Consider the following 72,089-nt stretch of genomic DNA (forward strand, 5'->3'; position numbering starts at 1 on the left):
TCTCCAGAGGGAAAGACTGGAGTTCACTCATTTAGTATCAGTAGAACTTTTACTATGTCTCTAAATGGAGACCGTCACCGTCCCGGCCGATATTTGCCAGATTTGGAATGAGATTTATTCCTGTGTAAAGTCGACAGAAAGAATATCGTGTGTGCTAGCAGGAAACGACACGACTAAGAGCGATATTGCGACCTGGGAGCGAAGTTGACAGGGTGAAAAGCGTAAATTGCTGAGCCTGTTTTAATTATAAACTCGCAGCTTGACTGGAACACTGTATACATAGGAAGATAATTTGGTTCCCGCGTTCCATGAAGATAATTTCCAATTCTGGCGCTGGGAACACAACTTAATTCTAATGGTTCAAATGGCTCTGAGCACTATGGGACTCAACTGCTGAGGTCATTAGTCCCCTAGAACTTAGAACTAGTTAAACCTAACTAACCTAAGGACATCACACACATCCATGCCCGAGGCAGGATTCAACTTCATTCTACTTCAATCACCTCTCGTCGCGCCGGACGCATATTCCGTCGTGTGTGCCTGATATGTTATCGCGTTATAATTTGCTCGGGAAAATTTTTTCGAATAAAATAGATAGCGCTGAGTGAATTTTATAGTGTTATCAAATTCAGTTCAACTCTCTCGGCAATATGTGGTTCAATAACGTTTGAGAGAAAATCGCTTTTTTCTAATTGATACACACAATAAATCCAATGTTCAAACGTTAATGGACAACGATGAGTTCGGCTTCAGAAAACATTTAATACACCTTCATATTCAGTAGGAATACCGTCACGTATTCACAGTAACACTCGTTACAACAAGCAGTCGGCTAAGGTCGAGCGTCTTCAAAAATTTAAACAAATGTAGCACTTGCAGTGAATATATCATTTTCAACGCGTAATTTCTGAATCATGGCAATGAGACGTCTGTCATATTCCGAAAATCAATCATGCTAGTTTTTCGTATATTACAATTTTGTCAAAGAAATATTGGAATAAATTTACCACGGCATGTGATATTTCTCAAAAAAATGGTTCAAATGGCTCTGAGCACTATGGGACTTAACTTCTGAGGTCATCAGTCCCCTAGAACTTAGAACTACTTAAACCTAACTAACCTAAGGACGTCACACACATCCATGCCCGAGGCAGGATTCGAACCTGCGACCGTAGCGGTAGCGCGGTTCCAGACTGTAGCGCCTAGAACCGCTCGGCCACTCCGGCCGGCTGATATTTCTCATTACACTACATGTACTGTTGTTCTTTAAGGGAAAAATTAAGTAGGGGAGACTTTTTTATGGGTTGGGTAGTAGAGCATTGTTATTTCGTTGGTTGGTTTGGAAGAGGGAACCAACCAGCGAGGTCATCGGCCCATCGTATTAGAGAAGGATGGGAAAAGAAATCGGCTGTGCCCTTTCAAAGGAACCATACCGGCGTTTGCCTCAAGTGATTTAGGGAAATCATGGAAAACCCGGGTTTGAAATATCGTCCTCCCGAATGCGAGTCCATTGTGTTACCCGCTACGCCACATCATTCGGTATACAGGACTGTTATGGCAACTCAGCCGTTTGCCGCTACGAGAAGTGATACGTCTGCTAATTTTATTGTTGGCAAACGTGTTTGTGAAAGGATCCAGTTTGTGTGTAAGCTGTCGAAAACTGATTCTGTATCACTAATTATTAGAGATCGGTGGCACTAATATGAAATTCAGCTCTGTAGCTGATATGACAGTGTAAAGTGCTATTTGATCTGAGCGTCAGCCATTAACAGCCCAAGGGATCCTAATTTTTTCCGCGGACCGCTGCAGCACCAAGACGTTCACTCCGGCGCACAGTGAACCTAAGTGTAGTCATGTTGCCGGACAGACAATTTGTCACTTAAGACTTACGGGTGATCTGCACAAAAACAGCTGTAGTAAAAATTATCAACCTTAAGGGGAAGACACAAGTGAACAATATTTTCCTTTAAATATGTAAAAAGGCAGTAAACTGGAAAATTTGCGAAACAGTAGTTGTTCAGATCATTATTTACAAGGATGAATTTGGGATTCTGAATTTCAACAATGGCCAGACAGCAAGTGGACTTGGTGGTCGGATAATTTCCAGTGGACTGGGCACGCAAATCAGATTATGGTCATGTTTATTTGTTGCGAGTCATTAAAGATTCAGTTGTAATAGCTGATAATGTGTAGCACAGGATGTCGACAATATGCATCTGCCTTAAATTGTAACGTCTTGTAAATTATGTAACTTAACAAGGTCGCTCCTTCATTCCAACTGCTGGAAATGAGAAGGGTTACGTCGTGGACACCTCGACGCAACACCATAAAACAGGTGCTCTTGTATTTCCATGATTGTGGGATGTATTTATGAAAGTTTCAAGCTTATTTGAGATTATTTACAGTTCTTTCCAGTGCGGAAATTAATGAGTGTTATAGATAAAGAAACGTTTGAACGTATGATGGTTGTTGGGTGTACTTAACGTTACTGGAACTTTTACGTAGTGATCGCATCGTAGCATTCCCAGACGACAAGCAGCTTACCACCATCGTTTAGACGTTGAGGGAGGTTTAATAACTGATTTGGAGGCATCATACCAACAGATCACTCGTACAGATGGATACAGATGAGTCGGAGTAAACTGATCCTTGACAGTTGTATTGGGCTAGGCGTAGCAGCGTCACTGGTCTACCTCAACCAGTAACGCAATGCAATTTTGTAAACGTCTTTACAGTAACGATTCAGTGTTGCCACAGCTCTGTAGACGGTTACTGTTTTCTCCTCCTGCCCTTTGCACTTGGCAGTTGACAGATGACAACTGCACTGCTAGCTGTCAGGAACTTCTTATGCCGTCTCGACTATAGTGCAATAGTTGCGCCTCGAGGGGGACTCAAGAGAACAATGTGGCGGGAAAAGTAGATGATAGATGGACGACAAAAGCTGAAATTCTGGTGAAGACTGTAGGCAACGTGTCACCTCGAATCGCAGAGAACAGAGTACATGCTGCTGTGCTGAGTTCTCGAGTTTCCATACATCACTTACCACTGACATCACAACGCAGACAACCGAGACTGGCATGGTGTCTTACCACAATCGAATTGAACATTTAGTGAAATTCTGTGGGTTTCTGTGATGAGTCTAGCGTCTGCTGGTGGCAGTCAGGTTGAAACCAATGCGTCTGTAGAGGACACACCGAAGGGTCGCAGGAAGCAACGATTCTCGATGCTCGTACCTCCCCAGCTCCTGGACTCATGATTTGAAGGGTTATAGGGAAGGAAAGCTCCCCATTATACCACGAAAAATCAAGAGGAACAGTGTCGCACAACGGATAATGTCATATTGAATGATAATTAATAAGGGTGGCAGCCGGCCGCTGTGGCCGAGCGGTTCTAGGCGCTTCAGTTCAGAACCGCGCGACTGCTACGGTCGTAGGTTCGAATCCTGCCTCGGGCTTGGATGTGTGTGATGTCCTTAGGTTAGTTAGGTTTAAGTAGTTCTAAGTTCTAGGGGACTCATGACCTCAGATGTTAAGCCCCATAGCGCTCAGAGCCATTTCCTCTACCTCTGTGCCGCAAGTGTTCCAACTTGTACTCTCTGAGATCGGGCTGTTTCTCACTGGCCAAATGCAGCAGACTTTCCGAGTTATGACCATGGATAGTTTCATAAACAATTTTAACAAATTCCTACACTCAAGGAATTTCTCGTAGTTAACGAATGTTAACGAATAGCAGAGTGGTGCATGGAGAAAGACAGAGACCTTCTCCCACTACATAAAGGTATTCTACCCTGGCCAACCAGAAGGCCTACAAGTACACACATGTGGGAAAATGCGCCTTCTACTGAAATAATTATTGTGAATCAACGTCTCTTAATGAGATTCAAATGATAATTCCTGTGTGGCACACCTGCAGGTAACAGGCACTCTGAGGCTTTCAGATCTTATCCCGTCAAAAAGGAATTTTTATAGCATCTCGCAAAACACAGGTCTTATGGAATGCAAACTACCTTTTTACGTGCCAGCTGTGTGGTGGAGTGACACTGTAACGTCTCTGTCTTATAAGTGCACAGGAAGCTTTCAGCGCTGAACAGGTCTGTGACACTTCATTCCTTCTAAGTTAACTTTCCTTCCATGACCTAGCTAACGAAAGCCCCAAGGCTGCAGAAAATAACGTGTCTCCGTCGCCGTAATTCAAGGATAGGAGAAGAAAAAGTAATTAGCAGCAAAATCGTTGGAAGATGTGAATGTTGTCGTAAGTTTCGACTCAAAGTTAAGGAATTGACGATACTGACAATTGGGATGAGCATACTACTTTATGAGATAGTTTTTGTGACAGTTTTGGCCTAAAATGTTATGTAATAATGCTCTTCATGACCACAGGAGCAAACTGAATACTCCAGCAGCATAATGTCAGATCACATATTGCTGTAGAGCCTGAAGGCCTTGCATCTGTCGGAGGAGAAGTGGTTAACGGTGGGGGGCAGCAAGTCAACCGTCAGTCAGTGGTGTACATCAGACCAACTTTTCCGTTGAGGCGCAGTCGACCTTACTTGCCTCCAAGTAGGAACCAATCCTTTAACCCACAGTTTCAGACATTGACGTGTCTCCTTCTCTCTTTATTTTCTGAGGGATAGCAACCATCAGACATCTTGAGGATTATGCAGATCTTTGACTGGCACAAATGGTTCCTCGATGTCCATCCATAGTTCCTATATAGGCTATCGTATGTTTACTGTCATACCATTCTCCTCATAAATTGTCATGAATTTATAGCTGATATATTTAAAAATATTATGATATGAACCAACAAATATATTTCAAAAAATTTTTGATTTATTGTTGTTGTGGTCTTCAGTCTTGAGACAGGTTTGATGCAGCTCTCCATGCTACCGTATCCTGTGCAAGCTTCTTCATCTCCCAGTACCTACTGCAACCTACATCCTTCTGAATTTGCTTAGTGTATTCATCTCTTGGTCTCCCTCTACGATTTTTACCCTCCACGGTGCCCTCCAATGCTAAATTTGTGATCCCTTGATGCCTCAAAACATGTCCTACCAACCGATCCCTTCTTCTAGTCAAGTTGTGCCACAAACTTCTCTTCTCCCCAATCCTACTCAATACCTCCTCATTAGTTACGTGATTTACCCACCTTATCTTCAGCATTCTTCTGTAGCACCACATTTCGAAAGCTTCTATTCTCTTCTTGTCCAAACTAGTTATCGTCCATGTTTCACTTCCATACATGGCTACACTCCATACAAATACTTCCAGAAACGACTTCCTGGCATTTAAATCTATACTCGATGTTAACAAATTTCTCTTCTTGAGAAACGCTTTCCTTGCCATTGCCAGTCTACATTTTATATCCCCTCTACTTCGACCATCATCAGTTATTTTACTCCCTACATAGCAAAACTCCTATACTACTTTAAGTGTCTCATTTCCTAATCTAATTCCCTCAGCATCACCCGACTTAATTTGACTACATTCCATTATCCTCGTTTTGCTTTTGTTGATGTTCATCTTATATCCTCCTTTCAAGACACTGTCCATTCCGTTGAACTGCTCTTCCAAGTCCTTTGCTGTCTCTGACAGAATTATAATGTCATCGGCGAACCTCAAAGTTTTTACTTCTTCTCCATGAATTTTAGTACCTACTCCGAATTTTTCTTTTGTTTCCTTTACTGCTTGCTCAATATACAGATTGAATAACATCGGGGAGAGGCTACAACCCTGCCTCACTCCTTTCCCAACCACTGCTTCCCTTTCATGGCCCTCGACCCTTATAACTGCCATCTGGTTTCTGTACAAATTGTAAATAGCCTTTCGCTCACTGTATTTTACCCCTGCCACCTTCAGAATTTGAAAGAGAGTATTCCAGTTAACATTGTCAAAAGCTTTCTCTAAGTCTACAAATGCTAGAAACGTAGGTTTGCCTTTTCTTAATCTTTCTTCTAAGATAAGTCGTAAGGTTAGTATTGCCTCACGTGTTCCAACATTTCTACGGAATCCAAACTGATCTTCTCCGAGGTCTGCTTCTACCAGTTTTTCCATTCGTCTGTAAAGAATTCGCGTTAGTATTTCGCAGCTGTGACTTATTAAACTGATAGTTCGGTAATTTTCACATCTGTCAGCACCTGCTTTCTTTGAGATTGGAATTATTATATTCTTCTTGAAGTCTGAGGGTATTTCGCCTGTCTCATACATCGTGCTCACCAGATGGTAGAGTTTTGTCATGACTGGCTCTCCGAGGCCATTAGTAGTTCTAATGGAATGTTGTCTACTCCGGGGGCCTTGTTTCGACTCAGGTCTTTCAGTGCTTTGTCAAACTCTTCACGCAGTATCTTATCTCCCATTTCGTCTTCATCTACATCCTCTTCCATTTCCATAATATTGTCCTCAAGTACATCGCCCTTGTATAAACCCTCTATATACTCCTTCCACCTTTCTGCCTTCCCTTCTTTGCTTACAACTGGGTTGCCATCTGAGCTCTTGATATTCATACAAGTGGTTCTCTTCTCTCCAAAGGTTTCTTTAATTTTCCTGTAGGCAGTATCTATCTTACCCCTTGTGAGACAAGCCTCTACATCCTTACATTTGTCCACCAGCCATCCCTGCTTAGCCATTTTGCACTTCCTGTCGATATCATTTTTGAGACGTTTGTATTCCTTTTTGCCTGCTTCATTTACTGCATTTTTATATTTTCTCCTTTCATCAATTAAATTCAATATTTCTTCTGTTACCCAAGGATTTCTATTAGCCCTCGTCTTTTTACCTACTTGATCGTCTGCTGCCTTCTTTACTTCATCCCTCAGAGCTACCCGTTCTTCTTCTACTGTATTTCTTTCCCCCATTCCTGTCAATTGTTCCCTTATGCTCTCCCTGAAACTCTGTACAACCTCTGGTTTAGTCAGTTTATCCAGGTCCCATCTCCTTAAATTCCCACCTTTTTGCAGTTTCTTCAGCTTCAATCTGCAGTTCATAACCAATAGATTGTGGTCACAATCCACATCTGCCCCAGGAAATGTCTTACAATTTAAAACCTGGTTCCTAAATCTCTGTCTTACCATTATATAATCTATCTGATACCTTTTAGTATCTCCAGGATTCTTCCAGGTATACAACCTTCTTTTATGATTCTTGAACCAAGTGTTAGCTATGATTAAGTTATGCTCTGTGCAAAATTCTACAAGGCGGCTTCCTCTTTCATTCCTTCCCCCCAATCCATATTCACCTACTATGTTTCCTTCTCTCCCTTTTCCCACTGACGAATTCCAGTCACCCATGACTATTAAATTTTCGTCTCCCTTCACTACTTGAATAATTTCTTTTATCTCGTCATACATTTCATCAATTTCTTCATGATCTGCAGAGCTAGTTGGCATATAAACTTGTACTACTGTAGTAGGTGTGTGCTTCGTGTCTATCTTGGCCACAATAATGCGTTCACTATGCTGTTTGTAGTAGCTAACCCGCACTCATATTTTTTTATTCATTATTAAACCTACTCCTGCATTACCCCTATTTGATTTTGTATTTATAACCCTGTAATCACCTGACCAAAAGTCTTGTTCCTCCTGCCACCGAACTTCACTAATTCCCACTATATCTAACTTTAACCTATCCATTTCCCTTTTTAAATTTTCTAACCTACCTGCCCGATTAAGGGATCTGACATTCCACGCTCCGATCTGTAGATCACCAGTTTTCTTTCCCCTGATAATTAATTAATATGGAAAGCAATTTTTTCTAAATGTTCTATGTAACATTATAAACTTGCAATGATTTTAATTTTGTATGTACTCCAGTGTATATGTATCTACAAAATCTTAACGAATGTCAAAAGATAGTACTGTTCCACCTTAGTAGTACAATAACTTTGTACAGGTGACAAAACCCTGTTGCTGACATGGAACGCGCCAAAACTATAATGTGCACCATTGGGGTAGGATGAAAGATGTAGAGACTTGCTAATACGTTGTGGTTAAATTATCACATCTTGAGTGTGATATGTAGTAAAATTAGAACTGCGATAAAAAGCCAGTTTAGATGTGTTTTAAATATTGGAAGAGACGGTATACAGCTGGACAGTGTTAGCAGTGACAGTTCTGTTTGATAAAGCGAAAAGGCTGCGCATAGAGCATTTTGAAGTGTGATTATGTGGTAGCGTGGTTTTGTTTCAACGGAAGGCGATAAAATAAGAGGGTAAATCCTTTGTGGAGGCTGTTCCGCGCGAGTTAGTATTTACCAGCATCTATTGGAGGTTTATCAACATGTACCTGAAGAGGAAGTTATACGCTCATGTTGGTACATCAAGAGGAGTAAGAGCTAAAAGTTCGTGATCACCATCTTCTGGAGACACATAAAAAAATCGTTATAATACGAGCAGTACTGCACGTTTTTCGTCAAAAAAAGCCACTTCCACGAATGAGGTAAGATCAATAATTTGTTTACTTTACTGTAAAGGTGGATCTTCATTTTACCTGCTTTCTTGGAAAATATGAAACGTAAAGTAAAGTTTATGTAGCCACCTTTGTATGAATTCTGTTTATATTGAAAACTGTTTATAAACAGAATAAAAGTGCTAACCTATGGAATTTTAAGTAATGAGACAACAGGAGGAACTGTTACTTAGGCAAATGTTTTTGATGAGTTAATGCACTTGCAACTATTCATTACACAGATAATTTACATGAATGTACAGGTAGTGTAGCAGTAAATATCATGAACATAGATTTTATCTGCCCATGCTTAAAATAATTTAAATAGCAGCTTGCGACTATTACATGACGAAAACAATTTAAAACTTTCCAATACTGCATTCATGATAGTAAACAAATATTTTAAAGGTTATAAAAATTAACAGAAGCAGACATAGTTCCAAAACTTATGTAACATTCAGCTATTTACTGTCAATGCCTGTACTGGTATATCAAGACGTGATCTTAGAACCTTATTGAAAACAATATGTATTTATGCTGCTTCTTAATTAACTAACTAAAATATCTTAAAGTTGATACAGGCATTCAAGCAGAATACAGGTTGTTAAGTTACCCTTGCTGTGCATCAAACTATAGAATCAGTATAGCATAAAGAGAGATTTATTGTATTTTTAATTCATGGAAGTAGTATTAAAATTACAATGACAATAGCCAGTGTTGCTTATAATGAGACGAAGTACATAATGAATGCAATTCTGTATAGTATTTTCCTAACGTGTATCACATCCACGAGTATATTCTTAATGTGTTTACATGAAACGAAGTCTAATTTAATCTACCGTAATGTACCTCTCATCTGAGTCTACCTTCTCAAGGTAAGATATGGTCGGAAGTTGCAACAGATGCTGCGTACAGATAACACAACGTTTTCAGTATGGTCACACTCATGAATTTGAGTGCTGCATTTGCAATGAAAATACGGAAAGTAAATTACGCACCGTTGGAATTTAATGAAAAAAGAGGTGGACAGGAAATGTTGCACCGAATTACGGGTCGTAAATGCCCGCAGGTAATGCATGTGCTCCACCCGAATCGGCTATTAGGCGCCGTCTGTGCTTCGTTGCCTGTGTCCATCTGAGTGGAGTGATGTGTTCCACTGCAGCACGTTTTCCACTGTACGACATAGTGCAATGTGTTCTAGAATTTTTGTGGTTTCCGACACTTCTATACATATAGTGATCCAACCTCTCTGTGTCGAGGTAAGACATTGATACGTAATATCCAGTTTTGACAACTAAGTAAATCTGGATATTATCTTTGTAAATATCAACGACGGGAGATTACAGCATACAGACAAGAACAGATTGATACCTGTCGTGGACTTTAGTACCTTCTGAAATCGCTATATCTGAAAGGAATTTTACCAAAGTCTTGAACCACATTTTTTAAAATATTTTTTGAATGATTTGTTTATGCACTCAATTGTAGTTCTCTTTGTTTGTGGTACGATTTTCAGGTATCTAAAACGGAAGCATTCTACAAACTATGCATTAGTGTCACTTATCCACAGCTACATCTACATACATACTTCGAAAGCCACTATACAGTGTGTGGCGGAAGTTGTCTTATACCACTACCAGTGAAATCCGTTTCTGTTTCACTCGCAGATGGAGCGACTCTTTGTACGTATGCTTGCGGGCACTGATCTCTCTATTCTTATCTTCATGGTCCTTACACACATATACGTTGGTGGCAGTAGAATCTCTCTGCAGTCAGTCACAAATTCCGGTTCCCTAAATTTTCTCAATAGTGTTCCTCGAAAGCAACGTCGTCTTTCCTCCAGTTATTCCCAGTTGAATTCCAGAAGCATCTACGTAATACTTACGTGTTGTTCGAACCTACCGGCAAAGAATCTACCAGCTCGCCTCTGAATTGCTTCGATGTTCTCCTTTAATCTGACCTGATGTGGATCACAAACACTCGAACAGTACACAACAATGGCTCCCACTATTGTCTTACGCGCGGTTTTCTTTACAGATGAACCACACGTTCCTAATATTCTCCCAGTACACCCAAATCGACTATTCGCCTTCCCTGCTACAGTACTTACAGGCTTATTCCATTTCATATTGCTTTGCAAAGTTAAGCCCATCGACGTGGCTGTGTCAAACAGCACACTATTAATACTGTATTCGGACATTATGTGTTCGTTTTTCCTACTCATCTGCACTAACTTACAATATTCTAAATTTAGAGCTAGCTGCCACTCATCGCCCCAACTAGAAATTTTGTCCAAGTCATCATGTATCCTCCGATAGTCACTCAATAGCTACAACTTCACATACACCACAGCATCATAAGCAAACAGATCATATCGCAGGACATACTAGACGGCTTATAACTTACTTTATGGATAATTATTTAGTGATACATTTTGTTATGTGACTGCATATGATTGTCACAAAATAAATTAGAAACAGTTTTTCACTATTTTAGGAATATGTATCGTTTGAGCATTTTTAACCTAGTTACAGAAGGAAAATTATAATTACTTCGCAGAAATTTTTAATTAATCTATTTATGCCTTTGATCTCAATATATTTCATTATAGTTTATTACTGCTGCAATTTATTTAAAATAATTTGTAAAATTTTGTTTGTTATTTTTGGGACCACCGTCATTTTTGAATAGTTGCTACAATGGTCTGATATATGAAATCAATCATAGTGGTCTGATGAAAAAGTACTGAAAACAAAGGGAATAGAGTAAAACTTTTCATCAGTTGCTTAATGATTGTGCGACCTTTCGCATTACAATCATATTTATGAATCAGGATAGTGATAATTATACATTTAATAGTTCTATAATACTTCGACGTACATTTGTAAAAAATTCCCTAGGAACTCTTCATGTGGCAGGTATTGTTCTTCATTTAAAACTCTGTTCGGCTGGTCTTTTAGATGGAACTAAACTTCAATTTCTTCCATCACACACATGATCTTTCCTTTTTGTGACTTACTTAATGCTTGTAGTGATTCACTTATATTAGGTATTAGCTTATCGCCAACCGCTTCACTCGTGGACACTGTAAGGTCTACACAGACTTTTCTTTGTTGTTTTTCTTTAATCGAATTTTTATGTTATTTACAATCTGTAACACCTTCTAAGCTTTTCATGCTAAGTAAGACCATAGAAGCATGGTCTTCGGCGAATGTACTTCTGACCAAAACCGTATTCTGACCTGGAGTCCCCGGTTTTTGTTAATCATACCTTTTGGGTTCTTGTGGTATTTCCATATAAACTTCATCCCCAATCACACATTTCTTCATATCTAACCGAGAAGTCAAACGCCAGTTTTCATATGTCTGCATTTAAAAAATTTTATAATACAACGAAATATTTTCTTACAAATTTTCATTCCCTATTTTACCCTCTTAGTGGTTGAAATTCATAAACGCTGAAACACACATTTTTTATTTCTGACTGAAGAACCAAATTATCAATTTTCGAGGTTTTAGCTTTAAATTTGCCTTAGTAGCGGCATATTTTCAAAATTCCTTTCACATCCCATTTCACCGTCTTGGAAGTGCAATTTCGAAAAATTGATAATGCTGTGCAGAACGTACACCTAAGACTGTGTTATATGCAGTACACTTGGTAAGAGGCTTTTCTGTTCCCTTATGGATTATTGCTGAATGATGTGTGGTCCTTACAAGAGGACATGAAAAAGGTGAAGGAAGGAGACCTCGCTTTGTATTGTCGCGAAAGAGGGGAGACAGTGCTACAGCTCTGATAGGTAAGCTAGAACGGTAACCATTCAAAAAAAAAAAAAAAAAGCTTTTTTCGTTGTGGTGATGTGTTTTGTTTCCACGAAATTTCACCCAAAAGCCTTTTCCTCCGTATGCGAAAGTACTTTGCTAATTTTTGCCTGCAAACGGATAAATCACGATCGTAATGGAATAAGAAAACTCAGAGCTCGCACGAAAAGACTTACGAGTTCACTTTCCCGACGAGCTATTTGAGAGTGGAACGGTAGGGAAATAGTTTGAAGGCGATTCGATAAATCCTCCGTGAAGCACTTACGTGTGAATTGCAGTCATGTAGAGGCAGATGTATGAGAGTCACGGCACGTAGTCAGTAAATTCATCGTGACGTACAATGATTTCGATGAAAACTTCAGCCGATAAACGACATTTATTAGTCATTCATTGAGGCCATAACTCCTCTTTTAAATTTTAAACTAATTACGAGGTTGTAAGCTGCCTGAGATTTGGAGCAGGATTTAGTGGGCTTTGAAATCGTGCAGAAAATGATCCTGAAGAAGGTGACTTCTTTTATCTACGTTGATCCATAAAAAATGTGTTATTGTGCAATGCTTTGACAGGTACTCGAGAAAGAGACTGGCGAAGTTCATTAATGGAGCGGGGCATTATACGGAGCCGAGACAAAATGAAAAATGGGGAGGTATTGAGAAGAATGGGAGAACAGGGAGAAGTTTCAAAGGCAATCGAAAGAGGAATGAGTTGGCGTGGACGTTAGTTCAGAAGAGATTCGTTACTGACGGACGCAATGAAAGAAACCGTGAATGAAAAGGACGCAGAAGGTACGAGTTGGAGGATAGTATATGGATAGAAAACAATTATGAGGAAACGAAGCAGGTAGCAAGTGACAGGACTGTATGGAAAGCTACAAGTTCAATAGTGATTCATATGTCTCTGAGCACTATGGGACTTAACATCTGAGGTCATCAGTCCCCTAGAACTTAGAACTACTTAAACCTAACTAACCTAAGGACATCACACACATCCATGGTCAAGGCAGAATTCGAACCTGCGACCGTAGCGGTCGCGAGGTTCCAAACTGAAGCGCCTAGTACCGCTCGGCCACGACGGCCGGAGAAAGCTACATGTGACCTAGAGCACAACACCCGATAATGATTATGATTGTGATGATGAAATATGACTTCATTTCATGAATAACTTAGCACAGACAAATTTATTCGCTCAACGGTTAAATCGTGTCTCCAGAATGTTTTGTGTCAAAATAACTAACAATTCACCGTAAAAAAATTTCCTGTCTGTGAGCCTTACAGTGAAAATATGTACCTTGAGCATGCTAGACGTATTACTGAAATTCAGGACACTTTTCTATGATGAACCTAATATTTCGTGCTATCTTAATGGGCTACACCATTCTTTTAGTCGATTATCACTGAAGAGACATATACTTATATGGATATGGTGTCTGTTCCTTCGGACGTGTTCTGGCAAAACCGGCCGTGACCTTCTTCTTCTGTGCGGATGCACACGTATTACCCGAACTCTTACGGGTCTGGGTAAGAATATCTTCCACGAGGAATGACTGTGTTGGGTAGGGACATTACGAATGTAGTGTGTGGACATATAAGGTGAGAATGTGGGTCTCGCGGGAGGCGTGCGCGAGATAGTCTCTGCAGACGAACTGTCCTCTGTACACGCGGTAGCTAAGATGGATAGAGTGTCTGCCCTGTAAGCAGTAGATCCGGCGTTCGAGTCCCGGTCGGGGCACACATTTTCACCTGTCCCCATTGATAAATAACAACGCCCGTCAGCAGCTGAAGGTATTAATACATAATTCTAATGTCACAGGAAGAGACAGTCGTGCTGTAGGGAATTTGTGACAGAAACCTCGTTTCTCTCCAATTTAATGCAATTTTCCGATGAACCAATATATTATTCAACATTCTTCTCTAACAGCAACTTACAAACGCTTCTGTCCTCTTGTTGTGTACGCTGTTTATCATTCACGATAAACTTTCGTATACTAACTAAATTCCCTTACTGACTTTGAGGAGTAGCAGTGGGGACCAAGATAGTGAAGTTCAGCATAGCAACTTATGTCCGGAAACGTACTGTTTTCCCGCCACACGCAAAATACCACACTGCACCTTGCTAGACTGCTTCCTGTTGCTTGTCATTTGGGCCCACTTATATGTAGGACTCGATGTGACGACCACATCAACACAGATACAGGACCACAGAGCGATGTTCCAGTACACACGATCACCGATCTCTGGTCCTCCAGGAATCGCTGCAAGCATAACGCGCACTAGTAGGTCTTCTCTTATGCAACAATGGTCAGATCACAAAACCAACTGAATGGCATATAAAAAAAAACAAAAATTGTATGGGACATGAGGTGACCGGTGAATCACATACATAATACCACTGTCAATGGCACCGAAAATTCAAGAGATTAGAAGTTGTGTTATGGTATTTAGCATGTAGCGGGAAAAAGTACTTTCTCGCACATGAGCTACTACTCTAAGCTTAAACATTTTGGTCCCCAATACAAGAACTCAGAGCGTGTGAAGAGTATTTAGCTACACGCTGTATTTTCAGAAAAGGCTTCCTAAGATGAAAATCTATATTCGATGTTAAGATAGCTTTCTTCTTTACGGAAACGTATTACCATAATGCATTTTATATCGTACACTCCGACGCCATCAATTTTACTTCTTCGATGTTTATCTTAACTCTGAAGTATTCCCTTTGAGAGGCTCTGGACGTATTAAATAGAAGGTAAGGAAGGATAGGGGTCTTCTTGGAGTTAACTAAGGTGTCTGATTGTGTTGACCACAAAATATTAATGCGGAAGTTAGATCATTATGGAATGAGGGAAGTAGCTCACGACTAATTCACCTCTTATTCTAAGAACAGACAGCATAAGGTCATTCTCTGTGGTATTGAGAGTGGTTACACGTGCATTCCTGATGGGGCACAGTGAAGCAGAGGGCGGCCCAGTGTCAATGCTGAGGTCGCTACTGTTTTTTGTTTATGCCAGTGATTTTCCTTCTAGCAGTACAGGTGATTGTAAAATATTTCTGTTTGCTGATGACACCACCTTGGTAGTGAAGGATGTTGTGTGCAGCACCGACAAAGTATCAAATATTGAAGTTGAAGACATAACTTCATGGCTTGTAGAAAATAAATTAGTGCTGAATCACAGTAATAGTTTTTATGGTTTATAGCGCTCAATTCAACAAAGACTGTCATTATTATTACACAGAATAGGCATATAATTAGTGAGACTGTAGAGTTCAAACTCCTGGGCGTTCAGACAGATAGTAAGCGGCCGTGGAAACCTCATGTTTAGGATATTGTTCAAAAACGAAAGGTTTATTTATTTACCATTACCGCAGTATCTTAAATAGTTCAACAGGAAAAGCAGTCTACTTTGCTTATTTTCATTCACTTACGACGTACGGTATTATTTTTTGGCGTACCGCTTCTGATTCAAACAGGAATTTTTTGTTCAGAAACGGATAGTTCGAGCAGTATATCGTGTAAGCTCGAGAATTTCTTTTCGACCCCTGTTCTGGCAGTGACATCTCAATACATAATTTCTGTAATGTCATTTATCTCTAACAATATCAGTTTATTCACAAGAATTAGGAGCTTTGACTCAGTTAATGCTAAGCAGAAACTCGATATACATTTGGAACGCGCCTCCTTGACACTTGTGCAGAAGGACCTGGAGCTTTCGGCTGCATCCGTTTTCAGTATTCTGCCTAAGGAATTCAAAAATCTTAGCAGTAATCCATGCACTGTTAAGTCTAAACTGAAGTGTTTCTTCGTGGCCCACTTCTGTTTCGTCGAGAACTCCTGGAAAATTTAAAAATAAATTAAGCTTTTCCGGCGAGATCTTGGCATGTGGAATAGTCGGGCCTACTGCCGGATGTTTGTGTCGCCCTCCACAGACATCCTAAGAGCACTTCGTGCTACTAGCCAACCACAGGGTACAGAAGAGGAGCCGGAGGGGGTGAAGAAGGTGGAATACCTGCCATATGCTGGACCTATTTCTGCAAAGATCAGCAGAATTCTTTCAAAATATGATCTAAAGAGTATCTTCTGTCCCACCTCCGAAATTGGGACAATGCTAGGAAGTGTGAAGGACGACCTAGGGCTACGTAAAACAGGCGCTTACACCATACCGTGCCAGTGTGGAAAGTCATACATTGGCCAGACAACCAGGACGGTGGACGTCAGGTGCAAAGAATACCAGTGGCACACCAGACTCGGACAGGCAACCAAATCTGCCACAGGGGACCACTCTCTGGAGATCAGTCACTCAATGCACTACAACAACACCAAAATTGTGACACGGACTCCAAGATCTTGGGACAGTGTCATAAAGGAGGTCATAGAGATCAAGGTCACAGACAACCCAATAAACCGAGACAGCGGTTACCAGCTCAGCTCGGCGTGGAGTCCGGCTCTGGAGCTTATCAGGGCCCAACGAAAGGAACCAAGAAACTCCTCAAGAAGTTGTGACACCGCAGCAGGAGCAGCGCCAGGCGGGCGCGGACCGCGAACGCGTCTCCCAACGCAGGACGGGCCTCTGACAGCCGCCACGACCGCAAATGATGGACGAGCCGAGCGCGGACGACCGTCGGAGCACCAGGAAGGGGCCAAAACCTCAGGAGCAGCACCTGGCGGGCGCGGACCGCTAACGGAACGCCCGACACAGGACGGGCCTCAGACAGCTGCCACAGATGGCTACCAAGTCGGGCGTGTACGTCTGAGGGAGGACCGGGAAAGAGAGAACACATTACAAGCAGCGCCAGGTGGGCGCGGACGGCAGAGAGAGCACCCAGCCCCCTCTGGGCATAAATACTGGACAAGATCCTCCAATACGGCATTCTCAGGTAGCACCTGAAGAAGGCCACGAGTTACTTGGCCGAAATATTGTGCCAGAGCGACACAAACATCCGGCAGTAGACCCCATTATTCCACATGACGAGAAATTAAGCTAATGCCTGTGTTACGTTGAATCGTCCCCTTATAAAAATTATAAATTACTGTGCTGGCAAACTTCTACGTTATTTGATTTCCAAACAGCTGAGCAAAACTGAACGTAGTCAGACATTTCTCTCTTTACCTATTCTGATCAACGCTAAACTGACACACAATATTTTTAGCGCAACGCAATCCGACTTTAAAAAATCCCTACAAAAGAATGGCCCTGACTAACAATAACCTATACCTTTCATGAATCACTTACCTCACGAAATTCTCCATTACTCGAACTACTGCAATACAGCGAGCGCCAATACTGCCAGCTAAATAAAAGATTCTAACCACTGAAGGCACCAACTACTGATAGGCATAGTTGGCAAATGAAAGATTCAATGTATCTACCTTAATAGCGATTAAAAGTTATATATATATATATATATATATATATATATATATATATATATATATATATATATATATATATATATTGTAAGTAGGCTGTTCAGGTTTTTATATTGGTAGCGCCACGTAGCGCTCTGTATGAAAATCACTGGCTGCGCTGTGTGCAGTCTGTGGCTGGTTTGCATTGTTGTTGGCTATTGTAGTGTTGGGCAGCTGGATGTTAACAGCGCGTAGCGTTGCGCAGTTGGAGGTGAGCCGCCATTAGTGGTGGATGTGGGGAGAGAGATGGCGGAGTTTTGAAATTTGTAAGACTGGATGTCATGAACAGCTATATATATTATGACTATTAAGGTAAATACATTGTTTGTTCTGTATTAAAATCTTTAATTTGCTAACTATGCCTATCAGTAGTTAGTGCCTTCCGTAGTTTGAATCTTTTATTTAGCTGGCAGTAGTGGCGCTCACTGTATTGCAGTAGTTCGAGTAACGAAGATTTTTGTGAGGTAAGTGATTTGTGAGAGCTATAGGTTAATGTTAGGTAGGGCCATTCTTTTGTAGGGATTATTGAAAGTCAGATTGCGCTGCGCTAAAAATATGGTGTGTCAGTTTAAGGACAGTCATGTATAATTGTTCAAAGGGGACGTTCCAATGTATATATATATATATATATATATATATATATATATTTGTGACATCCAATTAAACAAATTTCCTTTTTCTGTCGGACAGACGTCCAGATCGTCCGCTCAAAACTCTGGCACCTCTCCCCACATCCGTCACTGCTGGCGGCTCATCTCCAACTGCCCAACGCTACGCGCTGTTCACGTCAAAGTTCCCAACACTACACAAGCGAATACTCGAACAATGAGTCGAATCAGCCACAGAATTCACACAGCGCAGTCAGCGATTTTCACACACTACGTGGCGTTACCAACATAAAAATCTAAACAGCCTACTTACAACGTTGTTGACTATGCGTGTCCGAAGGCAGATTGCGTCGCACTTCCGCATAACGCAGAAACTGCAGTATCTGGTTTTAAAACTCTTTTCAAGACGCCAGCCATTGTGTTCACCTATATTTCCTAGTCATTAGCAGCTCTATGATAGCTTCGGCGTCATTTCATTTTCTAATTTTACACATTTGTGACGGAGTCAGGTCGTCTTTAATGTTTATTGATGTAACAGCAGGTTGCAATAATGTTGCCAGATAGCTGCAGGGTAGCAGGTACGTAGAACCAATAGTGGCCTATCGTCATGGAGTATTAAAGGCAGTGAGAGAAAAACAGTTTTGTTTATCATAATAATCAATAATCAAAAAATAGTAAGATACGTAGCATCCCTTGTTAATGGAGGAGAATGGATCAAAAATGTAAAGAAAGATCTGGAATTAGCCAACAATACTACTGAAGACATGAACAAAAGAAACAATTTCAAACTTAAAGTTGACAAATGGGAGGTCAAACCAGAGACAAAAGCGCCGAGAACTGGAACAAAATGGAGCGAAGAAAGAAAAGCTGAATTCTCGCAAAGAATGAAGACCTGGTGGGCAAACAAGAAGAATAGGAAGCTCCAGAAGTGAACGATCTTTACTTAGCGTCTTCCATGTTGGGAGCTTTACGACTAATAATAATAATAATAATCAATATAGCAGTCAGAGGCGTCGAACTTCTGCGGACGGTGCCCCAATGATGTGTGTTGTCCCCAACGGCTCTACGTCAGGCTCTGAAGCAACACAACTGGTCCAGCGCTGGTCGCCAAGCTACAACGAGGAGATGCGCTGTACCCCGTAATCCAGGATCCTGACGTAGGATGCAGAGACAGAAGCACGCTTACTCTAGTCTGCAAAGGCAGAGTGTGTACTTGAAGGGCAGGCTGTGGTTCGGCAATTGTGTGGTGCGGTGGCACCTGAGCATGGAGTCTGGCAGCGAATGCCTTATCCCCCAACCTCCCGACACCCCCTCTTGCCAAAGATGGAAGATATCAGTATAGCTTCTGGCAGCATCAGGACTAGGCACAGCTCATAAAACCGCAGATAGCGGAGGCACTTGTCAGAGGAGTTAGACTGGATAATCATCATCAGGTCGATTTCTGGCATGGAGTACATCTCAGAGCTGGCGGCGGATTTTGACAGATACTTTGCTGGAGCGGGTGGTGTTTATGTTTGCTCGTTTCACTTTGTTGTGACAGGACATAAGTTTCGATCACGTAGGTCCTGGTAGCAGTACAGCTCCAGGCTGAGGCGCAGTGTATTCGAGGCTACCACTGCAGCGGTCTGGCACTGTACTGTGCTGTGCCAGCAGTGCTTCATGTCTCGGAAACAGCAGGCAGCGGACTAGTCGTACGGCAAACATACTCTCCGTAGTGCCCGGGTGGTGACTTCCGCCATGTCGGCTCGGCCTCTTTCAGCTTCTGGTCGAGGAATTCGGTGACAGATATCTGCGCACTTTCCCACAGAAACGGACTCCTACAGGAAAGGCAGTGGATCAATACACTGAATAACATGGGCGTAGGTTACCATACTTTCGAATACCAGCTTGAAGTTTACCACACACTTTTCCTAACACTCTAGTTACCGGACCACCCCACGATAACACTACGAGCGACCTCAACATATGCACGTCGTGGCGACTGCATCATTAGACACGCTACTGCACCAAGACACATAACTAGCGAAATGTTGCAACATAAAGGCTGCATACAACAAACGTTATATTGGCAAGAACTGAACCACACGTTTCGATATGCAAAATTATCAGCATTTCAACAAATCTGGATAAAGATGGTAGGAGTAGCGCCTTGTACGTCCTGTATATAAGAGGTAGTTTTGGAATGTTCTCTGTTTGAGAGGAGATCGTGTTATGCCACGTGTAAGAGGGAGAAATGACTGTCGTACGTTTCCGATATCGCCAGCTGCGGGATCGTAGCCTATGAAAAAAACGGTTTATTATTCTGCAATACTGCTTCTCCAGTTGGTCAGGATCCCACGAGTGTCGTGAAAATATTGAATGAAGTGGTTTAAAGGAGTGTTAGTCAAAACCTTTCAGGACCTCAACGGGCTGTTGCTGCTAACGTCCGAGACAAGTGCCCATATGGACATGCTGCATTTGTTGTTTTATTTTTTTTATGCGGCATTTGGACTGCTAGAGCCCACCAGATAGTACGCTTTATGCAGATTTTAGTGCTCCACCCAGTCCGTTTAGCTGTAACGAACGACCCCCACTGCGCAGCTCTTAAGTTGCGCAATTGAGGCCACTGGCTCCGTTACCCATACTGCACCACGTGGAGATGGGGCCTTGTGGAGATTATTTATTTTATTTATGTTAATAGCAGCTGTATTACACTTAACAACTGTTATATATCAGACTGGGTATAGGAAATTATAAAACAAAATGTTTAATTAAAGAAGAGCGATAAAAGAAGGTACGATTGAGTGAGTAGTAGATGTTCATTCACCTACCGTACCCAGGAAGGAGGCCCCAGTACACGACCTCAAGTCAGACATCCCTGTGCAGTGCCTACTAAGTTTACTTACTACAATTTGTTATATGCTAGATTACTTAATGCCACGTTAGTGTTTTATATATTTACTGTGGCATCTGGTGCAATAAGTAGGCATAAATCCTACATCGGGTTCCTATACAACGGAACTAACTATTGCCATTGATATGAGGTGTGTATGTTGTGTATTGTCTCTCTTCACGTATTTCATAATGTGTGTAACCTTAGTCTAACTTACACTATGTCCTAAAAAAATCTATGTTATTATAGTAACAGGCTAAACTTGGTGACAGGCATAATAACCGGTCGCGATTGTGTCTAATGTTAGAGCTACGTTTAATGTTCCTGTATTTGGAGTGTACATTTTCCTCTTCGTGTGTTATGTGTTCCGTGTCGGTGGTGGAGGAACTTCTTAATACTGGAATAATTAAATCAGTCACCTCTTTGACTTCAGCACATTTGTTTGGGGTTGGTGTGTTCTGTCTTGGAGATGTCATCCTTTAGTTCATTTTGTTGTCCTCATTTTTGTGAGGCCGTGACTGTGTGTTGTAGAGTTTCTGTTGTGATTCCGTCGGCCGGAGTGGCCGAGCGGTTCGAGGCGCTACAGTCTGGAACCGTGCGACTACTACGCTCGCAGGTTCGAATCCTGCCTAGGGCATGGATGTGTGTGATGTCCTTATGTTAGTTAGGTTTACGTAGTTCTAAGTTCTAGGGCACTGTTGACCTCAGATTATAAGTCCCATAGTGCTCAGAGCCATTTGAACATTTTTTTGTTGCTGTGATTTCTGTTATATTAAAAATAGAAACACTTATGTTTCGTCTAATGTGTGATCATCGGTCACAGTACAATACGATGTTTTCAGAGGATCGAAGTTCACGGCAATGACGGTTGAGGTCCATTACAGTGAGTAACGCGCCGGTCGGTGTGGCCGAGCGGTTCTAAGCGCTTCAGTCTGGAACCGCGCGACCGCTACGGTCGCAGCTTCGAATCCTGCCTCGGGCATGGATGTGTGTGATGTCCTTAGGTTAGTTAGGTTTAAGTAGTTCTAAGTTCTAGGGGACTGATGACCTCAGATGTTTAGTCCCATAGTGCTCAGAGGCATTTGAACCATTTTGAGAAACGAAGTAGGTGCGCTGGCTACGGATGACGCCCAGTCAGAAAATGAAACAGACCGCTGCCGCGATTGGCATGATTCATCCATAACCGTTCCCTGATATTCGGGAAAAAAATGTGTACATTACGATCTGTATCACTTTTGTCCCACTGTCGTTGCGAGACATCCAACCGCCTTGGGTTTAGCTGACACTTGTATTCGATGTCGTGACCTTGTATTTCTCTTAACATGTCTTCCCCTTTTCAGCAAGTAGCATACAATCCGATTTCTGATCGTTGAGTCGATCGCGAAGACACCCACACCAAATTCTGCGTCTCTGCACACAGCGCACCGTGCCTCCGTTGGGGTAGTGCGGAATACCTCAGACAGCCTCAGTACACACTTTTTTCTGTGCCTCACTTCTGTCTTGTTCTTCATTAGAGCGAGACTACGTGCCCGTACACTTGCTGTGAAGCTCACAACCGACACATAGAGATCGCAATGATATGCTCTGATGTGACTCTGTATTGTGCAGTGTTCTAAGCTTGCAATTTTGTATCTGCTCTGCTTTACTGGTAGTATGCATATGTGCTACGTGAAACTATGTTTTTCGTCAGTGTGTAGCCGGCCGTGTGGCCGAGCGGTTCTAGGCGCTTCAGTCTGGAACCGCGCGACCACTAACGTCGTAGGTTCGAATCCTGGGAATGAATGTGTGTGATGTCATTAGGATAGTTAAGTTTAAGTAGTTCTAAGTTCTAGGGGACTGTTGACCTCAGATGTTAAGACCCACAGTGCTGAGAGCCATGTTTGTCAGTGTGTACTCCGGCCGCCATGTGGCTGTTTCCTTCTTAATATTTATGTTCTGTATTTTAATTGATGTTTGTCGCTGTAATCTGCCTTTCAGTAATGTGTATGTTGTGTTGTTTGGTGAGATTGTTACTATGTTTGCGTAGGTCCTACATTGTATTGTGTTTAGGATACCAGTTGCTTTGCTCTCTAGTGACGAACGATTGTTGTGGAAACCCCTAGTAACCAATCGTCGGTGAATGCCACCAACCCGTCGGGGCGTGAGTCCTTGTCAATGAAATGAAAGAGGGGCTCCACTGCGATAATTCAAAATACGGATCCACAAATCGAGCCCTGGGGCATCATTTGTAATATTTTTGTTTACTTTCTGGTTACCCGTTGATACTCTACAGCTCTGATCGTGCAATAACCGTATAAATGGATCCGGGTACCTGAGGGTCACGGACTCGAGCAAACACTGAAATGTCCCCTTAGAAAAATTATTGAATTACTATACTGATAAATCTCTTACATTATTTGGTTTTCAAACAGCTGAGCAAAACTGAACGTACTCAGACATTTCGCTCTTTACCTACTCTGATCAACACTACACTGCTTTCATCTTCACTGTCATTTCTCAGTTTACTTTGAAGCCTAGTATTACATTTTTCTCACGCCATTATTGTCACAATATTTCACACGACGACAGAGATAAGCACAATTTGAGGAGTAAAATAACAAAACACATTAACATAGCATTGAAAATAATATCTAGTTAATTGCAAGCACAGCTGCGAAATACTTGGTGCAAATCTACATGCATGCCACAACTGTTTTATAAGTGGCATTGACGTAATGCGTTATGGGCGACCAGCTGTGCGAGTCGCCTGGAGAAAAAGCCATTAGGCGAAAAAAAAAGAGATTTATCGGCACAGTAATTCAATAATTTTTCTAAGGGGACATTTCATATGGCGACCCTGCCAGGATTCTTAAATGTTTTGAATTTACATGTAGTAATGAACAGCTTATAGTCAAAATCATCATGTCGGCGAGTCGCATGTCGGTCATTGTTACGTCATTTCGGCGGTTCCATCTCAAAATTCGGTATACCTTGCCAATTTCTTTCATAATTTCCGAAGTGCCCTGTGTTATTATTTTGTGGCTGTTCTGTATTTCTACGTCCCTCTTCCCGTATTGGAGCACGAGTGTCCTCTGAAATACGTAATTCTTGTATTACCTGTGTCAGCTGATCTTGTACTTCCTGGATTTCTCTTTGGTGTTGCGTATTAATTTGATTCTGATTTTGTTTGAATTTCCTAATTTGTTTGCACTCTTGTGTGTCATTAAAGACTACTGGTTTTGTGTCATTCAGATTATCATCTACCTCCGTAGATACATTATTTAGCTGGCAGTAGTGGCGCTCGCTGTATTGCAGTAGCTTGAGTAACGAAGATTTTTGTGAGGTAAGTGATTTGTGAAAGATATAGGTTAATGTTAGTCAGGGCCATTCTTTTGTAGGGATTATTGAAAGTCAGATTACGTTGCGCTAAAATAAATATTGTGTGTCAGTGTAGTGTTGATCAGAGTAGGTAAAGAGCGAAATGTCTGAGTACGTTCAGTTTTGCTCAGCTGTTTGAAAATCAAATAATGTAAGAGATTTTTCAGCACAGTAATTCAAGAATTTTTCTAAGGGGGCGTTTCAACACTTCAAGCTGCAAAGATTGTGAAAGACGCCTGCAATGGCGATTAAGATAGCGATAGCACATTTAAGCTGTTTGTGCCCTATGATGTTAAAGACAGTATTTACTGCATCGTCTATTGATTTTCCTACTCTGAACCTGTACAGATGGCAGTTAAGGCCTAGAGTTCTCTTTGTTCCTGTAGGCGGCTACGCAGGTTCTCTCCCCGCTCCTTAGTAGGGACTTCATGAAGTATATAGGGACTTTATGAAGTATATACATCTGTAATACTTAGGTCTGATGGGTCTGCAAAATTTTTGATGATGATAGCGTTGGCTATTTTACATGATTCAGGCACGCTACACAACTGCAGAACGTCATTTATCAGGTCTGTCGTGTAAGATGTTATTAGTGGTGCTGCTTGTTGTAATGTTATTACGTGTATGTTGTTTGGGCTGGGAGATTTCTTTATCTTCAGACTGGTAATTGCCATTGCGACCTCCTCCCGTGCAAGTTATGTAACTTTTTCAGTTATGTATTCGCTGTATAGTTCATCTCCTAGTCTTTACTGACGTACTGTGTTCGTCGAGGGTCCACACGGATAGTGCGGCGATTTTCGGAATAGCAGGCGTTACATTTATGACTTATCAAGCCGGTGAGTCTACGATACCTTGGAGGCCTCTGAGACGTTATCATCAGCAAGATAACACACGACCCTCATATTTCCCGAGTTGTTGTGACCCACTTGAATGCAGAGGGAGTTCGACTGTTGCCCTGCCAGCACGTTCTCCAAATCTCTCACCAGTCGAAAACGTTTGGTCATGGGTTTCTGAATGATATGCACACCATCATTTACCAGGAACTACGACTGATGAACCCTGTCACAGAGTTGAAGGAGCATCGACTTACGGACCCATATCTGTCATTCAACCTCACTTCGACAAGATGCTCTAAACCGGTTGAGGCTGCAGACCACCAGAAATTGATCGAGTATTCTTCCTGCTATACTTTATCCCTTGACCTGGCACACATTGAAATACCGTGAAGAAAAAGTAGTAAATTAGTTAAATTAGATGTATATGGGGTCATGTAAACTATTTTACATACATTCTTTCAAAATACAGTATGTTACCTGTAAGTATGATTGCCCACAAAAGACGCACTGGTGCTAGAATAAAAGGACTACAAACTTATTCTTGGGTCTGAAAAAGTCGTTACGTTTTGCACTATAGGACGTGAAATGTGTGAAAACAGTTCTTTTTTGCAAAAAATCACAGAACCAGTTTATATTTTCCGCATGATACAGACGATTATCGCTGAGGATAAAATATATATCTCCACTTTTGCACTATACTCCGGCTGGTGACTGAAAGTGTCATATGGTATATCGTATACTGGCATAGGAGCTGCTGTTTCCTTCTTCTTGTGGTCCTGTTGTCTATTCATTACTCAAAGACAGGCTTCCTCTTCCCAGAAAAGATAAGTCCAATTACAATTTCCCAGGTAAGAAGTCGCTGACAAATTTGTATAACAACTCACCTTCAAGGCTTTGCTGTTTCCGCTTATAAGGAGTTTCCGTTGCACGATAAAAAAACAGTGACTCAAAATTGAATGAAACTACTACATCGGTAACCGATGCTCACATAACCTATCAAGATGTCTGCTAAAGATGGACACAGAAAGTTCTCAGCAGAGACAATAATCACCGTACATGAGAGCTTAAATATTGCATGGAAGCACCATTACACTTGAAACATGTTGCTGAAAACCGTGTTGATGTTACTTGAGAGCAACATTGCTAAGGAAAGGGCTATACATGCAGTACCTAAATTTATATTATTTCCTAACTCTCCAGGTCTTGCAACGTTAATGGGTAACAGTTTATTAAATTGCAGAATAATTTCTTTTTTTTCCTAGTGGCGGAACATTGTTTGACATCCAATCACCCTATAGACATCCACACTTACTCACATGCTTACACTCCCAAGATCACTTAAAAGCGATATTGAAGCGTATAGATGAATCAATTACATGAATTAGTTGTGGGATGAATCATAGGAAATCTAATTTCGAATTTTTGAAGAAGAGCCTAATACGTAATCTCCTCGAAAGAATCCTGGAACAATGCATACATCGTATATTTTTCCGTCTGAATTGCATACCTGTTGTGGCATGACTGACTTTCATCAAACTCGAGCTTCTTCAGATTTGTAGAGTTGCTTTACCAACCCGTCGTTTCTATACAGGCACTACACACTGGCCAATACTACATATCAGAATATTCTGATGCGTGATTCCTTATAGACAGGGTGGGCTGCTCATGCAACTACATAGATCTGAAGATTATCGAAAGTGATCGAAGCTAGGCATGTCGTAAAAAAGAGACGAAAAAATAAACTATATATATATATAATTCACGTAAAAGTAGTCCAGAAAACGATATCGACTCATATCCATGTCGGCTTGATAACATTAACTTGTGCCTCTTTGAGGCTGAAGTATCTACACAAAAAATTTGGCATATCCGTAACTGACAATCTACGCAACGTTGTGAAAGCGTATGTACGGACTGACCATGGTAGTCGCTGCCGCGTGCTCCACAAGTGATTATTATATAGCATTATTCTCTTCCATTACATCCTCGGGAGTAATGCAACCATGTTTCGGACCTCTGTGTGAACGCTGCTGCTCAATTTATTTGCTGTGACGGGTTTGCGAGAACTTTGGCATCTGCTACCTGCATCTGGGACCCCAGGTGGTAACACAGTGGCTGCTTACGAAGTAATACCCCGCGGTTCTAACTTCCAGCTCCTAGACTGGGGCAACCTGCTATAATTACGACCGGTGCTCGCTGCGCGCCGAAATGAGAAGCGAGTTACGGAGAACTTATCCAAGTGGTTACAGAGTCCCATGGCTCCTGGCTGTCCAGCTGTTTCCAGCTCAGAGCTCCATACTGTTGAAGGGTAAGCACGCGTATGTAACATGCACACAAGGTGAATTAGGACTTCAAGTGACTCGGACATCTGCTTCTACATTCCTCTAGCCATTATTGAATGCAGGGAGGAAAATACATCCTCCCAGTAGTAGTTACTTTCATTCATATTTCATTAGCATATTGAGAGGTAGGACTCTAACAGTATAAATGCTAATTTACTTGCCCCTAATTTTCACTCATTTCCTTCCGGATGTTCGCAACGGGAGATAAAGGCTTTTGGCAGCAGAATTGTTGATTATTCATTCAATACCTAATCTGCCAATCTACCTTTTACGGTCTTACCTCTTTTTTAATGAAGATTTGAAATTAATCTGTATAAGTAACAAGTTCAGCTCTGAAATAAAAACGTCTGAGCGCTACCCACTCGCCGCCATAGTAAATAACGTCGCATATTTTGCAATATTCCACTCAGAAATTGACCACTGGGTGCCACAGAAACGTCACCACATTGAAACGACAACTTAATGTAATCCAAATTATGTTCGTTAAATAAGTGTTGTCTGATCATGGGAGAAGTTTCATGAGGTAGCGTTCACAAATATAAGCTCATATCACAGTTACCAACCATTTATTCAGAATCAAAACCAACAGGCAAATGTATTGCTATCTGACTCTTCGGAAACCAAAACACAGAAACCTAATATGAAATACTGAAGTTAACCGTGTGCAACTTTGACATTGTTTCTCATCTGCACAACAAACGTTTTCAGATTAACAAGAGAAGTTAAAACAACGCATGGAAGATGTTCGTAGAACTAGTTATTTGCAAGCTGCTCAGAGAACGGACTTTGAAATAAGGGAATAACACCTCATGTTATTAGCAAAAGAGACACTTGTCTTAAAACTTCTATTCACTAGTCAAGCTCCCTTGGAGGGAGGGACAGCAGTGTGCTTATGGCCAAAGGATCAATCGAGAGAGTCCTGCAGACATGAGACAATGAGGGGGATGCTGCAAAACTTTCCTTGTTATGTGATAGAAATACGCAAAAAAATCCTTACCAGCAACAGGTCCCAGGTTCAAACTAGTCAATTCCCTAAAAAACACACTCAGAGTGTCGTTGATTGAAAGTGGTAGGGAGACACGACATAGAACAACAGACACCACGCAGAATGTTAGAGAATGGCGACCCTGCCAGGATGGTAAAATACCATGATTGAAGGTCGACCACATGCCTAACTAGGTCAGAAAAATATCCTGTTGAAAAGTTTTTGTAGTAAAAAATTGTTTTCCTAAAGTTATAAGTAGTCGAAAACCGTAGCTGCAGTATTCCATAGAACGTGAGACATTCTAGCAGAATTAAGATATGAATCTTAATGTTGTTAGAATTAAGCTTTCTCTCCAATGCAAGCGCACAGGTGGCGGATACATCGTTGACAAGTTGGTTCTGACCCAACAAGTAAGTGAATGGATTGTCAAGTCGTGTGTGCAAAAAGTTTATGAAATGCGTGAGATCGTATGAGCGCATGTTGACGCGAAGTAGGGCGGGTGAATTGCTTTTAAAACAGAAAATAAGGGATTCGGAAAGATTAGCAATGGCAGATCGAGACCTTGACCGAATTGAGGTAGAGACCAAACATGAAGATGGACAGAGAATAGAGTACAAAAGACGATGCAGTATCGCGAAAAATAGGACAGATAACGCACCATAACGAGGATAATGTACGCCAAGGCACAGAAAACCTACGTCAGCATACGACAGAGTAGCAGGAAAGTAGAGAGACAGTCGATGACGATTCTAACTTGCGTCTTCAATACGTAGAACCCATAGTACAAGTAATCAGAGCTCCCTCACCACAGAGTACAAGGAATTCGAGCAGAAACGTATCACCGCACAGTTCAGTGCAATCGGTTGCAAAACAACAATTGCGAGAAAACACAGAGCGTAGGACGTCGGAAGAAAACGCAATAGGACCCACCAATCTGGCAGAATTATTACAATTAATGACGGAAACCATGACAAGACAAAATAAAGAAATTGCGAACCAAATTAAAATTTAGAATGCAGAAACGACGAAACAAATTGCAGAAACCACGAGACAAATGCGTGAGATTAAAGAACAAAACAAAAAAATTCAGTTACACCTAAGTCATATTGAAGACGAGGCAAAGAATCTCGAAAAGTGATAGGAAACTTAGTAACAGGTCACAATCAATTGAGAACAGACATTGACAAGGTACAAGCGGACGTACAAACATTGCGTAATGACACTCAGGGCGAGATCAAAACATTACGTAACAACACCCAGGGAGAAGTCAAGAAACTAGAGAAACAGATAAACGTAATTACTAGACAAGCAGCAGGTACAGTGCGTGAAATTGTTGAAAACAGTGTGTTACGCAAACGTATCACAAAAGCAGCGCTGAAAAGATATGATAACCGCATAGTCAAAATAGAAGCGCGAACGAAGCGACAATTTCAGAAATTGCGAACAGAGTTGTTGCAAACTATTGAAGAGCGTAGTGAACAGGATCGAACAAGCACTGAGTCTGCAACCACATCCGTATCTGTAACAGCACCGGAAAAACAAGCAATTAACGAAGATATCATGTATTTTCGATTCCAATCACAGGCGGAAAAAACATATGTGAAATCAGACAGCCTGCACCGCAACAAACACGTTTCGAAATTTTTGATGAACAAACGGAACCACAAACACATGCAGAACCACAAATGTATGTTTCAAGACAGTCTGGATCGTGCAATGAAGCGGCAAGGTTAGCCAGACAAGATTCCGAACCAATACGTGACCACTGAAAGCCAGGTCGCGAAGAGTACAGTGCAAAGCATTCACCTACGTGTTCACAACCGATGGAAGAAAATTATTGCGTACCACTCCAACGATACTACGCAAGGGTACGCGAAAGTTACAGTGGACAATATTTAGTGGATCTATCACAACCGGAAAGAACGACGGGAGAAATGATCAGAAACAAAAGTCGCGAAGAATCGCGAATTTCATATGGAACTATGACGAAATACGACAACTATCATTTTCTCACAGTCAGAAAATTTCGACACTTTCGAGAAGGAAACTCATTACATCCACGAACTTTTATTGATCAATTCCGAGTAGGATTACCAGAACACTGGACGCTAGCACACAAATTAGACTTTATATGTCAGGAACAGTCGGAGAAACCATGCAGAATGTTGCAGCGACATGCCGATCGTACGAAGATTTCTGAGAGAAGTTTCTCTCACGATATTGGTCCAGCGAAGCACAGAACAGGGTGAAGTACGAATTATTGCAGAACCCATATTTTGAAAATTAAGGAGAGAAGAGTCTCGTGAAATTTTTCTAATTAATGGCAAAGAAAGATCAATGCTTAGATGTACCATACAGTGACGGAGAGTTGATTAAATTATGCGCATGAAGTTACCACTGAAATACCAGCAATCATTAGTCGGTCGCGGAGGCAATGACGTCGAAACATTGAAAGGTATTCTAAGGGAACCAGAGTTCATATTTTCGGAAGGTGACTCACGAAAAAGACGAAGCGCACTGGAAAACGAAAGCAAAAAGCAGTGGAATCCACAAGACACAGTACGAAGAAACAATAATTACGAACCACGTGATAACTTCGCACCAAGAAACGACAATAGATTTCAACAAAGAATGGGGTTATGGATTTAGAAGAGAATATGGCAATAACTATAGTTCACCCAGGAATGGCAACAACTATTACAGGGGGAATAACGACAACCGGAACGGGTACTGGAGAACCAATAGACCGACAAATTATCAACAAAGAAACCAATATCAACAAGCAGAACAAGAAAAGAGAATACAGATAGAAGAGGTGGAGGTAAGACCACCAAACCCCGATAAACGTTCGAATTGACAGCTAAGCGCCCATGCCAAAGAGAATGACGCACCGACCCAGAACAAATGCAGCCCCTTGAACAGAGAAGTAAATACCTTATCACGAGAAGAGAAGAAGGAAGAAACAAATCCGCAGTGACGAGATGAAAACGAAGACAGGAAAATAACAATATCGTGTTGGGACGAAATTAATGGGGAGAATACTGACGAGGAAGATGAATTACCAGAGGCATGCACAACGAATGTAGGAGGAAAGGACGAAGTAATGAGTATTGCAGAGCTATTTGAGATGGAAACCAGGGAAAGCGAATTTAAGGAGGATAATGCGCAGCTGACAGAGGTTGAAAATAAGTTACTAGTGGGCACATAACCCAACGTATATAATGAAGGAAGTTATGAAGCGATAATTAGAGCATTGAGATGCGATTATGTGGAAGTAGCGACGAAGAAGCAGAAGATAGACGAGGATGAGGAAAAAGTAGAGGATGTTGAAGAAAGCGTAAATGAAGGAAGAAATAGAGAAGAGGAAATAAAAGTAAGAGAAGTAGCAGTCGAAGCTTTTCCTACAGAAAGTTCGAATTCACAAGAGCAATTCCTGAAATGACTCATGTATGATTCAGTGGAGGATTCGTTGATGCAAGAAGAAGAAGAACAGAACCAACCCTTTCAAATTCAACCAATTGTGAAGGCCATGGTAAAGCATATCCCAGTCAATATTGTAATTGATGGCGGAAGCGAACTGACTGCGATCTCAGAAAATTTATTCATGCAGTGTAATGCCAATGAGGAATTGCCAGTTCTGAAAACACGTAAGATTAAAGTAAGAGGTCCTATTACAAACAATGCTGCGGAAGTTACGAGACAAACAAGGTTAACTGTTTCGTGTCAAGGTCAAAAGATCGAAGCCAACTTCGTGATTATACCTAAACTAACTGTAGATTTGATTATAGGTGCAGATTTTTTAAATGAGAGAAGAGCGATAATAAATATGGGGAAAGGTAGCGTAACATTCGGGAATGTCACACTTCTCTTTGAGCAAAAGCTAAAATTAGAAGAAATATCAGTTATAAAGAAACAATTAAGAATGACGCGAGATAAAGAGGATGAAGAATTAGAATGGTATACACAAAAGGGGGAATCGCCTCTACTCATGTTAGAAGTACATAAAGAAATCGACGAAAAATTGCAAGAAGTTCAAGGTATTTCGGAACACAGTTAAAGAGCATTAGAGGGTATTTTACGAGATAAAGCAGAGGTATTTTTACCTATGACTGGCAGTATTAAAAACTTTCAGTACAAGTTTGAAGTAAAACAGTACAAACCATTTAGAGTGCCACCCTATACAATCCCATTAAGCTACAGGAATGAAGTATTCCAAGAGATATCTAAAATGTTAGATGATGATATTTTTGAACCAGCTACTTCCACATATAAAAGCCCGCTTCATATTGTACAAAAATGAGATGGGAGCATCAGGTTAGTGCTTGATTCCAGACAGATCAACACAATCATAATCACTGAAATAGATCGCCCAGAAAAATTAGTGGAATTGAAACAAAACTTCCACAGTGCTAAGGTATTTTCATCAATTGATTTACGGAGTAGTTTCTGGCAAATAGAATTGGCCCCAGAATGTAGAAAATTTACAGCATTTATCGTATTCGGTAGATGTTACCAGTTTAAACGATTGCCATTTGGTTTAAACATATCATCAGCAGCGTGTATTAGGGGATGTAACACTATACTCAGTCCTGAAATTTTACAAATAATTACTTGTTATGTTGATGATGTGATTATAGCAGAACCCTCTTGGGAACATCACAACGACGCATTAAATCAGTTTTTACAGATCATGAAAGAGCGTGGGGTCACAGTAAATATAACAAAATCCAAATTTGGAAGGCGAGAGGTCAAATTTCTAAGATACATAATTTCAAAGAAAGGGGTAATGCCCGACCCAGAAAAACTAACGGTAACCAAATAGTTCTGTACTCCATATAATATGAAAATTCTCAGAGGATATCTAGGTCTCACTGGATTCTATAAAAAATTTATTTGGATCGACTCTCTCGCAACACCACGCCTATGTGCATTGACTGGAAAAACACGCCATTGGTATGGGATCAACAAGCCAATGAAGAATTTTTAAAAGTGAAAAACGCACTAACAACAGCACCGATTTTAGCACATCCTGATCTAACACAAAATTTTTGTATGGGCCACTGATAGCGCGAAAACAGGTTTAGGAGTTGTTTTATTGCAAGAATACGAACAGGCAGGTCTACGATCATATAGAACAATTGCATCTGCCAGTCGGGTGCTCACAAAAAGCGAGAAAAACTATTCAGTCACGGAGTTGGAAGCATTGGCCATTGTATGGGGCTTCCAACGTTTTCGATACTTCCTATTCGGAAGAAAAACAAAAGTATACACTGACCACAAAGCATTAGAATTTCTGTTATCCGCCAAATTAACTCATGGGAGATTAGCCAGATGGATGTTAATACTACAAGAATTTGACTTCACTATTACACACATACCAGGACCAGCGAATGTATTAGCAGATACTTTATCACGATGTCCACATGGTGCATCCAATAACATAGGTTTGGAAGCAGCAGAAGACCAGTTTACAATGTACTATATGAAATAAGTACCTTTAGAAAACTACATTACGACAGCATTGAAAAACATAGGCAAAGACCAGGACAAGGGTCCCGAAATACTAGGAATCGAACACAAGTGGAGAAGTAAGGATTTTCCAGACATTCGACAGCACTATCTCGTAAAAAACAATGTTTTATTTTTTAGACGAAATGTTGCAACGAATGAATGGTTAATTTATATCCCAGATGAACTAATTAATAAGTACATGTGGTATACACATTTAAGTAATGGCCACTTTTGACCAAAGAAATACTTTTTAAAAATAAAACAAACAAGCCGTTTTCCTAATATGGAAAGACGAATTAGAACAGTATTAGTCAAATGCAAAAAATGTATGAGGGCTAAACACGTCACTTTCCAAACCAAACCACCTATCTTTCCAATAATCCCTAAAAAATTAAAACAAATAGGTGCAACAGATTTTATGGGGCCCCTCCCACTCACAAAAAATGGGTATATTTTCATATGTGTCATTTTGGAACTTACTTCTAAATATGTTACCTTGACACCATTAAAACGGGCAACAGGTCTTACTATAAGTAAAGCATTTAGACAAGATTTTCTCAGACAAGTAGGTTGAGTGGAACGAATAATTTCGGATAATGGCCCACAATACAAATCAGTGCAATGGCAGAACAGGTTAAAACAACACAAAATAAAACCCCTCTACATATCTAAGTACAAACCAAGCGTAAATCCAGCAGCACGATTTATGAAGGGCATAGGCACTTTATGCCGATTATATGCAGGCATAAGACACAACACTTGGGATATATACCTTAAAGATTTTCAAGAAGTAATAAATGAAATACCACTTAGCACTACACTACCACCTCCAGTTACTGTACTTATAAATATTGAACCCCCTAACATAACCAGAGAAAATGTTAGATTTCCTATTGTGCCACGTAGACAGCACAAACAAGTCATAGCAACAGCACTCCCCAACATCAGGAAGGCAGGCATTAAAAGAAAAGAAAGAGGAGGTAGAACAGCAATTAAAAGAACATTCTCAGTAGGCCAGAAAGTATTTGTAAAAACACACCATCTCTCCAGCAAACAGAAACACAAAATACATAAGTTTTACGCTGCGTACAAAGGACCTGTCATAATTAGCCGAATTGCTCATGATAATGCTGTGGAACTAATGAACCCAAAAACAGGCAAAACCTTAGGACTTCACCGTGTGAGCCATATAAAAAAGGTTCAAGATTAATTTTATTACTGGTAAATAATCAGCACAATATTTCAAGATTATGTTGCAGATAAGATCGTCAGGAGAAAGAAGAATGGAGAGAGAGGAAGGTGAGAAAAAGAAAGTAGTTTCACTAAAAACAAAAACAAAAATAACACAAATAGTATCATAGATTAAGGTGAAAGGATAAAGTGTAGATAGTCTAACAGCATGAAATACTAAAATGCTATACACCATGTCACTACACAAAAATAAAAAACGAATTTGAGGGTTCTTGTAGAGGTTAAGACTCAAAATATCTTAGAATTATAACATGGAAAGTGCGCTGAAATTTGTAAAGCTTTTTAACAAGGCATAAAACAATGTAGGTACTAGATGTATGTTAGATGATTATAAGTAAAACTTTTTGTAAGAACCATTGCAAAAACTCCAGCAAAGACCAGATGCAATGACCCACAAGTTGCAATGGGAGAAGTATCAAGAAAGAAAAGGACATAATTAGCAAGACACTATTCCTAAAAGGCAGAAGCGTCGAGAGAAGGTAAAGGACACCGAGACCAACAGAGGGCCCTTGTAGCCACAGTGGGCAGTAAATCTGCTGAACCACAGGGTGGCAAAACCCTGCTGGGACAGAACACAGAACCACAGAGTGGCGGAACACGGAAGGCCAAGAGGGTCTTGGAACACCTCGACCCAGTGGAGCGAGCAAAAAACGGCCCGACGAGAAGACCGCTTGTGCAAGCCACCAATGGCAAGAAAATATGTGTAAAAGTCACAATACTGCTAATAAACAGCGCACTGATGCACGAAACTGAAGAAAACTTCCACAATGTAAAAATGACACGCCCAAAATATTTATCAAACTGTTACTAAGAGGAGAACTTCAAAGCGACTAGTTATCAATAAATATTTCCATATCCTGCCCAGAGAAGTACCAAGAAGCAAGTAAGAAGCAGAGGCCGGCCGAAGTGGCCGTGCGGTTAAAGGCGCTGCAGTCTGGAACCGCAAGACCGCTACGGTCGCAGGTTCGAATCCTGCCTCGGGCATGGATGTTTGTGATGTCCTTAGGTTAGTTAGGTTTAACTAGTTCTAAGTTCTAGGGGACTAATGACCTCAGCAGTTGAGTCCCATAGTGCTCAGAGCCATTTTAAACGTAGATCCAGAATAACTAAAAACACTGTCGATAATGATAGTTTTGGTGGTCCAAGTGTTACGGTGTAGCAGAGGAATAATGGTGCACGGGAGTACAACCCTCCAGTTCTTTGAACACTGTACACAGTCAACACAAGTGCTGTAGCTCTTAAAAGGAGCAAATATTCCGCGAATGAACTGGCCTTCCCGTTTATAACGCCGGAAATGCATATCCTCCTATTTCCATCTATTGTACTGTAAGTTTTTTCCTTATTTTGTTACCTGAATATATGACATTTCTGTGCCTTTATATATTGTAATTGTTTTACTATTTGTATATATATATATTTATGCATTTTTGTCGATGTATAATTGGTTTGTTTCGTAAATATTATTTGTATTTTTACGCTGGGTCTTGCCTAGGGAAAACTGCTATCGAACGATTACATCGATAGGTCGTGTGAAGAATCAAAGTGTGTAGGATCTTTGGTAGTGTTAACTCTGCCGCGTGGAGCGCGGGCAGAGAGAAAGTCCGGCTGGAGTAGCGAGTGGAGCAGGTGTGTTGTGTGTAGCTCCCGCGAGTTGCCGCGCTTTCGGGGTTTGGCAGCATGTAATTGCGCTCGACTTGCGATGATAGTTCCTGACATGGTGTCGCGGACGGGAAGCATTAGCTGGCGCACATCAAGAGCCCGTTTCGTCTGGTGACCGTGTTGAGAAGAAGGCGCGCCAATATCCAGCTTCTGCAACAGCGACGGCCGACAATGAGTGACTGTCGCCACCTCCTCGATCGACGGCTTCAAACCTTCAATCAACCAACAAGGAAGACTAAAAGCACGTAAAGTTTCAGAACTGTATGGCAGACCTCAGCTTTTCAAATTGTTCCATTTGCCTCGCAAAATTACAGCAACTTAGCATGAACCTTTGTTGCTCATTGTCCCAATTGCATTGCCAAGCAGGGTCCCTTCCTTTTCCGAAATGAACCCGAGTGTCGTTGAAATTCAAACGTCAGCATTAAAATAATATAATTAGATTTCACTGCTTTAATTTCAAAGTTCAGTTAAAGTATTCATAGCTGGCTACAATATTTAGGTTACACGAGCAGAAATTAAGAGTGCAAGTTTTGTTAGCATATTTTAGCTTACCTGTGACTGCAGCTCAGCTTGGTACGTACTAAATTTTACTATTGTTAATTGTTCAGAATCATTTAATTCAAGTTCAAAGTTAAATCTCTTGTTTCTAAATTGCGTAGAGTCAAGTTGCTTTTGAAATGATTGTTGAGGTAGTCCAAGACTAACCGTATTTTACTGGATTTCGTTGTGCTTCAGAAAGAAAGCTCACTATTAACTTCAGTCACTAAATTAACTTTCGATTTTCCGGTTTTATTAATTATTTTGCTAAATTAAGTCAGAGTGTAGCGAAATTTATTGCTTCTGACAAACTTTCAGTTTTCACACTACACGTGTCAACCTTCAGTTGCCACGCTTCTAGTGCTAATTATATGTGTAATAACCTTTCTTTTTCAGTTACTATAGTAATTGTCCTTAGGACTGGCGACCGTGATATCCCCCAAATCTCAAATATCTAATTACCGTTAGTTAATTGTTAACGTAATGGCCGCACATTTAATTTCTTTACTAACTTTACCCCTTTTCAAAATTAATTTCCACCAGTTTCATTTGCATTTTTCCTTTCATTTAGATGTAACCCTTTCCTCCCTCTTTACCGACAGATTAACTTCGGTGACGATTGCTTTTCCCAAATTTCCATTAGGTACACGCGGTTTAATTTTTCACTGTCATTAAGGTCGATAAGTGAGGGGGAGGTTACACGTTCCTCCGACTTGAGTCCTATCAAACACGTGTGGGTTGCTTTGGGAAGACATATTGCAGCACACCCACGTGCAACAACAAGCATTTAGCAGATCTCAAACGGCGCTGGTCGAACAATGGAACACCCTATGACAAGAACTTCTTACGAATTTTGTGGCCAGCATGGGAGCACGGAGCCTGCATTGCCGCCCGAGACAAACAAATTCTATTAAGAACCGTATTCCGCTTTCCGTAATGTCCAGGTAACATAATTTGTGGTCACTTCAATGTATGTTTGTATTAGAATAAAAGAGTTCAAAATGGCTCTGAGCACTATCGGACTTAACTTCTGAGGTCATCAGTCCCCCAAAACTTAGAACTACTTGAACCTAACTAACCTAAGGACAACACACACATCCATGCCCGAGGCAGGATTCGAACCTACGACCGTAGCGGTCGCACTGTTCCAGAGTGTAGTGCCTAGAACCGCTCGGCCACCCCGGCCTGCTGAATAAAAGAGTCATTTCTGTCCATCCCACTGCGTATTTCTTGCAGTTAACTTTTATACTGCGTATATTATAGCAGTTCTTTCTACGTACAGTCCAAATTCCATCGAGTCAAGTTATTTAGTAGTGACATATACTCCGAAAGATACTTTCCTCATTAACATTTAGACACCAGTGGAAAACGGAAAAAATATTTCGTTTCCACTCAACACAGTGAAATAATGTTGCAGACCGTGCGTTATGTTATCAAAACTCTTTCTGAACGTGAATTCCGGACAAGAGGTCGATGTTAGCGTTCTGTGGTGGGTGTAGTCATTGAGGAGGCAGTGTCCTCCCTCAGCATAACACCAGCACAGCACGTGGTCCTTCAGTGGGGTGTGTACGTAGGGAGAGCTGTTGCAATCACAGCGAAATAGCAGCGTAGAAGAGGTGGCCTCGATGATCCAAAAATGGCGTCAGCCAGGCATTCAGCAGGGTTATGCTAGTCTTCTGGCAGCTGCAAACAGCCGGTCGGGCATACGGATGTCTAGCGCTGAGTCCAGGACCCTCCGAACTGATCAGTGTTTCAATGGGCGGGAAATAAGAGCCAACCAGTTGCAAAATGCAAGTTCATTAAGCATTGAGCATGGTTTCGTTAGTTTTAACACTTTCCTCTTCGGGAGGTATTGAACGTGGAATTACATTATCTACAGGGAGTTAAAAAAAGGTACGGTTAAACTTTCAGGAAACATTCCTCACACACAAATAAAGAAAAGATGTTATGTGGACATGTGTCCGGAAACGCTTACTTTCCATGTTAGAGCTCGTTTTAGTTTCGTCAGTATTTTCTTCCACCTACGCTCAATGGAGCACGTTATCATGATTTCATACGGGATACTCTACCTGTGCTGCTAGAACATGTGCCATTACAAGTACGACGCAACATGTGGTTCATGCACGATGGAGCTCCTGCACATTGCAATCGAAGTGTTCGTACGCTTCTCAACAACAGATTCGGTGACCGATGGATTGGTAGAGGCGGACCAATTCCATGGCCTCCACGCCCTCCTTACCTCAACCCTCTTGACTTTCATTTATGGGGGCATATGAAAGCTCTTGTCTACGCAACCCCGGTACCAAATGTAGAGACTCTTCGTGCTCGTATTGTGGACGGTTGTGATACAATACGCCATTCTCCAGGGCTGCATCAGCGCATCAGGGATTCCATGCGACGGAGGGTGGATGCATGTATCCTCGCTAACGGAGGCCATTTTGAACATTTCCTGTAACAAAGTGTTTGAAGTCACGCTGGTACGTTCTGTTGCTGTGTGTTTCCGTTCCATGATTAATGTGATTTGAAGAGAAGTAATAAAATGAGCTCTAACATGGAAAGTAAGCGTTTCCGGACACATGTCCACATAACATATTTTCTTTCTTTGTGTGTGAGAAATGTTTCCTGAAAGTTTGGCCGTACCTTTTTGTAACACCCTGTATATACAATGCGGGGTCGTTGACACTGTCTGGTACATCCGCGTGTCATCTAGTTAATTATCATTTAAAATACAACATTCAAAAGTACTGGCTCACTGCTATAGAACCTTATCCTAAAACTTTTTAAAAAATATCACACATTTCAGCCGCGCGGGATTAACCGAGCTGTCTAGGGCGCTACAGTCGTGGACTGTGCGGCTGGTCCCGGCGAAGGTTCGAGTCCACCCTCGGGCATGGGTTTGTGTGTTTGTCCTTAGGATAATTTAGGCTAAGTAGCGTGTATGCTTAGGGACTGATGACCTTAGCAGTAAAGTCCCATAAGATTTCACACACATTTGAACATTTTCATTCATTTGAGATTAGGTCTAATGACATGTAGTGTGTCACTTGACAGATTTGTGTCTATACGACATTAAATATAAAATTTGGCATCGCATTCTATAGCAGCACGTTTTATATTTAATGTCATATGTAAACAAGCCTATCTACTAATACATTAAACGTTTCTGGGGCCAGTGTCAGTTGGCTGATGCTTTAAAAAGGTGTTTGGACGAAGCTCTACAGTTGTGAACAACTACTTTTAAACCGTGCATTTTAAATGATGATTATGTGGATAACACGCACATGTACTAGACCGAGTCAATGATTCCTACACTGGATACAGATAATGTGATTCTACATACAATATCTTCGGAAGAAGCTTTATCACTAAAATGACACAATTTCAGAGACTTGACTGGTCTCACACAGATATGATTTCATGTACATAGACAGAAGGAGAAAGTGAAAATTTGTACCAACGGCGGGAATACAACTCAGGTCTCCTGCATACATGGCAGGTGAGTTAGCCACTAAGCCACATTGGCACAGCGGTTCACAAAACAACACGGATTACCCTGGCACGCCTCCCTCCTCGATTCCAGTTGTCACTGCCGCCCAAGTCTATTTTAAATTCCCCCTGTGTCATTTCATTTGTACAAGTACCTGCACTTGGGTGTCAGGCTGGCTCCCCCGTTTACTTTCGATGCTTAGATACGATTCCAGAACATGGAGAGCCTCGGCAACTCTGTGTGTAAGAGGGATTTTAAAGCAGAGTGGGGCGGCAATAAAAGTTAGGATTGAGGAGCGAGGCGTGCCACGTTAATCAGTGCAGTTGTGTGAACTTCTGTACCAAGGAAGCTTAGTGGTTAATGCACCTGCCCAGTATGCAGGAGACTCGGTTTCTCTCGTCATTCAGTCTATGTCTATAAAAGTTTTAAGACTGTCGAAACTGTGGTCAAGGTTTAATAAACCCCAACCTTGCATGCAACCGATTGGCTGTTATTTCCAATACACTGAAGCTCTTGGAGGCGCAGTTAATGAAGTGCAGCCATGTTCAAATTCTTCAAATATTGTTCAGGTCGTCAGGTGATGCACTTGCGGAACGGCATGTACTCGGCGGCACCGGTTCTAGACCCAGAACCAACATGTCTAATGGCGCCTAATAGACCCATAGTTTCGCCTAATTCGTTACACTACTCTGTCAGGTTGGAGCTACTCCGCCGCACATTTGACTGTCTGCTGGCGTGGAGGTGACAGCTTGAGTTAGAAGTCTAGGAATCAATTCCGCTCCTAGCTGAGAGGGGATAATTTAAAGCCCCTCTAGCTGACTAAGTTGTGAGAAAGATCTTTCCCGTAGTTGCCTGCAGAAGCACAGCGTTTCGCCATTGGCTATTGAAGCGCAGCCCACCACTAAGGGGACAACAGCTGCATTTCAGTGTCGCATAAGGCCGTCGTCTAGATTTGATGGTTTTAAAGTGCGGCTTTGAACTTTTTCTTCGGAAGAGGGATGGTGAGGAACCACTCCATAGGTTGCCGTTTTCTTTCCAGTTCGAAGAAATGAACCCATATTTTATAGCTTCTGACGATGTTCCGCAAAAGACTGTCACGATCAGCCTCGTAACGAGCAAGTAATTCGGCATGGACGGTCTTCTGTGAGGCAGCGAGGTACCCAGAGGGTGTGTGAAATCTTATGGGACTTAATTGCTAAGGTCATCAGTCCCTAAGCTTGCACACTACTTAACCTAAGTTATCCTAAGGACAAACACAAACACCCATACCCGAGGGAGTACTCGAACCTCCGCCAGGACCAGCCGCACGGTCTGTGACTGCAGCGCCTGAGACCGCTCGGCTAATCCCGCACGGCGAGGTACCCAGAGGGTACCGCTCTTTGTGTACCCTAACTGCCGCACGAGCGTGTCAGCACTACCAGCAAACGCATCCAGTTGAGCAGTGAATTTTATCCGGTGACCACCTCGAAGGAGAGAGTCCTCACGTTCTAACATTGCAGGAGTCACTGCTGTGTGCGACCTGACGGCGCGCGTGTGATCGGCAAGGCTTCGCTACGTTGTTGCAATGAAGTCAGACGCCTCGCTCAATGACTCACCATGTTTTAGTTCACTACCAGGTCTCCTTCTCTGCTAGCGCCTGTGAATATCTGCGATGGTCTGCTTTTTTTGCCAAAATAAACTCAATGACAGCTGTCTGCTTGGAACGCACCTTCGTTACTGACTCCATTTTGAAGGCTACGTGTCGCGCCGCCACATATCGGAATGTAACGAAACTATAGGGAGTGAAGTGGGAATATTACACGATATCCGCAACAAAATCTGCACGTTTTGAACCGAAATTGACCAAGAAAAAGTGTCACAGTACGTATTGAACGTATATATCTCCCTTGCTTCCACGATGCATCATGTACTGATATCTACTCTTTTCGTTGTATATTGTCTGCCGTTCCCTGTGCACTTCATCACACGGTGTGTGGAGAAAGCTACGTCATCATTAAATACCAGCAATGCACCCTCCAAACCCACCTTAACCTGTTCACCACTTGGTGTAACCAGTGGTTCCTCCATCTCAACCGCTCCAAAACCCAGGCAATCATCATAGACCGTACCACTCGCTCCTTCCATCTCCATGATTTTTACCTCACCCTTTATGGTCGTCCCATACAGCTCACCCCACCCTGATATACCTTGGCCTTACCCTCGACCGTCACCTCACCTGGACGCCTCACCTCGAGCAGAAAGCTCATTCCTGCCACCGCCCCCTGAAACTCCTGTCTGGCCGGATGTGGGGATTGCATCCTTCCACCATCCTCCACACCTACAAATCCCTCATCCATCCTATCCTCTGTTATGGCAGCGTTGTCTGGATCTCCAAGTCCTTGAACGCCATGCGCTCTGCCTTGCCTTCTGTATCCACTTTCCTTCCCCCACACGGCTCCTGTATGAACCCATCCCCTTCCCCCACCTCCTCCTCTTCCCCCAACATCTCCACATCCTCTACATTGTCCGCAGACTTGATCTCCCCCACCCTCTGGTTTCCTCCTTCCTCTCCACCCCCCCCCCCCCCCCCGATCGTTGACGTGCCTCTATCGTTGTATCGCTCCATCTCTCCACCTCCACACCCTCCATCTCCTTCATCAGGGCAATTTCCAGCGCCTCCCCCTCCCGGATGATGAACGTCGCCATGACACCTACCCTTCCTTCTACTATAATCTGTCCTTGTTCACCCCTCCTCCCCAGGGCCCCCTTTTCCCTCTCCCCTCCTTCTCCCAGAGCGGATTTTCCTCCTCCCCCCCCCCTGAGAACATGTACCCAATCCTTGCCTCTTTCCCTCCCACATCCCTCCCTACCTGGCCCTCTCCGCCGCATCCCCCACCCATCTCCCCCCTCTCTCCCCCTCCACCCCTTCTTCACTTCTCCCTGATCTCCTTGCACCTGGCACATCCTCCGTTTTGATCATCATCAGTGTGCCACATCAGTGTTGTGTTTAGTGTTGTTTCTCCTGTGCATCGAGAGGTGTGATTTTAATTGTGTGCTGGCCTTGTACTTAGTGTTACCGTCAGTGTTTGCTATGTGCTACGGCATCCATCGATACTTTTATGCTCTGATCATACTGCGCCTTGTGTTCTTTTAATTGTCCCAGTGTGTGGTTTTTTGTGTGCACTACTTTTTTATGATTTTTATCTCCATTGTACAGTCGCCCCTTTTTTGTCTATTGACTTCCATAATGTTCCCCTTTTTTATATCTATGTTCACCATGTTTTCTCCTTTGTTATTTTTAAATGTCTTCTATCGTTTGTTCTATGTCTTTTGGCTGAAAAGCAGCACATATGCTGCTGCCAGCCCACCCCGAGGGGGAATTGAAATACAATAAAGAGAAAAAATTCAAGCGGCAGGATTTTGCAAACAGGTTGTCTGAACTCCCCTCGGCTAGTTGTCATGTCTGGACAGCATGTCATTCTACAACATTGAAAAGAAATACAACAATCGACAGTCATCGTGTTAAGAAATCAAGTTGGACTCCACATGGTGGGAAAACCAATAAATACTGAAATAAATAATACAGCAACTTATGTAGTCACGTTAGTGACAAATGGTTTAATTTTTGCTAAGTAGCATGCAAAATTGTAGTTAAATACGCTCCTCAGTCACATTAATGTGACCACATATCAAAAGTCTGAATAACCATCCTCTGCAGCGTTGCGCACTGCGACATGTGCAAGAAGAGAGTGAGTGAGTTTTTCAAAAGTACTGACAGAGATGTGGAGCCAAGCCAGCTGCAGTGACATGGCCAATTGCTCCCGATTTCTCAGCTGACGATCCGTGGTATGAACAGCCCGATGGAGGTGAACCCACAAAATTGTCTCTCCTCGTAAGTGTCTGACTTAACACGATTATAGGTAGATGGATGAAATGGCCTCCGGAAATTATAAGATGCCTACTCCCTTAGTCGTATCTATCGTGGCCAAGTTTTTCTCTAAAACTAGATGTGTTGATATAATCACAGCGATCGGACCAACGTTTATGCTGCACAGCTGACAATGGCCATCTTACTACCAAGACTAAAATGGGACCATGTGCCTACCGGTACATGCTCTATCAAAATCACCACACTCTTAAATAAAAACCTATACAAAAGTTTTCTGTTACCAGTCACGGTGACTGGTAACAGTAAACTTATTGTTTCATTTAATGTCAATAACAGTCACGGTAAACCCTAACCTAAAATATTCGCATTTAAAAAAACAAAAAACAAAAACTATACACTCAGTTAGTTCTAACAGATATCAGAAGGATTCGAAAGGGTACACTCATTTCATAGAACTGAAGGGTTAATTGTCTGTAGTACAACGCAACGGTTCAGTTTCTACGCCCTCGTACTGCCGTTCACGCTTATTTCGGCTCCTTATTACTTTTCTGAGGTAGTCGTTGCTTCTAACGATCTTTGCTAACGACTCACTTTGAAAGCTGATGGTTTCTCATTCCCGTCGACGAACATTGCAACATTTAACGGATTTATCTAACTTCTCACAGCACGCGGCCATGTATCGTCCAGGCACTTCTGATGATATCCAGAAATAACTCACCACTGCCCATTGTATTTCGCGCCGCCCGTAGCGGTTGGAGCCACACCGAGCTTCTCTGTCATGAGGGGTTTTCCTGGCGGCAGTGCTGCTGCGCTAGGCCTTTACGTGTAAGGCACAGATATCGGTACTCGGAGAGTAGCTGTATCTGTAACTTTACAACATGTGCCAGCTGTTATTATTCTCTAGTTGATCTTGTGTCCAAGGCATGGGACTTCGTTTCTGAAAGTAAGTGTTTCATCACCTGTAAAAGAATTGATTAACAAAGAGGGTCAACAGGGAAGATACAGCTCAATGAGAGTCAGTATTTTCTGACAATGGACATGTAAACAAGAGGTAGCCCTGTCAAAAGTTCCTAAATTATCACTCACAATCATACAGCCACCTGGCGAGAAATCAGAAAAGGTCACACAAATATATTGTCTTCAGTATAAAGACCAGTATCTAGAGAGAGTGCTAAAATAAATCAATAAATCACCACAACGAAAGAAGCTAGCCAATGGTCAGTGATGTGGCCACTGCAACAGGAGCCGAAAAACAGAGCTCATCACGGGACACATAGATTCACAGAGCCGGTACTCACGGAGTAAACGTAGCGTCAGCAAAGTCACAACTACCATAGCTGCGGCATGCTTGGTAATTCTGAACATCATGAGCAGCTTGCTGACGCCCAGTACACGGCTGCTACCAAGGTAATAGCAAAACAAGAGTTGCCACAAAATGGCGGCAACCGCTGCAAGATGATCCTCTCACTGTCGAGACCTTTAGAAACTAACGGAATGGAGCGAAGAGTTCCTCTCCATATTACTTAATCGGTGAACCTCATTACTCCTCCGCGCTATACACAAAGGTCCTTGTCTCCAACGTAACAGAGATTGGAGGTATAGGCTGTTTCTGCTGTCCTGGCCGACTTGGGAGGGTGGGGGGAGGGGTGCGCGTGGGGGTGGGGGAATTACCTGTTTTCAAGATCAATTGCAGAACTGGAGCGGATTCGCAGAATGGCTGAGAACTGTGTGCATCTCAGCCACCACTTGATTTGAACGACGATTCCAAATAACCGCCAGGTAATCAAGCTAGATTTCACCATCTGGCCGTTCTCTATATTAATTAAAGGAGGAAAGCCTAAATTATCCTGCCCTGTCCGACCGATGAGCCTGTGTGCAGACAATATCGCGGGAGTGTGTGCAGTCCCAGAAAAATCAGTATTTATTATCAAACGAGTAATTAAGATTGACGAGTTGTTAATTAACAGACCAGTCTGTGTTTGGTATCAATTTAGGCAGATTTGGAGTTCGACTCTGTGATCAGAATTAAGAGATTAATTTCATTACTCTCTCTTCGTTTGTGGTGGGAACTGGTCTCGGCAGACACTGTAGCCTCGCCACGTGCATTGTGTGCTTGAAAATGTCACTGCGTTAAGATTTCTAGCAGTAATTCAATGTTTGATGGTAATTATGATTAACATCAGTGATGCATAGATGGAGCGATCAGGCCTGTATTTTTTCTGTGTTTTGGATAACACATCTACATATACATTTATACTCCGCAAGCCACCCAGCGGTGTGTGGCGGTGGGCACTTTACGTGCCACTGTCATTACCCCCTTTCCGGTTCCAGTCGCGTATGGTTCGCGGGAAGAACGACTGCCGGAAAGCGTCCGTGCGCGCTCGAATCTCTCTAATTTTACTTTGGTGATCTCCTCGGGAGGTATAAGTAGGGGGAAGCAGTATATTCGATACCTCATCCAGAAACGCACCCTCTCGAAACCTGTGCAGCAAGCTATACCGCGATGCAGAGCGCCTCTCTTGCAGAGCCTGCCACTTGAGTTTGCTAAACGTCACCGTAACGCTATCACGCTTACCAAATAACCCTGTGACGAAACGCGCCGCTCTTCTTTGGATCTTCTCTATCTCCTCCGTCAACCCGACCTGGTACGGATCCCACACTGATGAACAATACTCAAGTATAGGTCGAACGAGTGTTTTGTACGCCATCCCCATTGTTGATGGACTACATTTCCTAAGGACTCTCCCAATGAATCTCAACCTGGATTCCGCCTTACCAATAATTAATTGTATATGAGTATTCCCCTTCAAATCGTTCCGCACGCATAATCTCAACCTCGTACCCGCCTTAGAAAACAATTAATTGTACACTCCTGGAAATGGAAAAAAGAACACATTGACACCGGTGTGTCAGACCCACCATACTTGCTCCGGACACTGCGAGAGGGCTGTACAAGCAATGATCACACGCACGGCACAGCGGACACACCAGGAACCGCGGTGTTGGCCGTCGAATGGCGCTAGCTGCGCAGCATTTGTGCACCGCCGCCGTCAGTGTCATCCAGTTTGCCGTGGCATGCGGAGCTCCATCGCAGTCTTTAACACTGGTAGCATGCCGCGACAGCGTGGACGTGAACCGTATGTGCAGTTGACGGACTTTGAGCGAGGGCGTATAGTGGGCATGCGGGAGGCCGGGTGGACGTACCGCCGAATTGCTCAACACGTGGGGCGTGAGGTCTCCACAGTACATCGATGTTGTCGCCAGTGGTCGGCGGAAGGTGCACGTGCCCGTCGACCTGGGACCGGACCGCAGCGACGCACGGATGCACGCCAAGACCGTAGGATCCTACGCAGTGCCGTAGGGGACCGCACCGCCACTTCCCAGCAAATTAGGGACACTGTTGCTCCTGGTAAATCGGCGAGGACCATTCGCAACCGTCTCCATGAAGCTGGGCTACGGTCCCGCACACCGTTAGGCCGTCTTCCGCTCACGCCCCAACATCGTGCAGCCCGCCTCAAGTGGTGTCGCGACAGGCGTGAATGGAGGGACGAATGGAGACGTGTCGTCTTCAGCGATGAGAGTCGCTTCTGCCTTGGTGCCAATGATGGTCGTATGCGTGTTTGGCGCCGTGCAGGTGAGCGCCACAATCAGGACTGCATACGACCGAGGCACACAGGGCCAACACCTCGCATCATGGTGTGGGGAGCGATCTCCTACACTGGCCGTACACCACTGGTGATCGTCGAGGGGACACTGAATAGTGCACGGTACATCCAAACCGTCATCGAACCCATCGTTCTACCATTCCTAGACCGGCAAGGGAACTTGCTGTTCCAACAGGACAATGCACGTCCGCATGTATCCCGTGCCACCCAACGTGCTCTAGAAGGTGTAAGTCAACTACCCTGGCCAGCAAGATCTCCGGATCTGTCCCCCATTGAGCATGTTTGGGACTGTATGAAGCGTCGTCTCACGCGGTCTGCACGTCCAGCACGAACGCTGGTCCAACTGAGGCGCCAGGTGGAATTGGCATGGCAAGCCGTTCCACAGGACTACATCCAGCATCTCTACGATCGTCTCCATGGGATAATAGCAGCCTGCATTGCTGCGAAAGGTGGATATACACTGTACTAGTGCCGACATTGTGCATGCTCTGTTGCCTGTGTCTATGTGCCTGTGGTTCTGTCAGTGTGATCATGTGATGTATCTGACCCCAGGAATGTGTCAATAAAGTTTCCCCTTCCTGGGACAATGAATTCACGGTGTTCTTATTTCAATTTCCAGGAGTGTATATGTTCATTCCACTTCAAATCGTTCCGCACGCATACTCCAGGATATTTTACAGAAGTAACTGCTACCAGTGTTTGTTCCGCTATCATGTAATCATAGCTTGTATATTGCGTGCCTCTATCAGTGCATATTAGCTGGGTCTCGGTGAGCCATGGTAGGTAGAAGAGGAAGCCAACGACTATTAGCACACCCTACAGAGTACTGTCTAGCTTTCTAAAAGTTAAGCTGTCAGTGACTAGGGATGAGTATCATGTGCGATGGGTGGCCAGATAGGCAGTTGTGTGCCTTTGTTAATCAGAGGCCGGCTGGATGACATGACGTAGGGTCCATGTTTCTATGTAAAAATGGTTCAAATGGCTCTGAGCACTATGGGACTTAACATCTGAGATCATCAGTCCCCTAGACGTAGAACCACTTAAACCTAACTAACCTAAGGACATCAGACACATCCATGCTCGAGGCAGGATTCGAACCTGTGACCGTAGCAGCAGCGCGGTTCCGGACTGAAGCGCCTGGAACCCCTCGGCCACAACGGCCGGCTTCTATATAAAACTCCCGAGTCTTCGCAGAATAAACCGTCTTTTTGAAAGCTTGGCTTTTCATTCAAAGCACAGATTTTAAGATTTTTATTTCTTCCCAGAAAGCGAGAAAGTTAGAACCAGTAGCAAGTCACCGATCTCTGTTCTGTCTCGTGGGAATTTTCTCAGCTAAACCTCTCTGTCTTTGTTGCTAGACGACGAGCCGACGGCTGAGGGATGCAGCATACGAGGTGAACCGCCTCATTTCGTGTAAAAAGTGGGGAGCAGGGTCATTGGCTGATATAAGAGAAATTCCGTAGCGTGGCAGTTATCAGACCAGCTTCTGAGTATATCAGTCGTAAGCTACAGCAGACTGGCAGAAGAAGCATGTCTCAGGGACTGAGAATTTGGCACAAAACTGTTAGAGAATTTGTCTGTTTGCGGACAGAGACGATGAGTTGGCACGTTAAGCTTTTGCTAGGATAAGACTCGGCTAGTTTGTAAAAAATAATATCATTGGATAACCTTTGGTGAAGTTGTCTCCTTGGCAGGTGGAGAACAAAGGCAGTTCGTTCACTTTAGGCTTCTGCAGAGGGACAGAACAGCCTTGTCGAAAAATGCTTAGCCTTCCGCTTCAGGAGATAAAACTTATGTTTCGACCATGCATGAGAAAACTTCGTCCTCGGGTGCTGAAAACAAAGAACTTGGTGTTCAGCTTTCCCAACGTCTAGCGGCTGATGTGCGGTTGTAGGAAACCGTCCACGCCACTCGGTCCACGCCACCCTCCAGCTTTATGATGACAACTCGCAGCACCGGCAGTCGGGAAATGAGAGTCGTTGGGCTTCGGTTGTTGAGGTGCATGGGCACCATTAGGTTCCGTAACTTCTACGTGTAGTTGAACAGTTCGTGGGTTCATCAATGATAAGGCTTTTTAAGTGATTTGCATATGGTTGTCATATGCCCTTCTGTCTCACCAATGACCAGGCTCTGTATGTTATTTGCAGTTGGCTATAATACGCCCACCTACGAACTTCACTGCGGTCACTGTGTGTTCATTGCGCGAAGGTTTTTTTTCTTTTTCTTCCCGAATAACTTGTAGGATGATAGACAGTCCAATTTCACCTACCTCTCGCGGATCTTGCAAAGACAATCGATCATGTGTAAAAGCGCCTAAATGTTAGTCTTATCTTTCTCTGTGTCTTGTTAATTACATTAACATAGTTCATGTTCATGTATCCATGCACAGAGATCCAATATTATAAAAATGTATGTGTGTGTGTGTACACATGTTCCACATCTCCTCATAAACCACTGGACCGATTCCAGCTATATTTAGTACACAAATCCGTTACTTTCAGGCAGTAATTTCTATAAAGGCCTTAACCACTTACCTATCATAGTACAGGAGATACTACGTCTTAAAGAATGATACGCATGAAAATCTGCCGCAACTTGCATGACGTTTACATTTATTACTTTTGTGTTATTAATTCTGTTCGCAGTAAATCTCACAGACAGTATCTACATATGCCACTAAATGTATCTGCAAAATTATATCATGATACCACACATAGGTCACGAGACATGACGTCCTAAACAGAGACATGCGTCAGAAATGATCGATCATACATGAAATTCAAATATGTTTATTCTTTAGTACTCCGACAAATAAGTCATTTCAAGAAAATCCCTGCCGCCCGGAGTAGTCGAGCGGTCTGAGGCGCCTTGCCACGGTCCAAGCAACTCTCCGTGTCGGAGGTTCGAGTCCTCCCTTGGGCATGGGTCTGTGAGTTTGTCCTTAGCGTAAGTTAGATTAAGTAGTGTGTAAACCTAGAGGAACGTACTAAGGAATGACGAGATACGTTTGAAGTTCTGTAACGCTATACATACAGGAATAAGAATAAGAAATAGCGCAGTAGGCAGTACAGTTGAAGAGGAATGGGCATCTCTAAAAAGGGCCATCACACAAGTTGGGAAGGAAAACATAGGTACAAAGAAGGTAGCTGCGAAGAAACCATGGGTAACAGAAGAAATACTTCAGTTGATTGATGAAAGGAGGAAGTACAAACATGTTCCGGGAAAATCAGGAATACAGAAATACAAGTCGCAGAGGAATGAAATAAACAGGAAGTGCAGGGAAGCTAAGACGAAATGGCTGCAGGAAAAATGTGAACACATCGAAAAAGATATAATTGTCGGAAGGACAGACACAGCATACAGGAAAGTCAAAACAACCTTTGGTGACATTAAAAGCAACGGTGGTAACATTAAGAGTGCAACGGGAATTCCACTGTTAAATGCAGAGGAGAGAGCAGATAGGTGGAAAGAATACACTGAAAGCCTCTATGAGGGTGAAGATTTGTCTGATGTGATAGAAGAAGAAACAGAAGTCGATTTCGAAGAGATAGAGGATCCAGTATTAGAATCGGAATTTAAAAGAGCTTTGGAGGACTTACGGTCAAATAAGGCAGAAGGGATAGATAACATTCCATCAGAATTTCTAAAATCATTGGGGGACGTGGCAACAAAACGACTATTCACGTTGGTGTGTAGAATATATGAGTCTGGCGATATACCATCTGAGTTTCGGAAAAGCATCATCCACACAATTCCGAAGACGGCAAGAGCTGACAAGTGCGAGAATTATCGCACAATCAGCTTAACAGCTCATGCATCGAGGCTGCTTACAACAATTACATACAGAAGAATGGAAAAGAAAATTGAGAATGCGCTAGGTGACGATCAGTTTGGCTGTAGGAAAAGTAAAGGGACGAGAGAGGCAATTCTGACGTTATGGCTAATAATGGAAGCAAGACCAAAGAAAAATCAAGACACTTTCATAGGATTTGTCGACCTGGAAAAAGCGTTCGACAGTAAGAAATGTTCAGGAGTGGAATTAAAATACAAGGTGAAAGGATATCAATGATACGATTCGCTGATGACATTGCTATCCTGAGTGAAACTGAAGAAGAATTAAATGATCTGCTAAACGGAATGAACAGTCTAATGAGTACACAGTATGGTTTGAGAGTAAATCGGAGAAAGACGAAGGTAATGAGAAGTAGTAGAAATGAGAACAGCGAGAAACTTAACATTAGGATTGATGGTCACGAAGTCAATGAAGTTAAGGAATTCTGCTACCTAGGCAGTAAAATAGACAATGACGGACGGAGCAAGGAGGACATCAAAAGCAGACTCGCTATGGCAAAAAAGCATTTCTGGCCAAGAGATGTCTACTAATATCAAATACCGGCCTTAATTTGAGGAAGAAATTTCTGAGGATGTACGTCTGGAGTACAGCATTGTATGGTAGTGAAACATGGACTGTGGGAAAACCGGAACAGAAGAGAATCGAAGCATTTGAGATGTGGTGCTATAGACGAATGTTGAAAATTAGGTGGACTGATAAGGTAAGGAATGAGGAGGTTCTACGCAGAATCGGAGAGGAAAGGAATATGTGGAAAACACTGATATGGAGAAGGGACAGGATGCTAGGACGTCTGCTAAGACATGAGGGAATGACTTCCATGGTACTAGAGGGAGCTGTAGAGGGCAAAAACTGTAGAGGAAGACAGAGATTGGAATACGTCAAGCAAATAATTGAGGACGTAGGTTGCAAGTGCTACTCTGAGATGAAGAGGTTAGAACAGGAAAGGAATTCGTGGTGGGCCGCATCAAACCAGGAGTAGACTGATGACCAAAAAAAAACCTAGAGGCCGATGACCTAAGCAGTTTGGTCCCATAGGAACTTACCACAATTTTCCCAAGAAAACAGAACTCGTAACATCTTTCAACTGCGAAGCGCAAACGGCTGTGGACGGAAACAATAGCCGACTATATAACTATGAACTAGCGTCGTCATAGAGACATTTAGATAATTGTATTGCGGAAAGGGGAAGCAGCTGTACTTATATATTCGTACATTACGTATGTTTATTTGCACCATTATTTCATAATTTTGAAAGTAGTTTTCAGGAATACATATAAATAAAATTGTTTCAATGTTTCGCTACACAATTCATTTTTTACGTTTCTAATAAATAACTGACAAAATGAATACCTAGGCATTGCCAGATTTGTCAGTTAGTGTTGTAATAAAGTGGGATCAGTTTGGACCGGTATTTTATTTCAGCAGATAGACGATACTTTATTTATCTGTTCTCCAATGCATTCTGAAAGGACCGGCACCCAAGATTCGTTTACTAGGGCCACCCACTTCATACCGATATTTCGCTGCTCCACAGTTTTGTTACAGTATTTGAGTCGATAGGGTGCGAATTGTCTCTCTGTCGGTCCAGCCGGAACGTATCATTGTGACATACAGGTAGCATGTCAAACTCGGTTGGCCTCTTTCAATGGGATTATTGCACTGGAAAGTTAGGAAATGGTGTAAGCAAAGCTGAAACTGTTCGCTGTTGTCTAGTTTCGGTGCAGAAGAATTAGGGGAATAAAGGAATAAGATGTCAGGGCGAATAGTCAGCAATAGTACGGTTAGTAAATGACATATTCCTCTGGAAGGAAAATTAGGTGGGTGGGAGGGGGTGGCAAATACTTAGATCTGTTGAAAAAAGTGGGCGGCATACATAACGCAGGATACGGCTTAGGAATAGTCAAAGGCCATCGTAATGACGAGTTTAGATGGGGAAATAACGACCTTCTTAATAGCAAAAGAGGAAGGGACACAGTACCGGAAAAAGTGGAAGAATTCTCTTGACTTGGAAGAAATATTACACAGAATGGCCTAATCAATGAAGATATCACAATAATTCCACACATTCGAAGAGTGTTTTCTTCACTAAATGAAATAAAATGATCTAAGGGTTTCAGGTGTTGGTAAGGAAATGTGGAAGAGGCCCCCGAAAGCATTCGTGAAGAACAGTGCATTGTGTGGAAATATGACATGGACCATACTAAATGCAGAGAATAAGACTTTTCACTTGCCGAGAAATATTAAAAATAAAGTGGACGGAAAAGAACGAAATAAAGAAGTACGTAAACGGATTTCTGCGTGCACTGAGTCTAAGCTGTAGATTTTTACTGAAGATGTCGGAATAATATCGTAACAAGTTCTCGCAGTTTTATGTAACTCTGTTATCAATCTTTCTAGTATAATGGTTATACAGAGTAGTGCAATGCTTAGAGAACAGATAAATCACATGTTTGAACTACCGCTGTCCGCTGTATGCCCCATTGGCCAGCTACGTAATCCGTTGGTGCCGTTATCTTCATTTCATTTTCCACGTTGCCACAACTTTTGCGTTCATCCGGTACTGGACGTTTTAGGCTTTCGGACTCTTTTTTGACGCAATGTCTCCTGTGACTGGCATTTCCTGTAACTCTGAGCATATGTACGAGCCACGTAAATCACATATCTTTTTCAGTTTTCAGTTTTGTACAGATTTTCACTTACATTCTGACAAATATACTTTAGCCTCACTTTAGACCCCAGTAGTTCTCCCCATGCTCTTCACAGTGATACCTGAATCGATGTCCTAGTTAAACGCGTTCCCACACTAGACGAATTTATAAATGTAGACAGAGCTAGTTCGTAACAGCCACTCGCATGCTCGAACACTTGTATGACAACGTCACGGTATAAACAGATACTGCGCAACCATGCTCTGCTCTTCATAGGTTCAACCATTTTCACGCGTTATTAGTCTCGTAGTTGTTAGCGATACAGATCTGTCGGTATTTCGTCACGCGACTTGCTGCTTTCACGTCAATAGACACGGAAAGAAGATTACTGAAAATTATCAGAAGAAAATGCATCTTCTGTGAACTTTTAAGGGACTTTTCCCTCTTCAGTAGATGCCGTATAGTCACAGTCGTCAGCATTCACCATCATTGCAGTCTTCGAGCCCTCTCTTCCTCATCATTCCAATTATTGGCGCTCTCTAAGATTTCTCGGCCGTTCCCTATTTCTCCTTTGCGGTGGTGGTCATTCCAGGAATGCTTTCGGCCATCGTCTTTGCTCCATGCGCAGTATGTGGCCATACCATTTAAAAGCTCTTTTCTCAATTATTTGTGCGACTGGTTGTTCCATATGTATTAGCTCCCTCTTTCCTCCTGCCCTCCTTATTCCATCCATCCCTACTGCCTGTGCTTTATTCCTCTGCCGCTCCACCAACGTCTTTCCTCCTGTATCATAAATTTGTATTCCTTCCACTACGGGACCGATGGCCCTTGTAGTCTTGTCCCTTCAATCCCACAAACCAACCAACCTTTCCCCTACTCTTTGCAGATCTAACTTCTTTGCTTGTTTTGAAATTTGCCTAATTCCATAAAACTCTATTTTACGTCATAATTGCTCCGCTTGCATGATGGATCCTGTCTTACACATCTGATTCTTCAGGTTGGGATATGTGTTCTTAAGTTTTTAAACTGCTTTGAAGCTTTAATAGTTCCTTGTGGTAGTACTATGTCCCTACCATCTCCTCCCGCTATAAGGTAATGTGTTTTGCTTACATTTATTCTGAGACCGCCTCGTTCAAACGCTTTCATGAGCTTCATAACCATAAATATGACAACCTACCTGTTTTCTGTTATCAGTAATTTTCAGTAGGTAGCTAGGTGCTGGAAAAGAATTCTCATACCTCCCCACGATTGATTCCACCTTTCCCACATACACTGATGTGACGGAAGTCGTGGGATAGCAATCTCTCCATCTAAAGATGCCAGTAGTATCGCTTACATAAGGTATAAAAGGACGATGCATTGGCTGAGCTGTTACTTGTACTCAGGTGACTCATGTGAAACGGTTTCCGGTTAGATCGTGGCCGTATAACGTGAATTAACAGACTTTGAACGCGGAATGTAAGTGGGAGCTAGACGCGTGGAACATTCCATTTCGGAAATCGTTACGACATTCAATATTCTGAGATCTACGGTGTCAAGAACATGCCGAGAATAACATATTTAATTCACCATGGACAACGTAGAGGCCGACGGACTTCACTTAACGACATTTGCGTAGAGTTGTCTTCGCCGATAGACAAGCAACCCTGCATGAAACAACCACAAAAATCAAAGCGGGAAGTAGGACGAATGCGTCCGTTAGGACAATGCGGGGAAATTTGGCGTTGTTTGGCTATGGCACCAGATGAGTGATTTGATTGCTTTCGCTAATAGCATGACATCGCCTGCAGCGCCTCGCCCAAGTCCGTGACCACGTCGGTTGGATCCTAGAGGACTGGAAAATCCTTGCCTTGTCAGACGAGTCACGATTTCAGTTGGTTAGAGCTGATGGTAGGGTTCGAGTGTGGTGCAGCCGCCATGAAGCCATGGATCCAAGTTTATCTCGAAGCCGTTGTGCAAGCTGGTGGCGGCTCCACAGTGGTGTGGGCTATGTTTACATGGGATGGACTGGATTCTCTGGTCCAACTGAACTGGTCATGGACTGGAAGCGGTTGAGTTCGGCTACTTAGAGGCCATTTGCAGTCATTCATAAGCCTCATGTTCCAAAACACCGTTGGAATTGCCACAGGGCAACAATTGTTCGCGATTGGTTTAGAGAACATTCTGAACAGTTCGAGCAAATGATTTGGCCACCCAGATCGAGTGACGTGAATCCCATCGAACATTTATGGGACATAACCGAAATTTCAGTTCGTGCACAAAATCCTGCGCCGGTAACATCTTTGCAATCATGGACATGTACAGAGGCAGTATGGCTCCATATTTCTGCAAGGGACTGCCAACAACTTGTTGTGCCCATGTCGTATCCGGCTGCTGGAATATGCCAGGCACAAGGAGGTCCGACACGAGATTAGGAGGTATCTCACGAACTTTATCACCTCATGTATAGTGCATGTATATTTTAAATAGGTGCGGCGATATGATTCAGTTCTTTCGATGTTTCTAATGGTCAACTGCATTTTCTCCCTACTTTATTCTACGAATTAGGGGTATTTGCTATACACTACATCGCTTTTGGCTAAATGGCTCTGAGCACTATGGGACTTAACATCTGTGGTCCTCAGTCCCCTAGAACTTAGAACTACTTAAACCTAAATAACCTAAGGACATCACACACAACCATGCCCGAGGCAGGGTTCGAACCTGCGACCGTAGCAGTCACGCGGTTCCGGACTGAGCGCCTAGAACCGCTAGACTACGTACATCGCTTTTCATGGTGCTTTTTGATAGGAGTCCTTAGAATATGAACTTACATGTTAGGGACGGTGTAGCCTCCATTGTTGTGTCCCCTCATCTCTTTCTTTCTCCTCTCCATCATAGCTTCGAATTTTACCATCCTATTTCTCTTCTTCTAACCTAGCTACCTCTTCTATAGCTCTTTCACCCCATTCTATCGTCTTATGTCTCTGCTCGATGTGAATAACTCACAAGCTGCAAGAACATAACGAGAAAATTCCCAACTAACAATAGGACTGACATTCATAAAAAGAAAATATGTTTACTTTCATATACATAGTCATTACTATTATTATTATTATTATTATTGATTGTTATAATTATTTTTTGATTGTTATAATTATCGTTGTACTACTGTTATAATCTCTATTTTTTTCTTTAACATTAATATCGTATAACACGTTGTATGTTCATAATGTTCTGTCCAAACTGAAATTCGTTCAATCTGAGTATCCCTGGTTAGGTGTAAGAGACGGTCTGAAGGCCCTAATCTTGCCAGGTAAAATAAATACACAAATAAAAATAAATAAATATGCCTTCTCGCATGTTTGTCTAAAGATAAAAATGTAATACACGTAACATCGCATAACCGTAAAACTTTTTGGTCCTTTTGCATCTTTCCTCTATCACATTCTAAGCCTGTTTCTCATTATAGCGTAAGAAAGTCTTCTGATCGAGGCTCTAACAGCATTTCCCCTTTAACTGTTTGGGTACGTCTTGTTTTCACTTTTATAGATAGCAGATCTGTATGATTCACAAGATAAGAAGAGAAAGGAGTAGCATCGAAACATATGACGACAGTCCACTATCCCACGTCACAGATTAGTTCATCTGTTTCCACACTCATTAGTACAGTAATGACTTCTACTAAGAATTTTAGTGACGAAACAAGATACGGATATTTCGAAACTAGAATACCGTTTTCCAAAATACATTGGCCCAGTTTGCAGAGCTATAAGGGTCAGCCATGAAAATGGAGAACTTTTTCTACGGCTCCCAAAATGGCTGTGTTCGAACCAGTGCTGGAGCATCTATTGTCAGAACTGACAACTCCGTGCAGATGTTCTCAGGACCATCGATGAAGGACACATAATCTGTACTGTGTGGAAAGCAAGTGTGTTCGTTACGCGCTAGCAGTACAATTATTCGTCTTGTGTGCTCAGAGAGAATGGGTACCACCTGGCTCTTCCACTCTCTGGTGCTTGTGAATTCAATAAGAGTGACAGTCAGTTCTGGATTATTACCTCATCATTGAAATTAATTTTCCTTAAAATTAAAAGTCGTATAACATGATGAGACATATACAAAAGCAAAGGATAGAAAGTTTGAAACTTCTACAATTATTTTTCGATAAAACAGTTTTCCAAAATTTTGAGCGCCCGCCAAACTACATTTTCGTGACACATATATTTGCTTAAGGAAACATCACATTGAAAACCTAATTTAATTACTTTCAATATTTGCCACATTAATGGCTGAAGTTGGGATTTGTGATACAAAAACAGAAGTTAGTCACAGAGTGCCAAGCCTTTTAGCTTATTTGATCGTCTGGAAATTTCAGCAATATGTTTCAAACTTCAGATAATATCGCTGCCCGAATGACTATGTTTTTAATTATAATAATTCGAAATTCAGAGCGTTTTGAGTCGGCACGCCTGGAGACGGAAGTCTGCAATAGATACCTTTGAAACGCTATAGCCGTTGTGTTGAGAGGACTAGAGGATTCGAATTGACTGCATCGTATTCATAAAAATTTTCCATAGGATTTATAAATTTGACGTTATCAACGTATCACTTGGGTGAGTTATTTAATGTTTCGTATGTGGCAAGGGGCCTTTGTTAGCCTGAAACTGAGGATTTGATGCCAGAAAATTGAACGTTCCTCAGATGTCCGCGTCCATGAATAATATACAAATCGTTCTTGAGCATTGAATTCAATCCATACCTAGCATTCGGTGTGGTAAGGTTACGCTTAGCTGTCTGTGCGATACGTCCATGTTTGTATATGCAAAGCTATCGTTGCCAAAGTGCTCAAAGCACCCGAATAGCAGTAGCAGTTTCTCTTGAACATCCTACTGTGGAGCGGAGAAAGCTTACATTTTATAGTTGTACACAAATTGGACTATTTCGAGTCTTACAGTTTTAAACATGCCTGTGAGACGGAAACCGTAAAAGAACTGTAGGTATAAAATAGACAACCGGTTCCAACAAAATTAAACTTTACCAGGTTTCGACACCGACTAAGGGTGTTCTCATCGCAAAATACAATATTAATTGTAGTACCTGACGAACAAATGTAAGACCAATAGTGCTCTCGTCATATAAAATACTTCATTAGGTAGTTAATATGAAAATCACATAAAATTGATAACATTGGAACTGATGTAAAGCTGGTAACTGCCAGTAAAAGCAGAGCTACTTGCTGCAGGAGAGGGCTAGCATAACAATGGCTGCAAAGAGATATTACTAATTTTTAATTTGTTCACCACTTATTAAATATATTTGTGGATTTTCTGACGACGGCATCCTCGATCCGTATCTAAACCTGGTAATAGCAAACACCTGTTGCAATTTGTTGGCTGTTTCTATAGCTATACAGAGTAACTCAGAGTTCGTATAAGGTTTTGGGCGCAGTCTCTATCAAATACCACAAGGCAAGCGGAGTACTGCAATTATCCTCTTGTATTGCGGGGATATTTGCTGTTGAAATAACCAGCCTATCACACCTGCCAACAACATTATTTCTGCTACTAGCATGCAAATAGTTAATTGTTACATTTTCACGTGTGCTTATAACGAAAATGGTAATGATAATGTAATATTAGCTCTCGTTTTGAAGTTATCATGTTGTTCTGGTCTTCAGTCCAGAGATTGGTTTGATGAAGCTCTCCATGCTGCTCTATCCTGTGCAAACTTCTTCACCTCCCAGTACCTACTGCAACCTACATCCTTCTGAATCTATTTAGTGTATTCATCTCTTGGTCTCTCTCTCTACGATTTTTACCCTCCACGCTGCCCTCCAATACTAAATTGGTGATCCCTTGATGGCTCAGAATTTGCCCTACCAAGCGAACCCTTCTTCTGATCAAGTTGCACCACAAACTCCTCTTCTTTCCAATTCTACTCAATACCTCCTCATTAGTTATGTGATCTACCCATCGGATCTTCAGCATTCTTCTGTAGCACCACACTTCTATTCTCTTCTTGTCTAAACTATTTATCATCCACATTTCACTGACATACTTGGCTACACTCCATACAAATACTATCAGAAACGACTTACTGACACTTAAATCTATACTCGATGTTAACAAATTTCTCTTCGTCAGAGACGTTTTCCTTGGCATTGCCAGTCTACATTTTATATCCTCTCTACTTCGACCATCATCAGTTATTTTGCTCCCCAAATAGCAAAACTCATATACTACTTTAAGTGTCTCATTTCCTAATCTAATTCCCGCAGCATCACCCGATTTAATTCGACTCGTTTTGCTTTTCTTGATGTTCATATTATATTCTCCTTTCAAGACACTGTCCATTCGGTTCAGGTGCTCTTCCAGGTCCTTTGCTGTCTCTGACCCAATTACAATGTCATAGGAGAACCTCAAAGTTTTTATTACTTCTCCATGGATTTTAATTCCTACTCTGAATTTTTCTTTTTTTTTTCCTTCACTGCATCTTCAATATACAGACTGAATAACATCGGGGATAGGCTACAACCCTGTCTCGCTCCCTTCCCAACCACTGCTTCCCTTTCATGCCTCTCGACTGTTATAACTGCCTTCTGGTTTCTGTGCAAATTGTAAATAGGCTTTCGTTCCCTGTATTTTACCCCCGCCACCTTCTGAATTTGAAAGAGAGTATTCCAGTCAAGATTGTCAAAAGCTTTCTCTAAGTATACAAATGCTAGAAACGTATGTTTGCCTTTCCTTAATCTATTTTTTTAGATAAGTCTTAAGGTCAGTTTTGCCTCACGTGTTCCAAAATTTCTACGGAATCCAAACTGGTCTTCCCCAAGGTCGGCTTCTGCCAGTTTTTCAATTCGTCTGTAAAGAATTGGTGTCAGTATTTTGCGGCCGTGGCTTATTAAACTGATAGTTCGGTAATTTTCACATCTGTCAATACCTGCTTTCTTTGGGATTGGAATTATTACATTCTTCTTGAAGTTTGAAGGTATTTTGCCTGTCTCATACATCTTGCTCACCAGATGGTCGACCAACATTGGCGGATAGTGTGATAAGATCTTTAGTCTCCCCGTATGCTCTTGTATATTTTTGGTGCCTAAGCCCAGATGTGAAGGAATAACAGTCAGTTGTCGATCACAGCTCCCTTAATCAAAAGGCTGTGTGAGAACTGGATCCCTTACCAGACCTGCATAATTGTTTTACGTGATTTTCGAAAGCTTCGTATTTCACCACATTTGAGTTAACTGAAGCCTGGCTCTCCCAAGGCTGTCAGTATTTCTAATTAAATGTTGTCTATTCCCTGGGCCTTGTTTCGACTTAGGTCTTTCAGTGCTCTGTCAGACTCTTCACGCAGTATCATATCTCCTATTTCATCTTCATCTAAATTCTCTTCCATTTCTAAAATATTGTCCTCAAGAACATCGCCCTTGTATAGATCCTCTATATACTCCTTGCACCTTTCTGCTTTCTCTTCTTTGCTTAGAAACGGGTTTCCATCTGAGCTCTTGATATTCAAACAAGTTCTTCTCTTTTCTCCAAAGTCTCTTTAATTTTCCTGTAGGCAGTATCTGTCTGATCCCTAGTGATATGCGTCTCTATATCATAACTCTGCCTTATTGCCAATATAAGATTAAGCATGTAGTTTTGGTGTTATTCTTCTGTAGGAGGTCACTGATGCAGTCGGCTAACAATGGTTTATCCCACTTTCCATGGTGTCTCATTTCCATGTCCGAGATTTTCTGGTGGACTAGCTCGCCGTGCACGTCCTTTACAGCATCACAGTTGTCAGGAAAGAGAGCCAAGTGTGAATCTGGGAAATGTAAGTTTAAGGACATGTTGCACCCTTGTCTGTTCTAGCTGTACAGGAGGTTTTCCACAGGTTCTTATATTTTTCAGTCCTCTTACTTTCTAGAAAGTTTGTTGATACTTGAACAAAGGTGTCCCAGTCTAATTTTTCATCACGTGTCAGAATGGCGTGAAGCCCATGGACAAAACTGGGGAAGCATTTCTCTGTCCGTGCGAGAAATTTCCAGGTCTCAGTGATGCGAAAACAAAAAGGGGGATGTTTCTGAGTGTCCTCAGGTACGAGGCCTGGAAATTTCTGGCGCTGACAGAGAAATGCTTCTCCAGTTTTGTCCATGGGCTTCACGAAATTATTCGTTAGGTCCCATTTTATATGAAGAGCAGGGAGAATTATCTTCTTTTGGATTCGACTAGTGTTTCGTGCATAACGATGTGAGACCCTGGTCCAAGTGGCTGACGACATTCTTTTTATAATGAAATGATTTGGCGCGGCTGTCCCAGAAACACAGGAAGCAACAAAATTTGGTGTAGCCGTCTTGTAGCCCAACTAATACGCCTATGAGTTCCAAATCCCTGGAAATCTGCAAATAAACCAGTTATAGTTCAATCGCAGTAACAATTGTTTCATATTATGCTACATTTCTTTCGTGTAACGCGCATACGCAATAGGAATCGACGCTAAGACTTTGCCATTATTCGGTAGCACATGCTTGAGACTTATTTTGGAGAAGTCGATGAACAATCTCTACCGATCACTTTTATAGTCAATGCTCATACTTGTTATTAGTCCCTGTACATCACTAGGGAACTCTAAGGTACTTACGCTCTCGAAAAACGGAAGAAATGGCATATGGTGGTTACGTAACGTAGATGAATTTACCGTCTTATCAAGATAGTTTCACTGTTGTAGTCTTGGCACTAAAAGTTCAGCTCTACCTTTCGGCTATTCCAGAACTCTCATCAGATCACTATGGTCACACTATGTTAATTAGCGAATCTCTGTGCACTCAAAATCAAAATCTTTCGAAGAACTGGGTTTTGAAGATGATGGTGCAGCTCTAGGTTCACTACCGCACTCATCGCTATCACAACGAAGAGGGACAGGAACAGGCAGTCCATCTCTGCGAGTCTCTGGTCGCATGGCTGATGGAACGTTACGATATGTCAAACAAGACTTATCTCTTCTAGGAAATGTCGTCGGTTAATGGAGTTTCATATTACAAAAGTAGCAATAATTCACATGGTTTGATAATTCTCGCCAGATCGTGGGTATAGTAAATCCAACGTAAAATCTTTCACGATTCAACCGAGAATGAAGACTCGAGACACAAGATTTGGATATACATGAGAATCCTCAGGCTTGACCCGGTCACCGATTTCACATACAAAGCACAGTCTGTACCACCTCTTAATGGATAGCGTTAACGACCTCCTTTGCGATTTCATTGTAGCCTGTTCACAAATGCAGCGAAAATTGTCACCACTGTTTATGCACTTACGAGACATATTAATTCGTAGGATTACAATGACCACGCGCACTAACTACACTTCTGCAACTCGCTCTTCTAGGCAACGAACAGAACACAGCTTATAACAGACTGAAAGACTGAAACTATGCTTAAATGAAACATGCTCTGCTTTTCCCTTACTCTCCCCCTTCCCCTTGTTGCTATGAGCCACGGTCTAAAAATAGTGACGAAATACACGCAGTTATTGTTGGCGGAACCTTCTTCACAATGTTTACCTTCAGCATGATTTCGAAGCCGATATGGGAAGGGACTGACAATGAATGCTAATGAAATATAATCACAATTTGCTGCACCCATTTAACTCGGCAATGAGAGGTAATTCGAGTTTATCATCGTCGTTTTCGTTATCAGAATAGTCGTTAAGGTTAACGAACATCTACTTTATCCCTGCTACATTTTCATTTTTGGCTAGTATAATCATTTAAACTAGTAAAGTTGTAAAATTTTAACAATAACAGAATTTAAATTCAAATATGTGTCTGGTGATGCTTGTTTAGGAGTGTCTAGTTTTCCTGTTAACTGTCAAGATTCCGTACATGAATATCTTAACAGATTTTACCTTCTTTTTCTATTAATTGCCATATGCAGACAGCGATTTCCGGCAAACAGAGCTGAGATAGAGCAAGCAGACTGAAGATTACAGGTAATTTTTGTACACTATTTTCTGGTTAGCTCTTAGACTGATCTGCAGTCGCTTGTTGCATGGGTGGAAAATCAAAACTTTTGGTAGTTAAGGGTTTTAACTGCATTAAACGAAAATTGGCACTGGTTAGGTTATAGGTTAACGAACAGTAAAACGACTTTCCATTGCAGGACGTTATTGGCTGATGCCAAGAATGCATGGTACCTTGATAATCCTTTACGACAAATATGCGCCACTACACTTACATTGCAGTATATACAAATATAGTCAATAGTTACACGATAAATGTTAGTTTTTACATTACTGGACAATTTCTGTACAAACGTGGGACCATATTTTGTGGCTCTAGAACCCATCACGCGACTTATATGCCCTTTATTTTGGGTGGTAGCGTCATGAATTCACGAACATTGTTCTTTTATTACTTTCCATTCTCCAGAGGGAAAGACTGGAGTTCACTCATTTAGTATCAGTAGAGCTTTTACTATGTCTCTAAACGGAGACCGTCACCGTCCCGACCGATATTTGCCAGATTTGGAATGAGATTTATTCCTATATAAAGTCGACAGAAAGAATATCGTGTGTGCTAGCAGGAAACGACACTACTAAGAGCGATATTGCGACCTGGGAGCGAAGTTGACAGGGTGAAAAGCGTAAATTGCTGAGCCTGTTTTAATTATAAACTCGCGGCTTGACTGGAACAGTGTATACGTAGGAAGATAATTTGGTTCCCGCGTTCCATGAAGATAATTTCCAATTCTGGCGCTGGGAACACAACTTAATTCTACTTCAATCACCTCTCGTCGTGCCGGACGCACATCCCGTCGTGTGTGCCTGATATGTTATAGCTTTATAATTTGCTCGGGAAAATTTTTTCGAATAAAATAGATAGCGCTGAGTGAATTTTATAGTGTTATCAAATTCAGTTCAACTTTCTCGGCTATATGTGGTTGAATAACGTTTCAGAGAAAAGCGCTTTTTTCTAATTGATACATACAATAAATCCAATGTTCAAACGTTAATGGACGATGATGAGTTCGGCTTCAGAAAACATTTAATATGCCTTCTTATTCAGTAGGAATACCGTCGCGTATTCACAGTAACACTCGTTACAACAAGCAGTCGGCTAAGGTCGAACGTCTTCAAAAATTTAAACAAATGTAGCACCTGCAGTGAAGATATTATTTTCAACGCGTAATTTCTGAATCATGGCAATGAGACGTCTGTCATATTCCGAAAATCAATCATGCTAGTTTTTCGTATATTACAATTTTGTCAAAGAAATATTGGAATAAATTTACCACGGCATGTGATATTTCTCAAAAAAATGGTTCAAATGGCTCTGAGCACTATGGGACTTAACTTCTGAGGTCATCAGTCCCCTAGAACTTAGAACTACTTAAACCTAACTAACCTAAGGACATCACACATATCCATGCCCGAGGCAGGATTCGAACCTGCGACCGTAGCGGTAGCGCGGTTCCAGACTGTAGCGCCTAGAACCGCTCGGCCACTCCGCCCGGCTGATATTTCTCATTACACTACATGTACTGTTGTTCTTTAAGGGAAAAATTAAGTAGGGGAGACTTTTTTATGGGTTGGGTAGTAGAGCATTGTTATTTCGTTGGTTGGTTTGGAAGAGGGAACCAACCAGCGAGGTCATCGGCCCATCGTATTAGAGAAGGATGGGAAAGGAAATCGGCTGTGCCCTTTCAAAGGAACCATACCGGCGTTTGCCTCAAGTGATTTAGGGAGATCATGGAAAACTCGGGTTTGAAATATCGTCCTCCCGAGTCCATTGTGTTACCCGCTACGCCACATCATTCGGTATACAGCACTGTTATGGCAACTCAGCCGTTTGCCGCTACGAGAAGTGATACGTCTGCTAATTTTATTGTTGGCAAACGTGTTTGTGAAAGGATCCAGTTTGTGTGTAAGCTGTCGAAAATTGATTCTGTATCACTAATTATTAGAGATCGGTGGCACTAATATGAAATTCAGCTCTGTAGCTGATATGACAGTGTAAAGTGCTATTGGATCTGAGCGTCAGCCATTAACAGCCCAAGGGATCCTAATTTTTTCCGCGGACCGCTGCAGCACTAAGACGTTGATTCCGGCGCACAGTGAACCTGAGTGTAGTCATGCTGCTGGACAGACAGTTTGTCACTTAAGACTTACGGGTCATCTACACAAAAACAGCTGTAGTAAAAACTATCAACATTAAGGGGAAGACACAAGTGAACAATATTTTCCTTTAAATATGTAAAAAGGCAGTAAACTGGAAAATTTGCGAAACAGTAGTTGTTCAGATCATTATTTACAAGGATGAATTTGTGATTCTGAATTTCAACAATGGGCAGACAGCAAGTGGACTTGGTGGTCGGATAATTTCCAGTGGACTGGGCACGCAAATCAGATTATGGCCATGTTTATTTGTTGCGAGTCATTAAAGATTCAGTTGTAATAGCTGATAATGTGTAGCACAGGATGTCGACAATATTCATCTGCCTTAAATTGTAACGTCTTGTAAATTATGTAGCTTAACAAGGTCGCTCCTTCATTCCAACTGTTGGAAATGAGAAGGGTTACGTCGTGGACACCTCGATGCAACACTATAAAACAGATGCTCTTGTATTTCGATGATTGTGGGATGTATTTATGAAAGTTTCAAGCTTATTTGAGATTATTTACAGTTCTTTCCAGTGCGGAAAATAATGAGTGTTATAGATAAACAAACGTTTGAACGGATGATGGTTGTTGGGTGTACTTAACGTTACTGGAACTTTTACGTAGTGATCGCAATGTAGCATTCCCAGAGGACAAGCAGCTTACCACCATCGTTTAGACGTTGAGGGAGGTTTAATAATTGACTTGGAGGCATCATACCAACAGATCACTCGTACAGATGGATACAGATGAGTCGGAGTAAACTGATCCTTGACAGTTGTATTGGGCTAGGCGTAGCAGCGTCACGGGTCTACCTCAACCAGTAACGCAATGCAATTTTGTAAACGTCTTTACAGTAACGCTTCAGTGTTGCCACAGCTCTGTAGACGGTTACTGTTTTCTCCTCCTGCCCTTTGCACTTGGCAGTTGACAGATGACAACTGCACTGCTAGCTGTCAGGAACTTCTTATGCCGTCTCGACTATAGTGCAATAGCTGCGGCTCGAGGGGGACTCAAGAGAACAATGTGGCAGGAAAAGTAGATGATAGATGGACGACAAAAGCTGAAATTCTGGTGAAGACTGTAGGCAACGTGTCACCTCGAATCGCAGAGAACAGAGTACATGCTGCTGTGCTGAGTTCTCGAGTTTCCATACATCACTTACCACTGACATCACAACGCAGACAACCGAGACTGGCATGGTGTCTTACCACAATCGAATGGAACATTTAGTGAAATTCTGTGGGTTTCTGTGATGAGTCTAGCGTCTGCTGGTGGCAGTCTGGTTGAAACCAATGCGTCTGTAGAGGACACACCGAAGGGTCGCAGGAAGCAACGATTCTCGATGCTCGTACCTCCCCAGCTCCTGGACTCATGATTTGAAGGGTTATAGGGAAGGAAAGCTCCCCGTTATACCACGAAAAATCAAGAGGAACAGTGTCGCACAACGGATAATGTCATATTGAATGATAATTAATAAGGGTGGCAGCCGGCCGCTGTGGCCGAGCGGTTCTAGGCGCTTCAGTTCAGAACCGCGCGACTGCTACGGTCGTAGGTTCGAATCCTGCCTCGGGCTTGGATGTGTGTGATGTCCTTAGGTTAGTTAGGTTTAAGTAGTTCTAAGTTCTAGGGGACTCATGACCTCAGATGTTAAGCCCCATAGCGCTCAGAGCCATTTAAACCACTTTGAACTAAGGGTGGACTAATTAAGCATGGAAATACGGGCATTACAACTCACATAGCTATGACAGGAAACTACCAGCCACTATAGCATTTTACTTTATTCCTATAAGACTTCAAATAAAATAATTTATCCACTAAGTCAAGTATATAAACATTCAGTAAATGGAGAAAGGGTTGTAGTGATGAATAATAGCCTTGGTACAGGTGGATGGACACATGAAAACACGATACAAAACTATATCACAGATATAGCCAATGACTGCAAGCCTCCCAGAAAAGCAAGAACCAACATGAAAAGATTTACCAAGGTCTATGATGGGTGCAACTAGCTGGCTGCAAATTGTACAACTTCGCTATTAAAACCTGATGCTTTCTATCTTCACTAACCCCCCCCCCCCCTTGCATCAATGTTTCATGCTTACCATTCCTAAACAGAGTGAGTGTGGAAGATGGCTGCAGGAGCGCCTGCAAATTCTGAGTTCAACTTGACATCTGTGTTGTGCTCTAAAGTAGAGACATTCCTCTCTGCATTTCTCTGCAAAGACCTAATGCAAGTGTTCTCGTCGACCTTTCTACCTCAAGTGTTTTCCTCTACCTCTGTGCCGCAAGTGTTCCAACTTGTACTCTCTGAGATCGGGCTGTTTCTCACTGGCCAAATGCAGCAGACTTTCCGAGTTCTGACCATGGATAGTTTCATAAACAATTTTAACAAATTCCTACACTCAAGGAATTTCTCATAGTTAACGAATGTTAACGAATAGCAGAGTGGTGCATGGAGAAAGACACAGACCTTCTCCCACTACATAAAGGTATTCTACCCTGGCCAACCAGAAGGCCTACAAGTACACACATGTGGGAAAATGCGCCTTCTACTGAAATAATTATTGTGAATCAACGTCTCTTAATGAGATTCAAATGATAATTCCTGTGTGGCACACCTGCAGGTAACAGCCACTCTGAGGCTTTCAGATCTTATCCCGTCAAAAAGGAATTTTTATAGCATCTCGCACAACACAGTTCTTATGGAATGCAGACTACCTTTTTACGTGCCAGCTGTGTGGTGGAGTGACACTGTAACGTCTCTGTCTTATAAGTGCACAGGAAGCTTTCAGCGCTGAACAGGTCTGTGACACTTCATTCCTTCTAAGTTAACTTTCCTTCCATGACCTAGCTAACGAAAGCCCCAAGGCTGCAGAAAATAACGTGTCTCCGTCGCCGTAATTCAAGGATAGGAGAAGAAAAAGTAATTAGCAACAAAATCGTTGGAAGATGTGAATGTTGTCGACAGTTTCGACTCAAAGTTAAGGAATTGACGATACTGACAATTGGGATGAGCATACTACTTTATGAGACAGTTTTGGCCTAAAATGTAATGTAATAATGCTCTTCATGACCACAGGAGCAAATTGAATACTCCAGCAGCATAATGTCAGATCACATATTGCTGTAGAGCCTGAAGGCCTTGCATCTGTCGGAGGAGAAGTGGTTAACGTTTGGGGGCAGCAAGTCAACTGTCAGTCAGTGGTGTACATCAGACCCCTTTTCCGTTGAGGCGCAGTCGACCTTACTTGCCTCCAAGTAGGAACCAATCCCTTAACCCACAGTTTCAGACATTGACGTGTCTCCTTCTCTCTTTATTTTCTGAGGGATAGCAACCATCAGACATCTTGAGGATTATGCAGATCTTTGACTGGCACAAATGGTTCCTCGATGTCCATCCATAGTTCCTATATAGGCTATCGTATGTTTAATGTCATACCATTCTCCTCATAAATCGTCATGAATTTATAGCTGATATATTTAAAAATATTATGATATGAACCAACAAATATATTTCAAAAATTTTTGATTAATTGTTGTTGTGGTCTTCAGTCTTGAGACTGGTTTGATGCAGCTCTCCATGCTACTCTATCCTGTGCAAGCTTCTTCATCTCCCAGTACCTACTGCAACCTACATGCTACTGAATTTGCTTAGTGTATTCATCTCTTGGTCTCCCTCTACGAATTTTACCCTCCACGGTGCCCTCCAATGCTAAATTTGTGATCCCTTGACGCCTCAAAACATGTCCTACCAACCGATCCCTTCTTCTGGTCAAGTTGTGCCACAAACGTCTCTTCTCCCCAATCCTACTCAATACCTCCTCATTAGTCACTTGATCTACCCACCTTATATTCAGCATTCTTCTGTAGCACCACATTTCGAAAGCTTCTATTCTCTTCTTGTCCAAACTTGTTATCGCCCATGTTTCACTTCCAGACATGGCTACACTCCATACAAATACTTCCAGAAACGACTTCCTGGCATTTAAATGTATACTGTATGTTAACAAATTTCTCTTCTTGAGAAATGCTTTCCTTGCCATTGCCAGTCTACATTTTATATCCTCTCTACTTCGACCATCATCAGTTATTTTACTCCCTAAATAGCAAAACTCCTTTACTACTTTAAGTGTCTCATTTCCTAATCTAATTCCCTCAGCATCACCCGACTTAATTTGACTACATTCCATTATCCTCGTTTTGCTTTTGTTGATGTTCATCTTATATCCTCCTTTCAAGACACTGTCCATTCCGTTCAACTGCTCTTCCAAGTCCTTTGCTGTCTCTGACAGAATTATAATGTCATCGGCGAACCTCAAAGTCTTTACTTCTTCTCCATGAATTTTAATACCTACTCCGAATTTTTCTTTTGTTTCCTTTACTGCTTGCTCAATATACAGATTGAACAACATCGGGGAGAGGCTACAATCCTGTCTCACTCCCTTTCCAACGACTGCTTCCCTTACATGTCCCTCGACTCTTATAATTGCCATCTGGTTTCTGTACAAATTGTAAATAGCCTTTCGCTCCCTGCATTTTACCCCTGCCACCTTCAGAATTTGAAAGAGAGTATTCCAGTTAACATTGTCAAAAGCTTTCTCTAAGTCTACAAATGCTAGAAACGTAGGTTTGCCTTTTCTTAATCTTTCTTCTAAGATAAGTCGTAAGGTTAGTATTGCCTCACGTGTTCCAACATTTCTACGGAATCCAAACTGATCTTCCCCGAGGTCTGCTTCTACCAGTTTTTCCATTCGTCTGTAAAGAATTCGCGTTAGTATTTTGCATCTGTGACTTATTAAGCTGATGGTTCGGTAATTTTCACATCTG

This window comes from Schistocerca serialis, chromosome 6 (assembly GCF_023864345.2).
Source record: "Schistocerca serialis cubense isolate TAMUIC-IGC-003099 chromosome 6, iqSchSeri2.2, whole genome shotgun sequence".
In the NCBI taxonomy this organism is placed as follows: domain Eukaryota; kingdom Metazoa; phylum Arthropoda; class Insecta; order Orthoptera; family Acrididae; genus Schistocerca; species Schistocerca serialis.